Genomic DNA, 64,466 nt, shown 5'->3' with positions numbered 1-64,466 from the left:
GATTCCATCTGTACTTCAATTCTATTCGATATCTCTTCTGCATTTGACACCATCTCTCATAGCACTCTCATTTCTCGACTCTTCTGGTGCTGCTCTATCCTGGTTTATTTCTTACTTGTCTGAGCGTCAACATTACATCTCTATCCGTCGGTCCGCCACTGCTCTCAGAACTCTCCTGCCAGGGTCCTCACAAATTCAGAGAAATCCTCCCATATCACTCCTGTTCTATGCAAACTACACTGTAAAAAATAAAAAACACAATTTGTTACCCTGCTGCCTTAAAACTTTAAGTTCAGTCAACTCAAATATCTAAGTTGTCACTTAGTATAATTTAACATTTCAAGTTGAATAAACTTTTTTTGAGTTGACTGAACTTAAAATTTTAAGGCAGCCAGGTTACAAATTATTTTAAGTTGACTAAACAAATTGTTTTTTACAGTATACATTGGCTACCTCTTCATTTTCCCATTAAATACAAAAAGTTACTCATCACATCCAAAGCACTCCATGATACTGCTTCCAAATATATTTCTGACCTCATACATACGTACGCCCCTGCCTGTTCACGTAGGTCTTCTGAATCTGGTCCTCTGGAATACCGTTCCCAAAACATTCACCACATCACTGCAAGATTTCAAAGTCCACCTGCGCCGTGTATCTAGGCCTGTGCTTATGCTTACTGTTATGTTTCGTTTGATTTACCATAGTAATCAGCCTTGATTTGTTTCATGTCTGGGTTTTGTATGTTATTTTATTCTACATAATGCTTATGTGTTTCTCTTCTGTACCCTTGTGCATATCCATGACATTTTCCTTTGTCTTCCTATTGTAAAGCAACCTTGAGTTTGTAGAAAGGTATAAAAGAAATATTATTATTACTTTGTTTTCCCATGCTGAAGTAAGTGTAGATGTTTTGTGCACAGTGTGAACATGATGATACTGTAGTTCTAGACTAAATGTCAACATGCATTTACACATCTCACTGCACAAAAACAGATTCCTCAAAAAAAACAAAAACAAAATGTGAACTGCAAACTCAGAATGATGCAAACCTGCAATAATTAAATGTGTTAAATAACACATATATCCTGTATTTAATCTCACGGCTCACCTTTGATGGTCCAATTCATCCATACGGATACACAAAAGCGACTTTAGTTAAACATCACATTTATGTTCATTTATTACTGAAATAAGAGTGTTTTTATTATTATTATTTTTGTTGTTGTTAGCAAGCCCAGCCCAGCTGAGAAAAAGTAACGCAAGAGTAACGTAACACAGTACTTTCCATAAAAAGTCATTAATGCAGCTAGTTACTTTTTAGAGAGTAATGCAGTATTGTAACACATTGCTTTTAGAAGTAACTTTTCCCAACACTGTTTGCATGCAATCAGGATACTTCAAGGAATACCAAAGAAAGTGCATGTGATCTGTATTATCATGGTCACGTGCAAATAAGTGTTTCTGTGTGTGTTTGCTCTATATTTCCAGTCTCTGCTGTTTGGATTCTCCACACTGACTGACATCAAGCCTGAGTGTCGTCAATTATGGATTAATAAGTGATTCCTCTTGCTCGTATCTTTACAGATAATCATGTTTTCCTCATCTTCCGAGGGCCTCGGGACGACATACATTCGTTTCCTTTCATCAGACAAATAAACAAAGAGATTTTCAAATGGATGCTGAAGATCTGCTGGGATTTCAGATTCCTGAAGGGCAGAAATACCCGATGAATCTCATGGCTGTTTCATTCCCTCATTTTGCATTAATTCAGTTTCTGCTGTATTTGAAGTGCAAATGTGAGTCTGAACGCAAGAGCCTCTTCAGGTCATATGGCTGAAAACAGACCGCAGATCTGCTTGATTACAGCCTTTGTAGGGACTAAAATGATTTCATTTATCTAATCAATTTCACAGCGCTAGACTTGCGTGTTTTCACGTGGTCAGGAATCGGCTTTGAGTTCAGCAGCTGAAATGAACTAGTGAAAGGGAACGCTGGAGCTCATTACCGGTTCCTCGTGAGTTCAGCTCTCGATTCTCGGCTCTCGTCGGCGTCCAGTCGTTTTGTTTCACGATAACTTCTGACGAACAGAGCTAGATGTGCGATTGCTGCAGTAAATCACAGTCGTGACATGGCCAACAATTCATAGCGTAGATGACTGAATAGATGGATGCCAGTAAGAAAGAACAGCCCGTTCATTTATTAGCGTGTCAGTGCGGAGACCCGGACAGACAGAGACTCATCCGTGTGTCCAAAAAAAGCCCTTCGCTCCTCAGACGGGCTCTCGCTGGAAGCTGCGGTCTGGGATTGACTGACTCTGTGCTTTCAGCAGCGTTTTAATGGTTCATAAAAAAAGGCAAAAACGCACCACACTGTAAGCAGTCATTGTGTCTTGTGTTCACATGGCTGAATCTCCTGTGAAGATGTTAACTACACAAAAGCGCTCCGATTCCTCGAGATCCTGAAGCCATCATCTGTGAGTTCGTCTGGAGACAGAGAGAATCTTGTAGAGAGAAAACTTTTCTCTGTGGCTCCATCTGTTAGACCTGGATCACATGAAAGGCCTGAGATCCGACTGTTAGAATCATTAATGAGTGAATGTGGCATTTCTTCTCTGCTTGGGTCCATTTTACTGTTTAGAGATGATCATTCACTAGGGCTGATGGGAAAACAGAACCAGTCCCACTTTTACAGAAATAATGGAAGTGAAAGATTTTCATGACATTCAGTTTTGTTATTAACAGTTCATCTGTGCATCGCTGTCAAATACAAGTTCAGCTCTAATCAGCATGAAGACGGTTAACATATATTGTAAACATGACGCATGATGATTTTGTGTAAAGCTGCTTTGAAACAACGTGCATTGAGAAAAGAGCTCCACAAATAAAACGGACTCGACTCCAGAGGCCGTGACTTAACCTGAAACAACAAAAGATGAAGTTATAATGAGACACCAAAGCAGAAATGTGAAGGTTTTTTTGTTTTTTTTAAATCAATGCACTTACGCTATTCTGTTAAAGTTATGAATTCAAAGTTGTTCTTGTCATGTGTTTTTGTCACAAAAATTGTGTATATTGTTTGTCTTGTGACTATATTATTGAAACATTCGCTGATCATGTTACTGTTGTCAGTTTGGCCCGTTCCTTTAAATGTATCTGCTGGTTTTCATAAACGGACTCACTGTTTGTTTTCTGATCAGGACGCAGCCGACTGACGATCGGTGAGACTTGCGTCCAGCTGGCAAACGGTCCTGCGGAGCGTCGACCCCGGAGCCCGTGGCTCACGTTTGGGGCCGCAGCGCGTCATAAATCAGGCCTGCGGCGCTGGAACCCTCTGCTGGATCAACGTAAATTGCTTATTGATCTAAAAATCACCAGATATTCCACTTTCTGCCTCCGGTCTGCATCTGTTCATGATCTTCGGTTTCCCAGCGGAGTTTGTATGAGTGTGTAGAATCTGAACTGCTTGAGACTTCCTACCAACAGAGCTGTGAGGATGATGTTTTTATTTTTGCAGTAGCTCGTGTTAAGCGCTGGCTGTTACGGTGAGGGCAGACGCAAAGCGTTAGGGTTGATATAAAGTCAGAGACGGCCGACAGACAGCTGAATGAAAACACGGCTGACCTTTAACTCCAGCAGCCTTGAACAGAAGCAGCTCAACATCCATTTCATGTGTCAGATTTTACTACGATGAACGGCACATGTAATCACATATATCAACAGTACGCGGCCATTTCTAACCCCTTTATCTCATGAAGCGGCCTGAAGAGCTTCGATTGTTACAACACTCGCTTTACTCGATTGTTCGTCATTCGTGAGTTATGGCTTGATGACGTTTGGTGTCTGTTTTTTTTTTTTTTTCTGTTCATCGGTAGGTTTGATCAAATGGTTCTGCGGACGTTCAAGACACTTCCACTAAAGTTTGGGGGTCCAGAGCTTCATTAGGGAGAATGACGGAGCGGCGCACGGGAGCTCCTCTGACTTGCCATGTTTTCAGTATCATTAGCAAACGCGTCTCGGTTCCTCGGGCCAATTAGACTCTTAAATCCGTGTGTGAGAGGAAGACGGGTACTGACATCTTCCTCAGAAATGCCAGCACGGTCATTATGAGAAGCACTTTATAATAAAAACATTTTCTGCTTTTCTCTTTAATTGAAAGATTTTAAAAACGAGATAATGGTGCTGTCGCATTGGGAATCATTTTATCTTTGAGAATGTCAGGAGCTGAAAACGGATTTCACGTGTGGAAAATACTTCATGTGCTTCATCAAATCTGTCTGATTGAGGAACTTTGATTATTTTGTGGTTTTCATGTTGATCAGTTTTAGCAGTGGATTAAAGTTTGGACCCGTTTGTGTTGCACTGACATTGAATAAACACTGATTTTCAGTGAGAAAGAGTTTAAAGAGGTCATCAGATGCCCATTTTCCACAAGTTGATATGATTCTTTAGGGTCTTAATGAAAAGTCTATAATATACTTTGGTTAAAAATTCTCAATGTTAGTGTAAAACAACACCCTTTTTATCTTGTCAAAATGATCACAAAGATTCATAAAAACCCCTTATACTCACTTCTGCTGTAAGTGAAGCTGGATCATGAATGATTTGTGTGAACATAGACGGATATATGTAGATCAGGAGGTTCATTCCCTTCACAAACAAACGTAATCCACTGCATCTTCAGCAGCTCAGATGTCGGGAGTAAATGACGACCACTATGTTCATTATTACATCCAGCAACACAACACCTCAATCGCTCAATCGGAGATATTCTTGTCCAACTTACATCCCTGCTCATCAAAACAAAGGAGGTCGGACTGTTACAGCTGATGTAGGGCGGGTCTGAGGTAAGACGCTCATGTCAATCAACTATGGTGGGATCGGCCTCTGTCGGCTCGATTTGAAAAGGGGAATATTATTTTTACAGATTAATTAAAAACCACTGCATGGATTTTTATCATTATAGGGTAGATTTATACATACACTGCCAACACACATTAATGTTCAAACAACATGAAAAAGTGAACTTTGCATCTGATGACCCCTTTAAGAGAAGCAGTGAAGACAGTGTACCATGTTCATTTGACGTTTAACACGCTTCGATGTAGATCTAAACTGACATCCATGAGCAATGTTCTGCTTTATTTTATGAGTTACAGCTGTGAAATAATCAAGGCTTGTTAAGTTTGGATGGATCACAAATATATTCAGACATTTGCACTAATGTCTTCCTGTCCAGCTGCTGTCTTCTTCCTGTCAGTGTGAATCAGACTGAAGTTTGTCACTGTGTGTGAATCACAAAAGGTGAAGTTTAGCAGTTTATTCATGCTGATTATTTCCAGACAGTGAAAGTGAACAGAGAACCAATGATCGCTAACGTCTCAAATGTGTGAATATCTGTGCGTGTGAGCCGCAGCTCCTCCTTTACTCTTCAGAATTTCCCATGTTGTGTTTTGGTGTAAATAAAAAATGAGGCACAGGGAGAGAAAATGACCCTTTGACTTCACTAGTTTCAGAATGTTTGATCTGATTGTTGTGTGTGTGTGTGTGATGTTCTAATAGTTTCTCACAGCAGGTGAGCGTCAGTTAATGATATTTCAGGCCTTTATCAGTTTATTTCATTGTAACTATAATTTATTCATATTTGATTTATTTATATTTCATACAACTGACAGCTCAGAATCTCCTTCCGTTACTGACACAACACATTAATACAATAGTGGCAAACCAATAAATTACACGAGCAAAATGCATAGATCTTACAAAAATACATGTTATGAGCAATCATGAAGACTTTTATCTGACAGACGGTCATGAAGATAATACAGAATGAATCCGGCAGACAGCATTACATAATATAAATAAGAAGTCGAACAAAAAACAAGACAAAAAACAAGTATTTACTTGCGTACGTGTGTTCCTGTGAGTCAGGAGTTCATAGTAATGATGATGATTATTAGTGCACGTGTCTCTAGTGCAAATATCACAGTGTTTAACTTATTGCACTTTAACTGAATTTATTGCACATTTTAAAAATATAATTAAAATCCCTATGTCTATGATGTTTGAGCACGCAAAAATACATTATATCCACTCTAATAAACACACTGTAGTATTTCTACACGCAGTATGTGCTTTCACACAGATATTCACATTCATATTTTTAAATAAAGTATTTTTTTTTGTTTTTTAAATACATCAATTCTTGTAGTATGTTAAGTATGTATGTGTTTTACATGTATGTGTTTGTGTATTACATATGTGTGTGTTTCACTAGTCATAGTGATATTAGCAATATTACTTGTCTTAAAGTCTGCTTTACAGACTAAAAACTATGCAAACTTATGCATACTTTAGTTTCTAACTATTCTAAAAGTATAGTTACGTAAATATGTTAACATGCTAATATTGTTATATATGTATTTATGTATATATGCCAGTGTATAGAATATATATGTAGTGGACATGCACACTTCTCTGAAGAGCGAACATATCTCTTTAGTCTCCGGTCAGAGAGGTTTCTAATCTAAAAGCAGCATTTACAGTACTGGTCATCTATGAAAATAGCGAAGCGTGCTGCTGTTATTTTGGCGTGCTCTTGTGATCTGTGTGTTTAGTGCAAAGGTTCCTCATGTCCTGCAGTCCCTCGTCTAGCGCTTTCACAAACAGCCCTGAACACATCTCCTTACTCTCTCTGAAACTGGACACGCAGAACAGCACGTGAGCGGGCCGTGGGTTGTAGCATGCGCCGTAACCGTCAGGAACCACCGGCCCGTAGCAGCAGAACATCTCCTCTGCGGTGGGGACCTGCAAGGAGAAACATCACACGTGATGTGCATCGTCTCACTATCAGGAAGGTACCGATTAAACCCTTACCCTAAAGATCCTGCTGCGACTAGTCAACTATAGTTACATTTGCAGCCGTGACTCACTTAATAATACTAAAATAATTGGGAATAAAACCATGGTGTGTGTGAAGAGGAAATGATCTGGGAGGCTCTGATTGGTCAGTGGCTGCATTCTCACATCATGCACTTGCTGTTCATATGGTGCAGTTAGAGGACAAAGACCATTACAACTACAGTTACTAAGAAAAAGCTGTACTGTGTTGCATGTATGCAGTATGCTGCTGTAACGAGGTCGGCTGGTAAGAACGGTGTGAGTAAACTTCACTCCACTGATCTCAAGAGGCGCCAAGTGACTGATGCTACAGGCTGCGGCCTTTAGCGTCCTTGTTAGCGTGCCCCCCTCCCATGCCGGAAACGCCGCTTCGAATCCCGCTCGGAGCGGATCAAGTAGAACCGGATGGGTTGCGCTGCTCTCACCTGACTGGTCGACAGGATGAAATGGATACTGATGCGGTACGTTTCATCAGAGAAAATGTCTGGCGCCTCCTTTTTTACCTCCTTGGCAATTTCACGTAGTCCTAGTAAGTGATTGTCCGTCCCCATCCCTGTGACGGCCTGCAGACGGTCAAACGGGTCGTCAGCACACGTACGAAAGCGCTAACAGGACTGACGTCAGATGTCTGTATTCTCTCACCAGAGCTGTGATTCTTGCCTGAGCATCTACAGCCGCTCGCAGTTTCTCCATCTTCTCTGCGTCCTGAAATGAAGAGTGTAACGCTGGATATTATGTATTTGGTCCGTTTATGGTAGAAAATAGAAAAATCGTGAAACCTGAGTGGACGTTCTGCCGTCTGTCATGGCCTTCACGAACGCCAGAGCCTCCGGAGTCGCCGAGCGGATGTTGTCCACGCGTCCCTGCCGGAACCGACGGAGAGAAGCGCTCTCGTAGGTGGAGACGAGTCTTCTGTGACATCTGAAAAACAGCAAGGTGACGTAGAGTCCGGCACTGAGAATGTAAAAATCGCTCCTCACCTGTAGAAGGCCAGCTGTAGAGCCAGCTGTATGTAGGCGTCTGGACTCATCTTCTGCTGCTTGATGAACTCCTTCCCGTAAGCCGCAAACGTGAAAACGTTCATATCGAGATTCCTCACGAGTCTAGAGGGAGAAGAGCGTTCAGTGTCAGTCAAACACGGCTGATGCCTGCAGGATGAAGCTTTCAAACAAAACGAGAAACTGAAAAGTGATTGTTGATAATTAACTGTCACTAGATCAGCACTGGAGCACTGGATTGACTGATAACAACTAGCTGCTTAATGGGATAACATCTGAAATTTTTATATTACAATATTTTGTACATTACATTTCATAGAGGCTGGTTGGTGAACACGATAAGGTGAATTATAAACACCACGTTCACTTTGACTGAGGCACAAAGACAAGCTGCTCGTGTCTGTGAGACAGTTTTCGTTCACCTGTGCAGGTGATCCGCAGCGGAGGCCAGCGCGCCTTGAATCCGAGGGGAACATTTCCACACTAATCTGCGTGGACGAGGAAGTTCAGACGGGCTTCGACCGGAGCTCTGCTTACAGGAGCGTCTACAGCGAAGAGACGATCATTCAGTTCCATCATTTCACAGACACTCAAATTGGTTCACAGCTTCAGAAAGTAACTTCAGCCATTAGTAAGCAGAAAGAGCTTCAGTTAGCTCGCTCGTGCGATTAGCTGGTTCGTCGGTGTGGATTACGCACATGTTTTTCAGCAGGTGTTCGGTGCACTGCACTAGAACGATGCCCTCAAACGGCGAGTGCTCACACACGACCCCGCAAACGCCGTCTGCACCGATCACGAACTGAAACGACACACAAACGTTTCCATGACGTCATCATTCACTCCTCAGTCAGACCGATTGGATGTTCACTCATGGTTGCGTCTGGCCAGAGGAGAACAATGGGCTTTTGGTTCTTTCGGCACACTATTTTCCTGTTTATTACAGTCAAGATGCTTTGACACAATCTCCATTGTAAAAAGCGCTATATAAATAACGGTGACTTGTCTCCTCTTTTGAACATGAACATTCCTGCACTAAACAGAATCACAAAAATTTCCCAAATACTCCTGCTGGATGTTCCACCAAACAAACTCGTGTCATCGAGTCACGGCGTTTCGCTCTCCAGTGACTCTTAACATTAAACTCATCTGAAACACACAGCAGCATTCGAATGTTTTCATTTACTGAGCGGCCGTATTTTACCTGCAGGGGTTTGTCGTACCAGCGGTTTGCCCCGTTTTTATCGTGTCCTCCTCCGTGCAGCATCAGTGCAGCTCTGTTCGCGTCGCTGGGTTCGAGTCCCGTGGGATCGTCCAGACAGACGACGCACATGCAGCGCTCCATCAGCTCCATGGACTCTCTGTTCACTGGATCTGCTCGACAGATTGTTCACAAGTTACAATGCATCTCCGTCTCACACAGGATCATGGGAAACGTGATTTCACTTCTGGATAACGGTGAAATTTGGCTCTGAGCAATGAAAGTAAGCTGTCTGATTAATCTGTCTTTCTAGCTATTCCCACTGTGTCCATGCAGTGTTGCTTTGGACCTTTCAGCAGCTCGTCTCTGGCTCGGGCCCAGTCTGTCCTGCCGTCGGCAGTCAGCAGTCCTACGGCCGGCTGGTTCTGCTCAGCATTCAGCGTCTGCTCGTGGATCCACTCCAGCTGAGCCTGAACATCCGCCTCGTTCAGTTTACAGGATCCTTCCAACAGATTCAGCGCAAAGAACTGAGAACGAGACGCGGGTCTTTAGCGAGCAGAAAGACCGAGACGTTCGCTAGTGTTTTTACTGAGCTTTTAGTGAGTTTCAGTGAAATTAGTGAAATCAACTCTTACATACACACTCCCCTACATGCTACATTTCACATTCATTCATTTGGCAGATGCTTTTATTCAAAGCAACTCTCAAATTAAGAATACAACATGGTAAGGACAAGTAAGGGCTAGGGATACTAGCTAGACTAGGGAAGGTTTAAGGAAGAGTAAATGCACAGAATACTTTTTTCAACAGGATGCAGAACATACTAATGAAAAAATGATGAGTGTGATTTTTGCCCAACGAGCAGCGTTTTATTGTTTGTTCAGTGGTTTTTGTGGCGCCGGATCTCAGTGGGACAAACACAAACAGCGGCGGTGTCAGCGGCTCCCCGCGGCTCCACATCTCTGATTGGGTTATCGAGTTATCAGACCGGACCTCATTAGAGACGCTTCCTGAGCCATTTCCAGGTAAACGACCCTCAAGACCGCAGCGCTCCGTTGGCTCAGCGTGACGTCTGCCGGCGAGACGCTGTGATGCAGGACCTACTGAAGAGCGTCTGTCGATGGACCTGCAGTTAATTTAAGAGCCTCTCGAGCCTCGATTCGACCGTGATTAGCCGGATCAGATTAAGGTGACCGCAGATATTCTTCAGCGCTCGTCCTCCGTTCAGCTGGACTGTAATGTGTGATTCTGTAGAATCAGGACTAAAAGTGGCCTTTTCTCGACTGTCATTTATCCATTATTAGGCTGATCATTTCAGCAAACAAACACAAGAGACAAATTCTTCAGCACTACTAAACCACATACCTGATTTTTGCAGGCCACGATGACGTGTCCCGTGTCAGACGTGCCGTCTGCCGTGATGAGCGTGTCCTGTTGGAGTCCGGCCCGTCTGTAAGAGCTGAACAGACGCTTGTACTGATCCATACAGAGCGGCGTGTCGGCCTTCTGACCGCGAGCGACGTCCACCAGCAGAGTCTTCCTACAACACTCACACACACACTCGTGTGTTACTGACGCAGACTAAACTCTAACCACCGAATTAGATAAAGGACGCTGATTTACCCGTCCACCGCCGACTTGTATTGAGAAACGCTCAGAATGAGACGAGCAGCAAACCTGGACAAACACAAGAGACAAACACCAATTTGATACCAAATTCAGCTTCATTTGACCAAGGAATCAGACAGAGATGGAGACATTTTACAGACGCCCTTCTCTCGTTAGAAAGCCTCATTCAAGACCACCAGAGACAGGGTGACTTAATGAAGTCGACATACAGAAAATAAGGCCCGTTTGGTGGTGGATGTTTCTTGAAGCAAACACAAACTTCCTTTCATGTCTGTCTCACCTTGAGCACTCGCATACTGAAGTGTGTAGAGAGCCACTTGTTAAACATTCTGTAGTTACCAGTTTGTTCACCAGTGACTGTCCACCGTCGAGACACAGAGATGGAGGAGATGCAGAAAATACAAACCAGTGCAGAGAAACCAGACGCTGCTGTGTGAATTTCATTGACAATATGTGCGTGTGAATTAATTAGTGCTCTTTATTTACTCACACCAGAGAGTCTTTCACGTCTCTGAACGGTTGTTTGGGGAAAACCAGCGCAGGACTGGAGTTCACGGGAAGTGCCATTCTGTTCCTCAGGTACATGTCTTCCAGCCAGAAGTCGTACACCTGAGACAAACACAGCAGAAGCCATCAGCTCATCATTTCCTGAGCTCTAATTAAACTCGTTTGAGGCGTGAAGCTACACTGTCTTTGAGGGACAAATAAGACACAATAAAATATTGTTTTAGTAAAGTGCTATTATTTATCAAGTGCAGCTGTCACATTAAAAGCTGTGATGTTTCCTTGCAGACGGATCAATAGCCACAGATCAGTTACTCATTATTTTTCTTCATCTATTTTAATGGGACTTTCATAATAAATCGGTGCGTCCGGTGCTGCCACTCTAGGTTCAGTATGTTAACAGATCGTGTTGTGTCACTCCTGCTCTCTGTGACCGAACGCCTGCCGTTCCTGTAATAGTTCAGACGTGTTTGTACCCAGTTCTCGGTCTTTTCTCTTTTCTCCAGCAGCAGTTTTTGCAGTCTTTCTCCAACACCTCCATGCTTGCCAAAAGTCTCCACTAGAGCTTTGGTTTTCCGGAACTGCGTTTCAGAAACGAGGTGTTTGACGGATCTTAGGTAGGCGTCCAGTGTGTGCTGCAGGTCCGGAACAGGGAGTTTGGGCAGCATCTGGACAAGAGAAGAAGAATGAGTCTTATTCAGAACAGTCCAATAGATTAATAGATGGATAGATAGATAGAGATTTATGCACTTAAAACTTTTTCTGATTTCTCAAACGAGTCTTTCAGACTGAGGCTCTTGGAAGGTGTTTTCGGCCCGCTGACAGTGGAACCGGCGGTTCTGCCCTCCGGTGGAGGAACATTAATGAGTCAGGAACTGTTGAGCGTCTCTCTGATGTTTTGTGTTATCAGCTCTTGCTTTAATAATTTATAGGAATAGCTTTGAGACAAACGGAGAGAAGATTTTAAAAGCCTTTCCTGCTGGTCAAAAATACTATTTTGATTAACAAAATGCAAATGGTGCACCAATATGGTTCAGAAACACAGTATCTCTCAAAAAATTGTTCAGTTCTATCAAAGAAAGCATGTGAGATTTTCTAGCTTTTGATTTTGCCTGTTTTAAAATACTACAAAATGCACATTGTGTTCTATTGTGTTCACATTGTGTTCATACATGCTGTAAATCACAAGTATGAAATCTGTTGTTTCGAATCGGAAGGAAAATCAGGGACAGTAAAATCAGATGACAGCTGATTCTTTCAGATCTTTGGACAGAACTAAGCTTTTCTCCTCTGAAGATGAGCCTCTTATATTTGCCCAGATGACAACAGGTCATGATGTTACATCAAGACTAGCTCAGCACATCTGTAGGGTAAGTAGACCTAATTTGTCTTTTTGGTAACAACAGCAACAATCACAGCAAACTGATAAATACATATTTATTTGCTTACATTGCAGTCGCTGTGGGCTTCGGCTGTTTCTCTCTTCAGGACGGGCATCATGAGCTCCTGAGTTTGATTCAACACGGCAAACTCTGTCCTGTGGAGACTGTCAAACATCCTTAACATTACCATCAGTCAGAAACATCCTTACATCTGAACCACATTAGGAATAAGCAGATGCAACATCCCCCACTTTATCTATCAGATAATATCTGGACTCAGTTCTCCTAGAGCAGCGATTGTTTTAGTGTGATGGATGGACCTGAACGCTTGTATAAAGTTCATCAGAAATGGGAGTAATTATAGAATTTTCCCTATTTTATTTTCAATCAGCCTACGTCTAACTGATTGGTAAGTAAAACAGACTAAACAACATGAAATTAGACGCTAAATGTTATGCTTTGAGCTACAGGTACAGTCTAGCAGATTTGATGCAAAACATCCGAAACATCACTTTCTTCGCTCTTATTTAAACAAATTAATTAAACAAACAAATAATCTGAGAATTAAAACAAAAAATGAGAAAATCATCAATGGCCGCTTGAATCGGCTGTACAGTGGAAAAACTGCAAAAGTGTTGTAAAAGTGTGCCACAAATATTAATCACTAGAGAATTTAATTCAAATAGAAATGGTTCCTTTATAAACTTTTGTAAGCTCATGTATAACAGAGAGCCGCTCACCTGTTTGACCGGTGTCTGTCCGTCACGCGTCTGTCTCTCCAGCGGCGCGTCAACTGTCTTTCAGTCGCGGTCAGTGTCCGCGTGTCCGTGACTCCGCCCATCCGCGCCCGTTACACGCACTGATGCTGCAGGTGTTTCCAGAGATGCTGCTGCTCTTCCACCAAGTTATGATTTAAGCCAGCATCTTTTATGCTCTTTACATCTTTTTCCAACCCCAAATTTGGTTTCACTAGTGTGAATGCTGATTAATAACCTGTTTATTTTCATCATATGATATAATGAACGGTGAATCGTTCAAGATGTTCAGTTGTGTGGTGAATAGCCTCTAACTGATATTTCAGTTGCAAAAAATATAGGAGGAAAGATGTCATTTTTTTTATTGCTACAATAAATGATCTTTTCAATATTCGTACATGTGCTCCCACCTTATACAGGTCCAGATTATATATTTCGTTTTCCATTCAAAGTAATGAAACGAATCAAGACGGACTCAAAATTCCTCGGGTGTCGTTTAAAGGTTCTTAGCACTTGTGAGAATTATTATTATCATTTTTTTTTTTTTTTTAATTTGCCACATTTATTAGCAGTGAATCAGTCAGTAAAAAGGCACACGTATGGAAATATGACCACTGGTTTTATTTGGGTTTTGTGCAGTTACATCACGCAGCTACGCACTTCATCTACTCACTTCATCTTCTACACACTACAGGACAGAATGTCGCTCGGAGACAAATGTTATAGTTTCTAAGTCATCGAATGCACACTTCTCTGAGCGGACACAGTCATGACGGAGGGAATAAATATTGCACATCAGATGCTGCATGTTTGCGATATAATCTCTGGCTCACTAAAATAAATGCGTCGTGTCAGATGCTTCTCTGTGGGCTCGGTATAGGGTTAAGTGAACTCGGGTCCCGACGATTCCTCCTCCGAGTAGGATTTGGAGCGCTCGAAGAATCCGTTCTCGTCCACGGGACACGCGTTAGTCGTCGTGGCGCACAAGCCCTTTCGCTTGAGTTTGCGCTCCTCCATTCGGATGGTGTCGTAGAGTCCCGTCGGCCCTTCCTCCAGCAGCACGTTTCTCTCCGAGTAGGACGGCTTCAGCTGGCACACGCACCGGAGCAGCAGCAAGGCCGGCGCGTAAAGCACGTTGACCAGGCCCATGCCAAGGTTCAGCTGAACGAAGCCCAGGTTGTGCACGATCTGACCCGCTACTACCGGTCCCATGGCGTAGGCGACCGAGTACGAGATGTCTGCGATGGCGTAGACGCTTCCGTAGACTGACACGTGGCGCACGTCCACCAGGAAGGCCAGCGTGGGCAGGAGCGCCGTGTCCACCAGAGCGATGCCGAAGCAGATGCCGCACAGGGGAAACATCAGCTGGCCGAAGGTCTTGCAAGCGGGCACGGTGCAGGAGCTGGCCCCTATGATGACCATGCCCAGGGCGCCGTAGAACCACTGCAGGTCCGGGTACTTGGCGGCTAACCGCACGGTGACATACACCCCCAAGACGTGCGGGAAGAAGGCGGGCAGCCAGATGAGACCCATCTCCCACTTGGTGGCGTTCATCGTGTTCTCCATCCAGTTGGCGATGGTGGGCTCGAGGAACGCCAGCGGGATGTTACAGACGGTCAGAGCGCCCGCCACCACGGCGATGTACGGGTCGATCATGAGCCGGTAAATGGGCGTCCCGACCGGCATGTTCTCGCGCGTCCTGTTAGAGAAAGGTTTGATCACAGTCAGGAGCAAAAAGCCGTCTGCCAAGCACACAGAGGCCAGAACTATGAAGGGGACCCGTTTACCTGCGAATTCATACAGGATGCCGCCGAACGGAGGCGCCACGAGGCTCCCGAACGAGATGAACGCGAGCGCGATGCCAAGCGCGCGGCTCCTCTCCGCTTCCTCCGTGTATTTATCGGCGATCATCGCGATCCCGGACGTGTCGGCAAACGCCGAGCCCAGACCCTGCAGGCTGCGCGCCGCGAACAGGGTCGCGTAGTTCTCGGCGAAAGCGAATATGCAGGTCGAAACAAACATGACCAGAAGTCCGATCAGCAGCGGGATGTCGTATCCAACGCGGTCAATGAAGGTTCCCGACAGGGGGTTGACCATGAGTTGCAGAATGGCCTTGGACGCGAATAACACCCCGATCTGTATGTCCAGGTCGTCCCTGTTCGCTCTGCCCAGCGACGAGTTGGCGTGGACACGCGCCGCCTGCTCGCTCTCCAAGTCTGCGAGATAATCGGGAATGATCGGAACGATCACCATGTAGAGCATGTTGTCGAGCAGAAGCGCGACGCACACGATCACGAGAATGAGCCTTCTCTGCCGGTCGGGGTCCTGCATCGCGCTGCCGAGCTGTTTAGTTCTTTCGCCCATTTCGGACAACTTTAGGGCGGCTGATTTCGCCAAGCCGGCAGAGCCGTCCGATTCCATGGCTGTCGAAATGCCCGTTTACTACTCAAGAGAGCTGCCCTTCACACTGTACTTTCATTCCTTTCCTGTCTGCCTTTTACGCACAAACTTTCCTGGTGTCCAGCGCGCGCGCACGGTTCGCGTTGCTCAGGCAGCGTCTGTTCTGCTCGCTGCTTTCACGCCTCTCATAGGTGACGTGCTAGTCTCTTCTCTTCGGCTGCTTTACTTTCTGCATTTCCACTTCTGCGGAGCTTTCCCCCCCATTCGCATTCGTCTTACGCGCGCCTGATTTTGCGCTTTCTCGTGCGCGCGCTTTGTCTGTCACCTGTGGTCACTCGCGTGAGTATTTTTTTTTTTCCATCAGAAGCAGCAGACTTGCTGTGGGCGCAAACGGAGAGGTGTGCCAATATCAGTTTCCTCCGATTTCTCTCCTTTGGTCTTTGGCGCGTCCCCTCTGGTCATCGGCCAGCTGCGTCCGTCTGCTCATTCTGAAAACGGACGTCCACTGACCAATCAGAGTCATGATCGCATGACAAAAAAAATACTAGTGGTCTGACGAACCGTAACTGACCCCAGACCAGCTGTACTCGCGCGCTTAGTCTGTTCACGGAACACTGAAATCAGAACTACACCGAACACTCGTGTCTAAATGACGTCTGCTAATAAACTCGAATCTGTTTGCTGGAAAAAATGGCAGATCTATACAATAATTCATAATCGCACATTTTATTAGAGCAGCGCCAGGATCTGCAGTAAGAGTAGCTGAAGTGTACTTGGTGTTCTTGTTGTGTTCGGATCAGGTATCAGTTGAAAGCAAACACGCACGATAAAGTACCGTGCAGTGTGAAGAGAATTGATAATGGCTACAACATAGTTTGCTGCTTTTATTTCTGGCATTTTTATACGAATGTATTTCTGTGAAGGTCAAATTATTCACAGTGCTGGCGGATTAAGCCAATACAATAACGTGATATCACCTTTTAAATCGCATTTGGGGAAACTATAAAACATGCCTGCAAATTCTTAAACAGATTAGTATAAAAGTATTAAACTCTAAATGTAAAACAATATATTTGTTCTTATTTATTTTCGTTACCTTCTCTTTCAATACAAACTAATGACGCGATCAATTAACTTCGAGCGTCACTGCAGCTCAAGCCAAGTTTCACGCGCGCGTCTCAAGGCGTTAAAGCGCTCATCAGCGGCGCGACACTGACCTCTGCTGGACGACTCATGTACAGACGGTCTGATCGTTGCTGCTGATGGTGACAGAAGAGTCCACCTGCACCTCTCAAACTACGAGAGTGATGCATCGCCGGAAAACTATAGGCCTTCTGTTTCCGAGAATAATAAAACTGACAATAATAAGATACTCTCGTTAAGTGGATTACATTGATAAGCATATCTAACTAATGGCAATCGAGAGTTCCTCATAACGGTGTCGAGGTGACATAGACACACATACCCATACCCACACATACACATACCTATTGATCTGTTAGTATATAAGGTTAAAACGTGATATCTGAGTGCTGAACTAGTCTGTAGCGTGACAGTCATATCACATGTTGCCTAATGGTGCTGTGAAGAAGCTGCTGCTGCAGTCCCCAAAACTCAACACTGCTCGAACTTTTTTTTTTTTTTATTACAGTGAGTAGTTCACAACAGCCTGTGCATTACCCAGTTTGGCCGCTAGAAGGCGCCTTCTGACACAAAATAAGCAGGTGAATGAAGTCTAATTCATAGATTTAAAAATGCCACAGGAGCGATGTACATATTTAAGCATGTTTTAGAGTTTAATGTACTAAAATGTACAAATAAATTAACATTCTACAAAACTTTAATTTGGAATGGAAGAATAATCACAGCCATACGTATGGCATGTATTGATGTATATCCACAATAGAATACACATGTTATGGGCCAGTGTAATGACTCAACACTCAGAAACACTCAGCAGCAGATAGTTGTTGTTTTGTATGAATGTCATTCGCTCACATTGTTTTTTCTCTCAGTCTGTTTTGTACAGCAGGGACCCACAGAAAGTTAATGATTCAACAGTCTGATCTTTGTCCTCAGATGCCATGAAACATTCTAATTATGCTAATTTTCTGTACATCTGTAAATAATCAAGACTGTGCAAAGATTCATTTTTTTTAATGTAGAAAAGTAGTGATTTTCTGACCTGTTGACCTATACAGTAAACTAGAAATGTGACCCTGGATATAAGTAGCATGAGTATATTTGTAAAAATAGCCAAAAAGACATTGTATTGGTCAAAATTATATATTTTTCTTTTATGCCAGAAATCATTAGGATATTAAAGATCATGTTCCATGAAGATATTTTGTAAACTTCCTACCGTAAATATATCAAAACCTAATTTCTGATTAGTAATGTGTATTGCTAAGAACTTCATTTGAACAACTTTTAAGGTGATTTTCTCAATAGTTTGATTTTTTTGCACCCTCAGATTCCAGATTTTCAAATAGCTGTATCTCGGCCAAATATTGTCCTATCGTAACAAACCATACATCAATGGAAACCTTATTTATTCAACGTTCAGATGATCTTTCCAAAAATTGACCCTTATGACTGGTTTTGTGGTCCAAGGTCACAAAAGTCTTTTTGTAATGTCAGGATTATTTAAACAAATGAAATCTCTCATTTAGGGTCAAACCAAAAATTTCATTCCCAGTAACTAAAAAGTGTTCTGTTAGCATGGTATTACGTAACATTCACCTAAATAAAACTAGATGTTGCTTATTTGTTTTAATAAATTGGATTCTTACATTATTCTTGCATCTTACGTAACTTCACAACAACCTTTTCGCTCCACTGATGGTTGATCTTATGAGAACATCGTTTAATCAGGAGAAATCGACCAGATCATTTTATGTGCAATATGGGAGAGAATCATACTGAGAAATCTAAAACGTAAATCTGCTTTGCAACAGGAAGTGTTTGGCAGGTTAGGGTTAGAGAAATTTCAGGGAAAATTTTCAGCATTGTGATCTGATCCAGAGCATTAAGAGCGTGTGAAAGTTTCTCTGGAGTGTTTATGTTCTTCATGTCTATTTAAAAGGCTGTTTCTGAGAAGAGTCAAGAAGTTAATCCTGCTTATGTGGTCAATGGCACCTTAAAGACCGTAGATAGAAACCTGCTGTAACTGCACTGACCTACTGCTGATGTAGAGCAGTGTGTGTGTGTGTGTAAGAGAGAGAAAGAGAGGGTGTGTGTGTGTCTTCTGCTTTTCTACAAGTAGTGCTCAGTGTTGTTTAATCTGTACACTTCTTGAAATGAATCAATGCTGACCAGTAACTGTTAAAATTACTAACCCTAACCCTCCTTTGAAACCCATTAAAAACTATCTTTCAAAGAGCTTCAAGAGCAAATATCTGGAAAAACAGATGAAGCACTGCCATGAATTTGTACTTTATCTCAAATTAGCTGCATCTGCTTCATCTGATTTTCTAAACAGAGTTAAAAATGAAGTTTTTTTGTCTTTTAGCTAGGGTTAGGGTTCTGGAATACAACTGATTACACCTGGACTGTGAACTGAAAGACAGCAATAAATATAATTCACTCTCGTTAAAAGAGGCAGTAGAACAATAAAGGGAATAAAGCTCAGAATAAATGAATGAACAGATTTTTCTCTTTAGCTCTGCTCTAGTGTGTTTTTCAAGAACAAAGTAGTTTCAGAGTCCGCTCCGTCACCCCGTGACCGGCTGCAGTAATGCTCTCCTGATCCTCTTTGGTCTTCGACACGCGTCAGAAACCCAAATCTACTGATATGAAAGCAGCTCTTTGTGCAGAAGAATTACTGAAGATTATAAAACCCTGGAGAATTTCTAATCCAACATGTGCATGTTGATTAGCCACCGGTTCAAGATCGGAGCTGGAGACTGAGAAGATCTGTGATCGTCAGTGAGCGCCTGAGCAACGCAGCGATCCCGTAATAAGTGAACATGGATTAGAATAGAAGTGTCTGCATTCATTAGCCATTTGGACTCCTAACTAACTAACTAACAAACAAACAAACTAACTAACTAAACAACTAACTAACTAACACACAAGAGGAATAAGGGCATTTATTGAGTCAGATGGCTGTTTGTGAAGGAGATGAACATCTGCGTTTCAATTCATGATGTCAACAGACTCTTCACAGATTCTAGTGAAGTTCACTCGTGACAAACTGTCTTGTGCCTCACGCTTTATTCTGTGGATTAACAGTGAAAGGCCCTTTTGTTATTAGCGGTTCATTCACTGGTTTCAAGTTTTGGTTAGAAAAATCCTCTTACTTCATAGATTTACACAAGAATACTGTATTCTGATGCATTGGTCAACAGCAACAATGAGGCAAAACCAGTGAAACTGCTGAATTATCGTGTCCTGAATGAACTGTGCGAGTCATCTCTCACACGCCAGGATACTGAAATAAGGCTTCATCTGTCGTTCTTCAGTAATCATTAAGTGAAACTCCAGACAAATATCTCCAAATGTGTTAGGCACTGATTTGACATATACACTGAATTACGGTCACATCATGGGTAAACTCTCACAGACTCATCTGAATACAACATCACATGGCTGAAGATCGCTCCTATTTCTTTTTGTCTGCAGATTTCTGCCCAGTGAGGAACTGCCAGATTCCTCCACGGTAGAACTCGTTACCGAACGCGTACAGGACGGCGTGGAAGATTGGAGACGTCTTAGCGAGCACCGGGAGGACCTAGAGGATTCACAATCAGACGATACTGAGATTTCTGAATGATAACACGAGAACACAATGATTTACCGAGCTAACGAAAGATTTTAGGATCACCGGTGTTTGATTCTGATCTTACCATTCTGAGCTTTGGTGAAACGAGGTTGACGTTCTCAAAGCAGGCGTACGTGCACATCAGTACGTACGGACCCCAGCAGAACAACAGCGCTTTCAGAGGTAAACCGGTGTTAAACTGCAGGACAGAAAGGAAGAACCGCTGACATACTCAAATCACGCTTTTATCTACACCATCACAAAAAATAAAGCAGATATCTGACGCTATGTTGCTTTTTAGTGCAAGAACGAGACCATAAAGCACACCGAACGCTGAGCATCCGTGACGTACAGAGTAACACAGTCTTCACAAGCATGAACTTCATTTGGTTTAGTTGAAACTGCCGCACAAAATGCGTCTTCGGTCACTGGTTATACCAGGGGTTCGCAACTCTGGCCCACGAGATCCATTTTCCTGCAGAGTGTGGCTTGCTCAAACTCACCTGTCTGTAATGTTCTAGTGATCCTAAAGACCTTGATTAACTTGTTCAGGCGTGTTTGATTAGGGTTGGAGCTGAACTACGCAGGAAAATGGAGTTCAGAACCCCTGGTATAATACTTTGGTCATAAAAAATGATAACTGAAAATGAAGTCATCACAGGGGACAGCGATTACTAAAAATGATACACTGTATCATAAATAAATACCAAAATGAATCTAAAATATGATTATTAAAAAAGTTTACTTTATGAAAAATGTAAAGTGAACTCATATTAGGCGACAACAAATTTCCTGCAAATGAAGATCTGTCGCGTATCTAACTGGAGCGTCAGGAGCGTGCGAGTACCTTAAAGTGGTGCGTCTTTTTGAAATATGCATAGATGGCATTGTAGGACGACTGCAAAATGATAACAGGAAATGCTAAATACAGTACAGTGATGGACAGCATGTAGCTGATGTAATTCCTGAAGAGAACAAAACAACATATTACTCTTGCATGCAAATTCACATCACAATATTCAAAATGATAAGTAATCATTTCATTTCCAGGCAGACAGTATTGTTTGTCAATGTTTTTCTTATCATGATTTCTGATGAGTAATGTGCTGTCGTTTTCAAATTAGCATTGTTGTGTTTCGATTTGAGTTGCGTGAGTTACGAAACAAAGAAACTAGAGCAGAGTCTGTCCGCGTGCTTGCGGTCTCATGTGTGCGATGGACGTACCGGTCTCCCAGCGTGTAGTCGAGCGTACAGCATGTTTTCATCGGCTCGAAGTCAAAGACGCCCCAGCCGATGGCCGGCAGCGGCAGAGCCGCCCAGAACACGGCCAGAATCCAGATGATGGAGCTCATGGTCACAGACGTGCTCCAAAACATCTTCTGCTCTGGAAACAAATGCAACGAACTCATCTCCCAATTTACAGCCGGTCAGCTAAGACAGTGCGGCAAAACCGTATTAAAATGATCATAAAAGCCACTAAACCCTGAAGAGCACTGCTGACGAACTGCATGCAAGCCTCACAGAAACTAGGGCACCATTAATATCTTGCGTGTCAACATGAAGGATCATAAAGAAACATTGTCATGGATGGCAGATGTTCTCGGTCTGTACTCACTGGTACAGTACTGATGATATCTGTCCCAAGCAATGGCAGCGAGAAAACTGATGGCGGCAAGAATCGACACCATTCCCTGAAAAGCGTGAATCTGACAGCCCTCCGACCCGAACGGCCAGTATCTTCCAGAGGTCGAAGAGTTTGAAGAAAAAAAAAAAAAAACACAAATACATACAGGTGCTTGAACATTTATACATTCATACATTCATACATTCGATATTTCTTGTTTTCACATTGAAACTACGTGTTTCTACTGGAAACATTTGTTTCAAGTCAAATTCCTTGTGTGTAATAACAACCCTGGTGAAAAAAACAGCATATGCTGGTAGCTATGTTTTGATGCTGGTTTAAGATGGTCCTTTGCTGGTCTATGCTGGTCCTTGACCAGCAACATGACCAGCATAAACCAGCTAAGGACCATCTTAAACCAGCAACAAAACATACCTAACCAGCATCCCAGCATCAAAACATAGCTACCAGCACATGCTAGTTTTTTTCACCAGGGAAAACTCATAACTATGTGAGAAATAGTCATCTAAAAGATAATTCATTTTTATTTACTTGTGCCACAGCTTTTCACACAATTTGTGATTTTCTAAATTTCAGTATCAAGTGTTCAATTGGATTCATTCTATAGTTCAGATGGTCATTCTCACCTCAGGTAACTAGCGTAAGCAGCCACTAAACCGTTAAGGTTGAGGCTCAGATCAGCCACAGCCAGGTTAAAGACGAAGAAGTTATTGGGCGTCTGCATCTCCCGGATTCTGAGGAACGCCACGACCGAGATGAAGTTAAGGAAGAAACCGAGAAGACCTAGAAGAGAATATTCAGATATTCAGACTGTACAGAATTCATAATACTTCATAACAAAACCATACATAACGCTGTTAGAAGAATTACCAAGTCCACCCTAACGAGAAGGTACCAATAAGCAGATGCTATCACTGTACCATCATTATACCACGGTACTGACTATGTTTTCCTTAGATTCAGAAACTAAGCTTGTTTATTTACGAAGCTTTTCTTTTAAAAAAAAGTTATCTTCGGATTTGTTTAAATCTATGCACAGGTTTTGTGAACTCTATAACACCAACAAAAAACTAGTGGAAGACTTAACGATAAATAAGAGCAGCCCTTATTAATCGATTGATCAGCCTTTACTAATCAATAAGACATTTTAATCAGTTGCAGACAGGCAATTATGCAGTCATGTTTGTAAATACATTCACTCATGGAGAACTATCCAGCAATGATGAATGGTCAGACTGACTGATTGATTGATTGGTTGATTGATCGATCAGCATCACTTACCGCCGACCAGCAGCGCGGAGCCGAAGGCGAACATGTCAAAATCACTGAATCCCTCCGGTAACGTGTATGAAGCCATTTTCCAAGATATTTGTCGCTGCTGACCGCTGCGTTACAATTGCGAGCCTTTATATGTCTGTTTATTTCCTGTGCGAGATTTAAAGCCTCTAAAATCCCCGCAAGAATGTTTTAATACCGCAAAAGTTTGTGAAATCAGATCTGCTGCGCTCATTCGCCTCAGTCGTGCGTCTGAACTGCGCATTAAGAGCCGGACACGATCACATTCCTCCTTTTACGACTCCATAGCTTTACTGTTGCTTAAAAACAAAACAAAAAAACCCTAACCCTAACCCTAACTTACACGCGTAAACAACCATGAAATATAATGCCTCACAAAATACCGTAGCTGCAAAATATTTGTACAAGTGATCAGTGCTTTTATATTATGAGCCTGTCTATCACTGAAGTGTCATTGTCATGAAGGAGTTTAATTGTAATTCCACAGCCAGCTCATCCAAAATTCCCAATACTTGTAAATGAAATGTTTGTGTCCATCATAAAAAACAGTAGGAAATAGATTATAATCTGCTGCCACGTTCTTCTTAAAACTCATACCCCCGACTTCACCCTAGTCCTACACTAAAATATAAGTCTGAGCTGTTTCATCTGGCTGATCTTAAAATATATCACTGCCTTTTTGTCTCAACATGCACACCATTAATGTTGTTTTTTTTTTTTTTTTTTTTTTTTTCTTCCTAAGGCACGTTTATAAAAATGACTTAAATGTCCTAATTGAACTATGACCTAATCCTGGCTTTTAGGCTAAACCCTATGAAACCAGACCATTAATTTTACTACATTTTTATTAATGTGTTGTTGTTACGATTATATGCTTGAGAAGCGATAAAAAACCCCCCACTGTATTCTAAAAGCTGAGGTGCAATGAAATTGTAGCAACTATAACAGAAGCAACAACAAAGTAACTCCAAGAAATGTCTGAGGTATAATGTGCTGGTCTCACCACAGTATGTTCGGGTGCAAAAGCTTGCAGTTGGGAAAGAAATTCTTTGTTCTCAGATTTCAGAGGTTAATGCCATTGGGAAATAATATACACTTCATGTGTTCACTGTAATCTCTCTAAACTCTCTAAAGAGCGCAGAGCAAAACATTTCAGAGCAGCGTTTGTTCTTTCTCCTCAGGATGATTCGATTGTTGTTGCTTCAGTTGCTTTGATAAAAATGTCTGTTAAACGAATAATTTAAAATATACAGCACTGAATGAGCCTGAGAACTCCGATATTAGCTCTCTATACTCTGATCTGTTTATATAAGTGAGTTTATTTTTAGATTGAACACGGTGATTGGTGTGGAGATCCATTATGAACTCTGGACCTCATTTCCTTTTTTTGACACAAAATGTAAACAAATATAATCAATATTTGTTATGCTATAGAAATATTTTTGTATGTACTAAGCAATATATATATACACATATATATATATTTTGAACAAACATACGCACAAATGTTGGTATTGTCCCAAATGAAGATTTTTGCTCAATACTGCCACCAGGTGTTCTAAATGCTTACATACGCTGCTTTTTTAATATGTTAAAGTATCGCCATGAGCATTTTTTATTTAGTCTTACACGCATTATAGACCAGACAGGCAATAAAGATTATAATATTAGGTAACCACTATAACTTGGACTGTGAATGAAGTTGATACAATAGAAAAGATATTATGTCTGAAAAAATATGAAATAGGCATCAATTTAATGCATCATAAACACTGAGCTTTATGCCAAACGTGAATATTCATGCTCATCCTTGAATCACTTGCAGTTTCGATGTATGGAGCCAAGGGTCAAACTAACAACATTGATGTTTTGCATGTATAGAATAACCTGATTTTTCATCTCTATGTCTATTATAAAACTGAAGTAACCTTTAAAAAGCACCATCACAAAAAAATAGGACATTTCCTCCCCACAGCATGATTTACTTTTGGTATGTCTGGTAAAAAATCAAGTAAAACAAAGCCATTCACCAATAAAATGCTGTGAATTCACAAACTGTTGTCCAATCCCAGGTCTAAAATTAACCTTCCAATCAAAAAAAGAAATGTCCGTTCTGTATATATACAAAAGACAACCGCACAGCCTATGGGCTTCCAGGAAGGAATAATCGTGTAAATGAAAATACCCCTAGTCCTTCCTCTAATCTGCTCTATCCTTTTTATCTGGGGATTCGGAGCAGAGCGAGCAGAAAGTGCTTGAGAGAGACACAGAGATGCTGCGTGATTAACAAAACATTCGGACAGTAGCTAGAAGCCAGAGCGTAGAAGATGTGTGTTTTGGGCTTTTGGGTTTTTGCGTCCGGCCGTGCGTTTTGGGCTTTTGCGCTGGTGCTGTGCTGCTTTCCGTTGCTTTGCAGCACCTGTCCTGCTCAATGCAGCTGCTTCTACCACAAACTGAGCGACGGCTCCAAGTCAAGGTAAGATTTCACATGGACTTTCATGTACTGGACTGGTACCATCCTGTAGAAAAGTCTCATGTGGACCGTTGTCTGCAGACTATTGACATGCCAGATTGTCTCTGCTCTTTATTTAGTCACTGGATTAACGTGTGTGTGCTTTTTAATCTTCTCTGCTTGTTAGTTGCAGGATGTTTCAGGCCTCTAGCGCGCACACACACACACAGAGTAATGATCATGATAAAAATACACAGTAAAAGTAAGATCAGAAATAAAAGGTAGTCAAAAGAAATATGTCTCAGCACTACATTATACAAATGTTGATTGTCATTTCAAAGTGCAAAACTGTTATTTGTGTTTGATTGTGATGACGTGACTGGCCTCATCAAATATGTCAACGAAAGGAGGTAGTACTTGACCCGTGTGATGTGTTTTTATAGGAGCGTCCTGTGTAACGACCCCGACCTCACTGTCATCCCAAACAACTTTCCGTCGGACACCTCCAAACTCCGCATCGAGAAAACCGCCATCAGCCGCGTCACCAGCGAAACCTTTCATTACCTCAGTAGCCTGGAGTACCTGTGGATATCCTTCAACTCGCTTTCCTCCCTCAGCGTGGACGGTTTCCGTGGACTTCATGCCTTGGACGAATTACGGATAGATGGGAACGTTCTCACTTCCTTCCCGTGGGAGTGTCTGAGGGACATGCCTAACCTTCGGCTTCTGGATTTGCACAACAATAAAATCAGCAGCATCCCAGCTGAGGCAACCATTTACATCAAAAACTTAACCTACCTGGATCTGTCCAGCAACAGTCTGGCCACCATTCCCGCGGAGGTTCTCACTTCATGGTTCTCTCCGAAACCTCCTCAGGATATGGAGAATTCCAAAATGATATTGGGTGAGTTTGTTTCTGCACTTTCAGTTCAGTTGTACGGTCTCAGTCATTGACAAATGAAGAAGCGTTGACGGAAGCGTCTGTTCTTTCGCAGGGCTCCATGACAATCCCTGGCAGTGTGACTGTCGCCTCTTTGATCTGGTGCAGTTCCAGAAATATCCTTCTTCCTCCGTGGCGTTCATCGATACGCGTCTGCGCTGTGCCGAACCGGAGAGTCTGTCTGGAGTGCTCTTCTCCGATACGGAACTCCGCAAGTGTCAGATTCCCCGCGTGCACACGGCCGTCGCGAGGGTCCGCAGCTCCATCGGCAACAACGTCCTGCTGCGCTGCGGGACCATCGGAGTGCCCGTCCCGGAGCTGTCCTGGTCGCGAGCCGACGGCAAGCCCATGAACGGCACCGGTGCGTTTGACATTTTCAATTTTCTTGGTTTATTGCTTCTGTTAAATTAACGCAGCGTGGCTGACACGTCTGCTAAATAAATGGAATCTGTTGCTTATGTATTAAGAGAGCGGCAAATATGTTGTGATTACTGTTATGTATAACTGTACTGCACAGGTAGATGCAAAACTTCAGAACTAACTAATATTAAAGTGAGTGTTTTTTGTTTGATCTTGTAGTTCAACAGGAAGTCTCAAAAGAGGGGATCATCTGGTCCATTCTCAGCGTCCCTGCTGTTTCGTACAGAGATTCGGGAAAATACGTTTGCAGAGCCACGAACTTTGTCGGGAGTGCCGACGCCGTTATCTCACTCGTCATTTCTGATACGTGGCAAATCGACGAAGCGGTCGCCAAGAGAAGTCACGGAAAGAAGAACGGCGGATTCGGCCGAGCGGCGTATCAAGAGAAACTCATCGCCAGATACGTGCCGCCTGCCACGTCAGTTGCCGTGCCCATTATCGAGCCTCTAAACGGACCCAAAGTCTCGTCGTCCATCCAGATCGAAAGCTACAGTGTTTCTGAAAACGTTTCAAAAGCGAAGTCCACAGCGCCACCCGCGGCCGCCACGGAAACAGACAGCGGCGTTGGGGAGCTTCAGAAAGACGTCTTGAGTAATCTCGAGGCTAATGCGTCTTCCCTTCAGCAGGGCCCAGAGCGCAGAGTGGTTCGGTCGGTCAAAGTGATCGGTGACACGGACCACACGGTATCGCTGAACTGGCGCGCGCCCACCGCCACCAACATCACGTCGTTCAGCGTTCTGTACGCCGTCTTCGGGGAGCGGGACATGCGTCGCATTAACGTCGGCCCGGGCCAGAACCGCGCCACAATCGAAGGCCTCGTGCCCAAAACCAAATACATAGCGTGCGTGTGTGTGAAAGGACTCATCCCCAAGAAAGAGCAGTGTGTGATTTTCTCCACGGACGAGGCGGCCAGCGCCAGTGGCACACAGAAGCTCATCAACGTGGTCGTGATCACGGTCGCCTGCGTCATTGCGGTTCCTCTGACCCTCATCGTCTGCTGCGGGGCGCTAAAGAGGAGGCTGCAGAAACTGATGGGCAGGAAGTCCAAAGACATTCAAGACTCGTACGTAACGTTTGAGACTCTGTCTCCGGGCACCAAAGCCAAAGGGCTGGAGGGGGAATATCTCACCAGACTGAACCCGGATGAGTCCAACCGCTTGCTGTCGGCCCGCTCTAGCGTGGACTCGGAGGCCACGGCCAGGAACGAATGCCAACCCAACGAGTACTTCTGCTGACAGACCAACGACTCGCCCTCTTTCACACAACTCTTTGTGCCTAGCGCACTCTTGGACACTTTTAATGCGTTTGAAAGCTTCAGTACATATCAGCTTTGTCCTTTCTCAGCCTGAAAAAGGCACAAACCACCTTAGAGAAAGGTCAGTGTTCAAAAAGGGAAAATTATCACACAAGAGTGAAATAATGTCTTTTTATTTTTGTCATGCACTTTTCCAGTGATATATTTATCATTGATTCATGTGTCATGTATATTCTGCAATGAAATTTCTGTGTTCAGCACAACATACCCATCTGTCTAAAGTTGAGAGTTTCTGTTTAGACCGACAGGACATTGCAAAAAGGGAGGTTAGTGATGTACACGCTTAATCATTTTTCCTTTTTACTTGTTTTTTCTTTATACAAAGTGCACTGGGGCAACTGTTTTCCACTTTAACCTTAAAACTGTGCTTATAATCTGTCATATCAGGAGTATGTTGATGTCTGTACTTACTAAACGTGTTTAAAAATATGATGAAATAAATCATTTTTATATGGTTCTTGTTTTCTGAATGTTTCCTCTTTGTCCATGTAGTGATGCATCTGAAAACACGACAGCTGTGCTATTCATAGTTTGTCTGAATGTTCGAAGTGATATTAACCCTAACTTCCGATGAAGTTTGAGCATTGAGGATAATAGGATTAACCCCACTGAGCCAGTGAACTGCCATCACTCATGCGGACCTGCCCGTGTCTCTGGTAAATGTGGCCTGCAGCAGCCGCACCGTGAAAATACGTGTTTGACGTTTTTTGTCTGACATCCTTGACATCCATGTAATTCTGTTCTGAAGTTATTTACATAACAGCAAGAATTCATATCTCTTCACACTTGTTTACCTTGTTTTTTAAACTGTTCAGTAATTCATTGCTGTACAAGAACTGAAGAAAACCAAATAAGCCATTTAATTTGATCATGCACATTGTTTACTGCTGAGCAGCATCTGTAAAAATAATAAAGCATGGTATCGAAGCATCATTTGCTCCCTGACCAGCTGCGTCATTGGTTTAGGCTGGTAGAATTACTATGAATAACTCAGTAACTCTGTCTCTAGATCAGTTCAGCTTTTAAAAAGTGTGTTGATGTTTTCCTGTGAACACAGACCAAGATGGTTCATTTTTCCTGCTAATGTACAGGTCTTTGTTATGTACGGAGCTTCCCTTAGGAAGGATCCCACAAAACATTCCTGAGAATTTCATAAAAATCCTAACTGAAATCCCACAAGCGGCATTCTCTACAGTCGGTGCCTTGGCGTTCCTGTGGCTAAATTTGAACAACAAAACACTCATGGATTTTAGAAGCCTGAAGGGACTGCACAACTTGACAGAATTCCGCATACAGGGCAACCAGTTATGTTCCATACCATGGACTGCTTTTCAGGACACACCGAACCTTGAAATTTTGGACCTGAAACACAACCGAATAAGCGTGTTTCCAGGCTTTGCTGAATACATCAACACGATCAGCCCACCGATAATCCTGATGAACTCGTATATGAGATGTTCAGCACCTGAATCCAGAGCAGGAAAGTTTTTTCATGAGGTGGAACTGAAGACATGCATGAATCCAGAAACATCCATTCCTCAAACTAACACTGCCTTCCCTGTAGGGTCAGACGTCACCCTGAGCTGCTCGGTGAAATCCAGACCTGAAGCATTTGTCCGCTGGAGCTACACTCTTGGACGCAAACAACTTTAACAGGTAACTTCATCTTCATAAGTATAGCCAAGCAGACCATCTATGGCATCACCGTCGAGTGGTTTGCACTGACAGAGAAACCTGCGGAAACGGTTTATTTCGGCCGTTATGATGCACCCATTTACATCAGTCCAGGAACCAGCTGCTTCTCTGTCAGTGACCTGCTCCCACTTACAAAATGTGAAGTACAGTGTGTTTATGACGGGCAGCGACGTGAACGGGCTGGATATCAGTACAATATCAGTTTACATTATTATTCAACAATGTAAATGTTTTTTCAGCAGGAAGCTCTGATTTTACTCTTAAACTTCAGTATTGCTGCACTGCAAATATTCTTGCTTTTCTGTTGTAAATCACTTGTTTTGCCTCATTTTTAAGTTGCCTTCAATAAAAAGTTTGGTAAATGAGTCCATGTAAAAGTAACAATGAAAACTGAATAGCAGGACAATGGCATAGGTTTAATTTTTTTTAGATAACACCTTAAAAATGTTTTATTTCTAAATTCATTTGTAGCACAGACGTGATATGATGATACATGATTAACACATTTGAATTTCGGATATGCCCTACAGCAAATAGCACATGCCTGTTCATTTGCTCTCTTTCTCAGAAAATGTACAGGAAAATAAAATAACTTTCAAAATATCAGTGAAAAACTGTCTTTACAAAACAATAATAACAATAATAATAAAAAAAGGATTTTTTACAGCGATAACTACAAATGAGAGTCTGATGTCCATACAGTCCGTAGACTTTTACAGAGATCCTCAAGGCAAAAGCTGTTCAAGCAAGAAATACAGTCAGACAATACGACATAAATAATCTACAGTACTAAAAACTGAAAGGTTTTTTTTTTTAAGTTCTTCTGAATTTTTACATGTAGTAATGATTCGATTGTTCAAACTAAATTGAATGAAACCTAAAGATGGCAGTACGGTGCTAATCATGAGATTACGGTGGAGTTTGCATCACTTTCGCAGATCTTGAACTCATGCGTAAACGGGTCTAAGAAGCACAGCAAGACTGAAGAGCTTGAGGGTGTACATTACTGACATAACCAGCATCTGATGAGCTGTTTTCTGTTTATAAACACATACAATATGTGCATAGACCAGTACTGGCAAGTTTCTTAGCATTTGTAAGGTATTTTCTTCTTGTAAGAATACAAGCCAGATCTTAAATGACTGTACGGCATGTTAAAAACAGAAACACTTCAGGTGAACCAGATGGCCACTTTAAAAACACTTTCACAAAAAAAAAGAAACATTCTTCTCAGCGAGCTGTTGGTAATAACATCAAATGTCCAACGGTCCATCAAAAACACACGTGTCGGATCACACAGGTCAGCGTGTCAGTAATAATAGCCTTGATTTGCCTCAATGATTTTCTGTTCTATTCTCATTTTAAGCTCAGACACCAGAGCGGAGCTGATGCCACTGCCATCTTTGTTTTGGCCAGATTTTTCGACGCCATCTGTGCTTTTGCTTGTCCTCCAGCTGGAGCTGCGACTGGCGTTTCTGGAGGCCAGGGCGCCGGACACCGTCGGCACGGACCGCGGCCGCTCGCTCGGCCTGGATTGTGCCGGAGGCGGAGGCGGTAGGACGGGAGCGCTGGGGGCAGGCGGCTTGGCTCTGGAGCTGTTGTTGTTTGCGTTGTGGTTGTCGCCGGTGTCGCTGTCAATGAAGAACTTTCCAAAGCTCTGGTCGCCGTGTCCAAACCGTGGCCTGAAGGTCCAGCGCCGGTGCTCTTTGGGCCTCCTGCGTATGATGCGACGTGCTGGCGTGATCCTGTTGGACTTTGTGTTGCGAAAGTACATGATGGTGGAGATCATAACCGTCACCAAAACCATTACTGTAATGACGCTAACGGCCAGGCCTAGAGCTTTCATTGGATTATCTCGGCTCTGCATTAGAAAGGAAGCCATGGGCCCTTTGAGCCGATTCTGAAAACACACACACAAAGTGTTGTTAATAATTAGCACAGAATGAACATTCATTTTCATTTACGTACACAACAGGGATATACTCTTAAATCATGACTACGTGGATGAAAAAGCACTGTGGATGTCCTGTGAAATACTACGTTAGTTTGATCTGTATAAGCTCCATATTCTTACATCAAGGAATTTTTTCACATCATAATCCAGAGCGCTTATGTTTTTTTGGTCATTTAGCATGGTAGTAACATGATATTCTCCACACACACAAAAATAACCATTAAAAGCTGCTTTAATCCCTCAGCGCACACAGCAACGTATAAAGCGAGCCTCGTCTCACCGCCTCCGTGATGTCGATTTTCACGACAGCCGTGGTGCTGAAGGATGGAGACCCTCGGTCACGAGCCTGAACCACCACAGACCACCTGCAGTCTTTCTGTTTGGTGATGTTCTGCACAATCTCCATAGACTTGATGTACGGTTTGAGCTTAATCTCTCCCGTGGAGGTGTTAATGTCAAAGATGTTGTTCGGATCGGCTCTCATGATGGAATATTCTATGAGGTTGTTGGGCTCCTCTGCATCCTCATCCACAGCCTGAAAACAAACCAGAATCGGGTTCAAATAATACCATCGTTTCATTTCATTCACAATCACCGTCGGTGAGAATATTGTTCAGTAAAATTGCTCGCAGATGCAGAAGTTTAAGCTGGTTGCGGGATCATGGGAGTTCTGGCCTTCGGGCTCATTGCGAGATTTGGCTTTTGATTATTGGTCTAATCTACTGGGACGTAAGACAGATGGCTATCCTCAAAATAAGAGTTTTGTTGGAGAACACAAACTACCAGCCCACAAACCTCTATTTTCACTGGCGCCCCAATGATCATGGTCTTTTCCAGGAAGTTGTGGTTGAACTCTGGTGGGTGGTCATTTTGATCAAGCACGGTGACAAAAACCTCTGCAAGGCTGTATTTGCCCTCAGTGTCTTCAGCTTTTACATAGAAATTATATTTGGACTTCACTTCAGCGTCTAAAGAGGCCCAGGGCTGCGTGTAAACGATGCCAGACGTGTGGTGAATGAGAAACCTGAAACAGACAAACGGTCACCAGATTTTATTCAGAACAATGACGCAGTGAACGTCACAGATGTTGTTTACCTAATGCTTCTTGTTTGAGAAGGGTCCAAAAATGAGACGAATAAAGCCTCCACTGGTTTCAGCATCTCAATGATGGATTACAGTTGCTCTGTTCATTGGTCGTTTTAGGATCTAAACAAACATGTGGGTGTGTGCCTGATATTAAAACCATCATAAGAGCTTGTCATCAAGTCTGGATTTTAATCGGCCGCTTTATTCTCGTCAGTGTGACTCTCTGCATGTGAAAATTAACAGTCAGCCAGAAAGCTGCGATTTTTCACACCATTATAATTTGCCTCCTGCATTGGGGAAGAATCAAGGCATAAATTTACAGGTTTTGCATTACCCGTATGTGTTCTACCTCCAGCTGTCAAATCGCTCGCTAATTGGGCCCTGACTCACTGGCGGGGTGTGGAGACGCTATTTTTACTTCCCCAATCCCATTACAAGATTAGCCGGCTCCCTCACTGGAGTCTGTCTGTAAGCTGTTTTGTGCGCGTCCTTTAGTCCTTTACCAGCCTTATAAAAACAAGCGAAACCTCCAGACACTTTTCCCGAAGTTGACCTCTAACCCTGGACTCCAGCATACGACTGACTTAACTAAAGCAACGTGTGAGAACGTCACACACCGTCCAATTAAAATCACAGACACTGAGTTTTGGTCCCCTTCTGTTTGAGCTGAATTACCCTTTAAGATGTCTTTTACTTCTAGAAATATCTGTTGATGTCTATTATTAAAGAAACACTCCACTTTTTTTGAAAATTGGCTCATTTTCCAACTCCCCTAGAGTTAAACAGTTGAGTTTTAGCGTTTTTGAATCCATTCAGCCGATCTCCAGGTCTGGCGGTAGCACTTTTATCATAGCTTAGCATAGATGATTGAATTTGATTAGACCGTTAGCATCTCGCTCAAAAATGCGTTTCGGAGATCGGCTGAATGAATTCGAAAACTGTTTAACTCTGTTTAACTGTTTAAAAAGTGGAGTGTTCCTTTAATTAAGACTTAATCCAAACAGATGACTGAACAAACTTTTATGTAAGGCAGAAAATCTCTGTTGTTGGAACTCTGAACATGGCGTTGCATAATGTACAGTACTGTTCAATACATTGAGTCTGTACTCACAGATCAGCACCAGAGCCGTAGATGGAATATTTGACTTCTCCCCAAAGCCCTGAATCGGGGTCTGTCGCCTGGAAAAACAGCAGATACGCATCAGCGCTACGAACACAGACGCAGAACGCATCCAAACACACCAAACCGTTCAACATTAGGCCCAGAGCTGCAAATATTCCTGTGCCTTGAGATTACTTGTTCGGGAAAGCTCATTCTGTAGTGTTAAACATCATTTCAAGCTGCTTACGGTCACTGAGACGACGTTGGAGCCTCCTGGGGAATTTTCAGGGATCCTGGCGATGTAAAACTCGGAGGAGAACTTTGGAATGTTGTCGTTCGTGTCCAAAAGATTGATCACGATGTCCGCGGTGGCACTGAAGCGCTCCGGAGTGTCGATCTCCACCGCTAACAGCTGCAAAACATCACGCACACTTCTCAGGATAAAACATTCAGCTAAAAGATGCTGTACTGTCAGTATGAACAAAATGAAAGATCTGAATCAGACCTTGAATGTTAAGAACTGGTTTTTTTTCGTAGTCGATGGCAGTCGAGTTTTCCACAATGATGGTGACTTGGGCTTCATTGAGAACCGTCTGAGGAACCACACGGAGAACTCGAGAGGGTCCCACCAACAGCAGCCTGAATTTAGCGTTTGCTCCCTGAATGAGAACAGGAGAGTTCATAGGATACGGAACGTTAATGAAGAAAAAACACATAAAGCGTTTGCAAAAAAAGAAGAAACTCTTTAAAAGTGTAATAAAGTACTATTTCTTATAAGTGTTTATTTATTGCATTAGTCTAGAAAACAGGCAATGTTACATCCCAGGACGTATGAATTTGTCTTTTATTATCATAAATATTATCATAATATTTATTTCTGTGCGCCTCCCTGTCCAAATCTAGGTGATTGGACCCACCAGCTGCTCCTCGTCAATGTCAAGAAGAACCAGTAGGAACCATTAAGAAGATCAAGAGAGTGAGCCAGTGAGAGGTTCCTTTTCCTTAGAGCATGAGTGTATTGAGGTGTTGTCAGTCCCAGTGTGTTGCTCTTGTTGGTGTGTTTTCAGTGTAATGTTGGTGTTATGGCTGTAGTGTGCCGTTTTAAGTGTTAAGCTTAAATTTAAAACCAAACTTTAATGTGATTCGGCTGCAGTGCACAGCTTTGAGTCGCTTGCCTTTTTTTCTTTTTTTTTTTTTTGAGTCTTGGAGCAGTAGGGAGTCGGGTGCCATTTTCTTTTGTCCTCATTTTCTCCTGTTTTTGCTAGTTAGGGAGTCAGGTATCATTCTGTTGTTTATTTGTATTTATTTTCTTTGGAGGTTAACTAGATTTCCTTCTGACAGGTATTAATGTTTTGTTTGTTATTTTAGTTTTACACGATCCTGAAGAAGCGCTTCTTTCTATGTTGATTTTTTTTTTTTTAGATTATTTTGCAGCATATATGTCATCATTTGTTTATTCTAAATAAATTTACTCGCATCTTAATTTGTGTACTGAGTGCTGGGACGGAGAACGTTTCAAACCTTTACTTTAAAACGTTACTTCCCTTTTGCCCCTCGGAATCTAACTGGGGACGTAACAGTAGAAGCAGTAAATCATTTGTGTGGCACGTCAACAACCTTAACCTCGCTGTGCCATAACGTGTGTGTGTGTGTGTGTGAATCTCGCCGTTTGCGCATCACCGACTTTGTGGTTCGTGTGTGAAATGTGAGGGACTGAAAGCGTCAGTCTGTGAGCTGTTAGACGCTCAATCACTTGTTACGACTGAACGAAACAGACTAAAACTGTGATTCGCACACGAAATACAGCACTGCTGCCTTGTTCTTCTGTTGACTTTAATTCTCACTCTTTTAGTATTTACAGCTCTCAATAACTTAATAACAAATTGTAGATGAATATCATTCATTTCATCTAAATGGAATACACCTCTCTCGTTATTGGCTCTGTTTGCTAACCCCGGGTGTACGCAGCCAAACAAGCAGAAGTTTCACGAGAGACTGTGTTCACCGCGCACCTGGTCAGAGTCGTTGACCGTTATCTTCAGGCCGCGGAGAATCTCTCCTTCCGGCGGATGCTCATACATGGTCAGCTCAAAGCGGCTCTGCTGACCGTTCTCGCCGTAGAATGTGGGTGGATGGTTGTTAAGGTCCACCACACGAATAGTGACCGTGGTCACGGTGTAGTCAGTAAGGCGCCTGTCGGGTCCAACCTCTGAAGCCTAGATTTAAAGCAAAAGAAGTCTTATGGTGTCATGCATGATGCTAACAAGAAAGACTTACTCAAGCTTTAGTGATATTCATATTATAAATAGAGACGACCTTGACTTTTAACTCGTATAACTCATTCCTCAGCTGTACAGGAAATGATGTCAAGCTGATACAGCCGCTCGTGCTGTTGATGCTGAAGAAGCCGTCGCTGCCTTTTGTGAACAGAAGAGGAGACAGGAGATATTACAGATGGAAGTATTTGTTAAACTATGATTGTTCAGCTCTGGAGTTGAAACGATAACGCGACTGACTGTTCAGAATGGAGTAATGGATGGCGCTGGGGTTGTTCTGGTCCCCGTCTTTGGCTGAAACAGTGAATATCTCTGAACCCTTCACACAAAACAGACAAGCATCATCATAAAAGCTCAGTTATTGGGCATCCTCGTTTAGTCACAGTCAAGTATACAGTCAAATACGTTTTTTTTTTTGGTATGTTGGAGTCTTACCGCATTTAGCATTCATTTATCACTAACCAGTTAGAATGAGTAGAACAGTTTTTTTTTTTAATGTGACAGCCCTAAATGAAAAATTCTGTTGATTTCTTGACAAAATAATTGAACACAAGCACAATGAAGGTGAGTTGGAATGTTTAGTTCTGTTTTTTTCAGAATTTTATATAGGACATAACATCATACTTACTGGTACAGAGACTTCATAGACAAATCCAAAATACGGAGTACCAATAAAAACTGGAGGAGAATCCTGGGTATCGAGGACATTGATGGTTATGATGGCCGTGGAGGTCATAACCTGGTATTTCCCATGATATTTACCACCTCCATCCTGAAACAGACATACAACACTGATGTTCTGGCACTTACTGATTAAACGGCCACATGAGAAAATTCTTCTCATCTTTGGAGTTCACGTACAATTCATTTTTACAACATAAATGCCTTTAGGAAAGATCAAAGCAAACAACCCCAGAGGGAATTTCACACGGCTGAGTCTGTCATTTACCTTTGCAACCACTGTGACAAAATGAGTCCTGGAGAGCTCGTAGTCCAGCGATTCGCCGGGTCTGACACGCAGAACCCCGCTGTGACCATCGATGGTGAACTTAGTGTTGGGCGTCGACTGCAAACGAAATGACAACTGATGAAGATAGGACAGATTGCCTGAAACATATAATGCATCTCTCAAACCCAGAATCAAACACAAAGCCAAAATGACAAAGATTTCATGAAGCAATCTGTTCCAAAAGATGGCATCTAATATAACTCTCAAATGGCAAATTTCACACAATGAATCGATCTGAAACGCTACGATCACCACTGCTTGTTGGATGAAGTATGCAGCATACATGGTTTCAATTTTGATGCACTTTCTGCACTGTTTAGATCGAATAATGATGATATTGTGATGATTATTTGCTGCTAGTGCTTGAACTCGTGTTGTAAAACTCATTTATGTGAAAACATGTGAATGAGATCGTGTGGGATGTAGGTGAGTAGTGTTGATACTTTTTTAAATATAACGATCGGGTACCGACTGACCGACGGCTGCTTTCAAACATTTCCCTGTTTTGTGTGAAGAGAACCAAAGTTTAATGTTTTAACTTATTTACTTACGAGAATTTATAACACTAATACAAACACTTTATTTTATCTTTAAAAAAATTAACATAAAGCAATTACAGTAGTTTTATGTATGCAACCAAAATTGCAAACGAGAACCATGGAATTTTACCACTATTGATACTGACTATTGAAATTTTGGTACCGTGACACTGTAGGTAATCTGAGCGGAAAACCCGAACACACCGGACTGGTGAACTAGATAATGGACTGCAGTCTCTCCACAGCTGCTTTAGTCAGACTTGCTGATCTGGAAACCACACCCATATTCAGTACCAATACACAGGTAGTGGACAAATACATGTTTCTTTAAGACATCAAGACTTTAAGATCAAATACATGTGGAAGTCCATTCTTAGATGGCATCACTGGTCACCATTTCTTTCACTAGTCCACTTTAAATGGTCCTGTGGTGGTAAATTTGATTTTTAGTACAAATTTTCCTTGCAGTTTCAATCAATGTGAGCTCTGAAAATGGCATGCATAGTAGTTGTATCAGAAATGATAAAAAAAAGTTGTTAAAACAAGTAGAAAGACAGACATTCACTTGTCATGTTTTCCCTCTGAGAAACACGCGCTCGAGGGCCGGACACTCCGCTCGCTTTGATGTGATGAAACTGACCTCGGATGCCTTGTGCGTCGAGCGTCTGCTGTCAGAGTGCTAACAAATGCGACATGTGGCCGGGCGCAGAGGTAAGCCAGGCTAAGCCCTCAACCTGCCTAAATGTAATTGAAATTTAATCCAGTAGCAGCACATTTTCTGATGGTACTTTGGTGTCACGATCTGTTCAGCGATACGAGCGCAGGACTGCAGCGTTCCTGAGGCCCGTGACTATCCGCTACAAACTGAGCATCAAGTAATAGTGTTTAGTTGAAAGGGTTAGTTCACTATTAGCCAATCAGTAACTACTATTTTTTTCATAGCTCTATAATTCATAGCTATGATTAATTCTGAAGTGAAGATCATTGTAACCCACTAGTAATGACTCAGGTAATACCATATACGTAATAAAGAATTACTAATTATTTGGATCCGTATTCTAAAGTGAAGATCATGGTGACCCACTAGTAACGACTCAAGTGTTACCAAAGCCATTGGAAGTGTGACTATCCAGAACCTCACAAAAACCTCAATAGTGTTTAATGACATTAGTCATTACTAAGGAGTTATCATGATCTTAGAATACGGATCCAAATAATTAGTAATTCCTTCCGAAGTATTTGGTAATACCCCAGTCATTACTAGTGGGTTACCATGATCTTCACTTTAGGGTTAATTATACATTTTGCATTATTTGCACTAATTATGAACATGTATATAGTAGTTCTTAGTAGTTCTCTGGGAGATATGAGAAAATAGTAGTTAATTACTGATTATCTAATAGTGAACTACCATGTTCAACTGAGTGCTATGACTTACTGATTCGTTAGTCAGAGTTTCTTGTTAGTTAATAGTAGTTACTAGAATGTTAATAGTGCATTAGTCATTTGTTCCTGTGTAGTTCATTCATTAAAGTGTTACCAACGCTGGCATTAGAGACTCAAATATCCTCAGCGATTATCATCTTCAACTCGTTCCCTTGAGAAAGAGACTACATTATTAAAAGTGTGACGCCACAGGAAGTTGTTTCGTCTCACCTGCAGGTAGTAGGTGACACTTCCTCCGGATCCGAGGTCTCTGTCGATGGCCTGAACTCTGTAGATGCTGCTGCCAGTAGCGGCGTCCTTCAACGCAGATCACAGACGGCATAACTACTTCAGCGCTTCAACAACAATACTGGCAGTTTACGATGACACTGTCTGTTCTTTTCCATTCTTACCTCGGGCACGTCCACTATGAACGGCAGATTCAAAAACTCTGGCTTTTCATCATTAGCATCTGTGATAAACACTCGAACATTTTCTACAACCTGGAGAAACGAGGGATAAAGTAAATCTGACCTGACAAACTGCACATAGACCATAAATAGGCATTAAAACACATTCTACACAATACGCATAATGAACAGAAGACTATGGTGTTAATAATAATTAAAGAACAGTTATAATTTAAGAAATCAGCTGTGTGTGATTTTGGCACGGGTAGGTAATAACCAAAATATAATAATCCTAATAAAATAACAACATATGCATTCCACAGTAACTATCCTAAACACAAAACATTATTTAAAAACCAGTGAAGTAGGGTTCTATATTTTTGTTAGTTTTATTTTAGTAAACATACTATAAGATTAAGATGAGATGATTTACTGTTATAAAATCTTGGATGTCTGAGCTAAACTGAGGGTGTTTGATGTCTGTGAGTCTGACGGATCGTGAAACAGCTGTTTCGCCATCAGAGAAACTGTGCTGACGGCGACGACTGCTCGAAAATCGTTCTCGCGGTATTTTAAAGATGTACGCCACCGAGACCTACAGTACGGGACAGAACTCATCTGTGCATGCAGTCGAACACAGCATTTCACTCGGCAGGACGTCAAACTACCAGTGACTGACTTACAGTACACAAACTAGCTGAACATACAAACAATGACACACTTCAGCTTTACGAAATAATCCTGTAAACATAATCATATTTTGTCACCTTATTTCTCCCATCTGTGATGGTCACAAATGCAACGATCTCATCTTGAACCTGAACAATGAAAACAAGTGAATTATTAATAGAGACATCTTTGACTTCTGCTGGTGTTTTCCTGAATTATGCCCTTATATTATGTCATTGTTAATACCATAAGCACTCACCTCTCTGTCCAGTGTTTCGATGAGAGTCACGTTCCCCGATTTGGGCTCGACACTGAAATACTCTTTGGAGCCCTTATCAAAGGTCACGCCGTAGGTCACCGGCTCCCCTTCGGGGTCAGAGCCGTTCAGCGTGTAAACGTGAGTCCCTGTGCAAGAACGACACCTGATCTCAGTCAAACTATGCGTATATACATTATCTTAAATGCATTATTCACTACCATAAAGTGTAATTATAATAAATAATAAATAATAAATATGATCATATTTGTTACTGTAGTACAAGCAGGGCCATAACCACCATAAACAGACACGCCCCAGCAGTTCATCTAGCATTAAATGTACTCGTCATTATCGAGAGAATCAAACCCTAAAGTCACAGCAAACAGTTCCCTGTCCCTCATACTGTACTACAGTTAGCTTAATATCTGAATTTTTGCACACAACAAATATGTAATCAGCATGAGCAGAGTGATTTGGCTCATTGGCTCATCTGTGTTCTGTGATCAGTTCAATATGACATAGTCAATCTGTGCTTATACACAGTAAGTACACACAGGTGTGTGATGTTCTTTTATCTGGTGTCGTATTATCCGTTATCCTTCCCTCTCTCACAGCATGTCATCATACAAGTGAATGCTAACCAATGGATGTGTCTTCAGCGATACTGAATAACGCCATGTTTCCGTTGCTGCTTCCAGCCCCGTTATCATAGAAATAAGGTGCAAAGTCAGATTTCCCTGAAAAAGACAAATACTTGAAACTCTACATCAAATGACATGGAAATACACATCAAACATTTTGAGTATTAAACATGATGATGTTCACACAAGTGTACCGCTGTGATGTCATTGTTGGTTTGACACACTCCGGACACACAAAGCACTGAGTGAAATCACTGACACAGAAATCATCTGGATCAATTCAGATGAAATTCAGTCTCAGTAATGAAACATTTTCACTGAATTTTAGGTAACTGCTCCAAAAATAAAACAATAGTTCTAATGCCAATTCTAATGATTCAAGTTAAAAGTGTCTTTTAAAGCACACAAGTAGCTCATTTCCAAAGCACAGCTTTGTCTTCTGCAAACACAGGTTCACTCCTTCCATTATACTTACAGGATTATTGAGACAATCACAGTCTGAAGCTGATTACACACAGACCACAGGCTCGTGTCTAACAGGTAAAACACCCAGTAACTCACCCATAGACATGCACAGTGAGATGAGAAGAATCAAAGTCTGTTTTTTCCTTATACTCTTCATCCTGCAGAAAAAGTGTAAAGAGACTGAAGGATCATACGGAGAGCGTTGCAGCTGCTGCTCGTCTGAAGACGTCTTTAAACACGTCTGAGCGCAGGAGAGAAGCAGCTTCAGTAATCCTGTGACTCAACCCACTGCAGCTCATGACTCAAACCCAGACCCAGAACAACACCGTTGACCCACAAACACACAGCCACAGACAGGAATCAGGTGGGAACTTGAACCAAGGCTATTTGAGAGAAAGTGTCAGGTTAATATGTTCATTTAGGAGTTTTGAACACAGTATCATGTTTTCACGTTCAGACTTAACGTGTAAGTTTATCATTCGAACAGCAGACTCCGTAACGCCTGCGTTTACCTGCACAAAGAATCAGGGTTTATGTAGATTCAGACTATTCAGATGAAATGGAATGACAGAACCTACAATACATCCATGGTTTTCCTGTAAAGTCTAAATTTGCATCAGCTCCTGATAAAGCACATCTGTCACTGACCTATTTTAAGGGGTGAATGTGACGTACATCAGGGTTTTTGCGTCACACATTTCACACATTATAGAGTGAACACACACCATAATTCATCAGTGCAGGAATGAATAAAGTTCAGTAGAATAGTCTGGATTTCTGCATAAATTACTTCTGTTTAAAACTTGATATGAACGACAGTGAGTCACTGAGGACAAGTGTTAGAAAGATGGAGCTTCTATTTGATGCCGTAAAATGTAGGCAATTTGAAAAATAGCAGGCTATGACAAAATAATCAGATCAGATTTACTCTTCTCAACCAAACAGCTCAAAGAAGCAGGGCAGGACAAATCAGACTGTAAGTAGTTCACTGAGGAACTGTTTTTTTTTTTTATCAGTTAATTTGCCATCACTGAAAACATGGCAAACTGATCTTCCATTCATTCCAGTGAGAGATGTGCCAGTCTTCGTTCCTACTTCTGCAGAATAAATAATGAACACAGATCACTTGAGACATGCATTACTGTGATTATATTGTCAGTCAAGGGTGCTGATAAGATTTGGAGTGAAATCGCTGAACTCATGATCTCAAGCAGATTATTGCTTTATTAAATGGTAAGAAACAGGAATTTAATAACAGACATCCTGCTCAATATAACATTAAGTATAACAATAATAATCATGTATTATAGTTTATCAGTTGTGGATGTTCACAGTTCTCAAGCAACATAAAAACTTTGTCCTATTAATATTTGTAATATGTGTCAGACTTCATATGATTTATCCAATCAGAATTTTGAGTTGCAGCAATCTGTAATAAAATGTAATGTTTTCACTTGCTTTTAGAGTGATCATAATTAGGGGTGGAAAACTTGGATATAGCAAATGAAGAACCTCTCAAATTGTAATTATGACTGGGTAAATTCAGGATCTGTAATCTTTTAATTTGGCAGTGAAGAGGGATGAAATGGTTTCAGTATTTAAGGCTTGCTCATAATATTTCAAAATATTATTTCAAAACATTACAGCTACTTTGCATCTTCCCTCAAGTGTTTATGTGTAACAATAGTTATGTAGTGTGCATTTTACTAGGGGAAAAAATCTATCCTATTGACTTTCAATGAGGAAAGTAGGATCTGCTGACAATCATGTGAAAGAGTGTGAGTGATGGTGTTTGATGCTCCCTCTGCTGGTACATGATCACAAATCCACACGGCGCTGACAGTCGTCTCATCTGTGGGTACTGTCAAACACTTCCTATTACTGCCGCAGTCAAGGAGCCCTGCAAACACTATAGAGTATTCCCTAACTTTTAAGCTTAGCTTCTAGCTTTTAAAGTAAGTCGCACCCGCAGCAGTGCTGATGTTCCCATCCGCTGCCAACGGCCTCCTTTCAGGATTAATCAGCATCAGAATACAGATGGCGACTGGAGGATTATTCGCTAATCTCACTGTCATCTGCCGCTGGTCAGAGCACAAATAAAACACTAATGTCTGTCGATGCCCAGATACTCTCAGAACAGCAGAACACAAACATCATGGACATGAATGGAACAAACTCCAATCATATTCCGAATTAAAGACTCTATAATCAATGTGTAAAATCATCAGACAACACTGAAGTCAACTGAACACTCAAAACAATTAAATGATGAGCTAACCAAGCATATGAGGAATTTTTGACAGCACATCTGAATTTAAGTCTGTCTCAAGGAGGATTCAACACGAGCTGCTCATTTAACACCGTTCTGCTGTGTGCAGTGTCTTTAGCTTTTGTGGTGCCAGATGAAAACATTCCTGAGTAATGTTGGTAAAATGTCAGAAAAATGGTGCTTAATGTCTGTTTAAAAGCAATAAACTGTACAAGTAAGATCTAGTATAATTTAGACACAGCTAAAGTTTATTGAACCATGAGCGCCAAACTGCAAGAACACAAGAATCACAGTAACACAAGCGTTTTCTGTGCAATAAGTCTGTTGTGATCTAAAATAAATATACAAAAATATTTGTAATTGTAATTACACCAGCTGTGAAACTGAATAAGACGATCTGCCCTTCACCCTCATGTAATAAGACACATTACCAGAGTGTTTGATATGTTTGAGATGCAGTTCAACTTAAAGCAATCCAAAGTTCCTTTTTCTGCTTTTAAACAAATAAATGCTAAATAAATGAGTCAAATTTTATTTAGCTAAATTTTCTTCTCCAGTCCAGTGTCACGTCTTCTTACGGCTACTTCCTCCGGTTTCCGCCGCCGTTGGCTAGAATCATCACCAGCCGCATGAAGATGTTGAGAGTGTCCATGTAAATGCCCATACATCTGGAAGAGCAGAGCCACAGTGAAAGAACAAGCAGTGATGTGAACATAAGCCAGCAGTCAGAGTGCGTGTCATTTACATGACAGAGAGACCGAACTAAATGAAACGCACATTACTCTTAGCTAAAATAAAGTCACATTCAAAAGCTACAATCCTCGTGCACACCAAAAACACTTACGCATTAATGGGGTCATATTTCTGAACGCCGTAAAGGGGGTGCGTCTCGGCACGCTTGATGACTTTCTGTGTGTCATACAGCAGAAACATGCTGAACAGGACCAGACCTCCATAAACCGCCACCGAGTACAGGCCGGCCCCGAATGCCGAGGTGGGGGGCAGAAACATGGAGCCTTTGGAGACGAGAGAACAGATGAAACTCCTGCAAAGTCACTGACTGAACAGCCACACAATCTGTAAGGTCGTCTCACCCAGAGAAGAGGCGAACACCACCCCGAAGCCCACGGCGAGCGGCCCGCCCATGCTGAGGAACTTCTCACTCGGCGCGCACATGGCCACCGTCGACAAACCGCCCACGACGCCCGCTGTGTACCAGGCCGCTCGAACCATCAGCGGGCCACCCAGCAGAGTTAACGGAGCAATAACGGCTCCCATTACACCTGTACACAGGGGACAGGAGTTTGTGAACACAAGAGCACTGCTTGTTTGCCCACACAGGAGTGATAACCTTCATGTGAGAGCATGTTCAGCAGCAGCGCTCAACTATAGGAAAACAAAACCATCAGAACCATGATCTGCAAACGCAGACTACAGTGCCCTCTAGAGCTCAGTTAAAGCTGCAGATCGTGTCGGTGAACCCATTTACCTGCGTGTAGAGCCCAGGCCAGGTGCTTCGGCATCGGACTGTGTTCGTACGAGATCGACCTCACCAGCATCCCTGCGCCGATCATAGCAGCGAACGTGGCGCCGATAGCCTGTGGACCGTTTGTCACAGCATTAAATATCAATGTGGTTATTAAACTATGAGCAGGATCATTACAATAATTACTGTCCTAGAGTATGCATTCATACAGTATAGAATTATTAGATGTTTTACAGTATGTTCTACCACTAAGATTTGTTGTTACGAAGAATGCATTTAAAGGGCGAAGAATAAAATGCACTTCAACATGCTGCCAATTTGATTTAATTTTAATGCCACATCAGCTTCACAGGCTACATGTTGTCAGTTCATATGATCTCTTGCGTACCAGCCAGGAGCCCCTCATCATGAGTCCCATGAGCGCCGGCGTCCTGCTGACGGCTACGGCCGAGAGCGCCGTCAGACCCACGCTGCCCGCGAAATACATGTACGTGGAGTGAATCCTGTCCTTCACGTACTGCGGCCAGATCCTGTAAACACACACAGTCTTCATCGAGCACAAAGTGTTCCTGAAACGACTTTAGATGAGGAGCTGTAACAGAAAATCTGCAATGTAAGCACGTATTTATTTTGACCGTCAGCCGCATTAAATCGCAGTTGAGCTGATCGTAACAGATCCTGTGAAAGACATTATAAAATCATCACGTTACAAAACTCGAACGTTATAGCGAGTAGTGAAACGTGTCGGCCTTCATCAACTGTAGTTCAACTCAACAGAAACTTCTGCTGAGATTGAAATGAACTGCTTTGTAGTCGATCAGACATGATCTTATTGAACCAGTCATCACTGACATTTTTGAAGACGAGTCGTACGCCGTCTGCAAATCGGACGAGAGCTGCCGATTCAATGACAAGTTCATTCTTAACGATCGGATCACAGGTGAATTTGTGCTGCTGGCATATTGAGCTCACTTCTAGCCTTTATTTCATTCGAAGTGTTTGAAAGTGAAGGTGATTCTTACACTGCTTTCTCGATGGCTCCCATCTCATTGGACATCCCTAAGCCATAATAACATAAAGCTCCCAATCCAACGGCGGCACCTCCGGCCAAGATGATTCGGCCCATGCTGTCAACTGTAACAAAGAGAACTGTGAGTGTTTTTCAAGAGGCACCAAAAATATATATATTTGAAGCATCACAGATTCAAGCATGCATTCGTTACATAACGTTCAGACCTCTCAGGTGATCCGATCACAAGCACCAGACACGGGTGTAAACAGAGTGTAAAACATTTTTGACTAGATTCGTTTTAGACTAACATTTTCCCTCCATACGGAACAGGCACGAGCGTTTGTCCGGTGATGGACTGGCCCTCCGTCCAGTGACTTTCCGGTACAAGGAATTTGGAAAATGGATTTTTGACAAGAACAAAGTGTCACGATTGTTCTAATCCAATGAGCACGAGCTGACAGTCAGTCATTTCCCAACATGATTTTGTTTTGCTGGTAAATGCTGTAGCCTGTTTTTTTGAGCTCAGCATTTGTAACCAGCATGCAGAACTCGCTCATCTCAAACGACTCTTGATTCCATACGGCGAACGGCAGCGCGTCACAGCGGTGTGATCGGATCACCGAGACCGATATGAACGAATTTTACAAAACTGATTAAACGAGGATGTGTTAACAGAATTCACTTCTAATTGCCGTGTCTGTAGCGGGTTGAAACGCCGCTTCCTGAAATTGCTCTTTTGAAGTCTTGCTCCGGCGGAATCCCAGTCTGGTCTTGGTGGAATAACCCTGATTGAAAATAGCATAAAACACAGCACAAAACATGAACAAAACACACAGCGCTGGCACACGACTGATAGTTCACATGCAAAGCGATCAAGCGGGTCCAGCGTGGCTCTTATCAAGTCTCCAGCAGCACAAGGCGAAAGGTTTGGTACCTGCTGTGGTCTGATCAGGGGTGGACTGGACTTCAGCAGGGCTGGACTCCGCAGGCCCCCGGGAGCCTGACTCAGGGCCGACCGGAGCCCCAGCACAGGGACGGTCCTCAGGCATGACAGACGTGAGACCAACATCACTGACCAATACTGTGTCCGGTCAGGAGGACATGTGAAAACACGCAGAAATTAGAGCTGATAATCATACCTCATAAACAGCAAAACAAAGACACTTTATCAAAATACGGCTGGTATTCTGCATGAACAAGACATTCAAACACGTGAAGAGGATGTTCAGGTGTTATTCAACTACAAACCCACGAACACGCAGAGGATGTTCAGGACTACGAGTGTTACATTTGCCTAAATGACTCGCATGTAGAGTAATGCTGTAGAGCGACACTGACACTGTAAAACATTATATTTTGAACTGAAACTCACCAGTTGGTTTGTTATGCAGTTTCACCTTTGAGATGCGTCTTCAGCAATGACGCAACATACAGTAAACAGTTTCCTGAACGTTCCTGGGTGTGACGTCACACGCCGGCGACAGACTCGCAATGCACCATGGGTCTTGAAGTTTGGGCAAGCGTTCCACATTTGTTAACTTTTTTAGTGTTAGCTTTTTTCTATTTTATGTTCCTTTTGTTTATTGTACTTTTAATTATTATTCACATACTTGAACAACAAGACTAAAGAAACAAATGAATACAGTAATGTTCTGATACCGTTAAGAATGAACAATATACATTTGAAACTATTTCTGAATACCCAATATCATAACAAACGTATTCGTTTTGATCGTTCATAATAAACAAAGCAAACAGCGATATCATTCCAACATGTTTTACAAAGTAATTTGTAAGAGGTATATGCCATCCAAATCTAAAGATCTTGTTTTTTTAATAGAGAGACAATTAGGCTAAATATAATTTAATTAAATAATCGAAAGTACTTAAACTTCATATATAACATAATCATGAAACCTTCCACACTGTAAGTGCTATTACATTATTCTAATATACATTCCATTATTCTATTATACCCTTAAACAATGAGTGAATTGGTCTGTTATTATTTCTACAATAAAATAGTTTACCCAACTATTATAGTTTTGTTAGGGTTAGACCTTTGCGCTCTTGCGGTTCTCCTGTAAGAAGCTAACAGAATAACAAGTGGCGTTTGTTAGAATGTGTTTTTTTAATCATTTATTTTGATTATTATGTTTGTTAGAATGTTGCGCTGGACGTCACGGCACACGTGACACTCCGGCGGTGTTTTGTGTTTCTCTGTAGCTGGAAGAGAGAGAGAGAGAGAGAGAGAGAGAGAGAGAGAGAGAGAGAGAGAGAGAGAGAGAGAGAGAGAGAGAGTCGGACCGTGTTGGATGTGAGGCGCATCACAGTCTCTCGACCCCGTGTCCTTTAAAAAGTAAATGTATTTCGGTCCACCCATATATTATATTTGAGAGTCTTATTTGCGTCCCCAATCAGTTTCAGATGGTCGTGTAGATCATTGCTTGATTTGATAGCGTTAAAGGTAATGAGTTACAGAGCCAGACGCGAATGATTATTAAATGATGGATTCGATTTTTTTTTTTTTATTCAATTTTGAATTTTACACACCGTGATCTGGATTTTACCGTTTGTTTTTCATCAATTGAACGAGGAAACGAATGAACGAGGACATATAATGGTACAGTATCATCGGCAATGCTTTTTTATTCCGTTTGACAGTGCTGTTTCAGAATAATCATGAATGACTTTATATGTGTTTATCGTTGGCTGATTTCGTTGCTGAACGACATCGTAAGCGAATCAATGTATCGCTCATCTGTGATTCCGACTGATGCTGTAGCACATCTGCAGATTTATGACTGCATCATCACTACATCAGTCCGCAATATTCATGTGATCGTATCGTTGTGTGTCAGTGATTAGACACTGATTTGGCCAAGGCTCCTTTACTGGAGATTTGGTGGAGTGATTCATGTTTTTCTCACAGGTCTTAGATGATTCTGATCAAATGAAGTGCTGCTGTTTACTGAGGGAGTGTTTGCTGTGTCAGTCTCTCTAGTGTGTGTGTGAGGAATGTGACACGGGTGTGAGATGATCGGATGAAGCACAAGCTTTCCGGTGTTTTACACGATGATCAGCAATGGTCATTTGACCAGCAATCTAAATTAAACCACGAATAACGAGAGGACCTCCTGTTTCATTAAGATTTTTATTTTGCTTACTCCAGGCATGGAGATGATTATCACCGATGAACAAGAATTAAAACGGAAATTGTGGAGCATTTTCGATTCTGTTTTATGGTGGAGCTTAGTTCAGTTAGTTCAGGCTTTGATTAGATGATTGGAGATGAAAAGAGGAACAGAGACAGCGTGGGAAAAAGAGCGTTCGCTCGGCTAAATACATAAAGTGATTTGATCAGAGTTAAGGTGGTGATGTAAAAGTTTCCTTAGTCTAATTTGTGGCTCACGTTAACAGTGCAAGACAGAACTTGTCTCCTAACCACCATCTGCTGGCCGGACAGCTTCTCTTCCAGCCTCCTACCTTACTGTGTAATTATCTCACACAAGCCAACTCTTACAGGGTCACAAATATCCCTGGTTTAGACTGGAGGACTGCTTGTCTAATGTTCCTGAAGGTGAGAGTCTGGAATATTTCAGTGGCTTTGAAAGTTTGCTCATCTATTACCCCGCATCATAAATCCCAATGACATACTAATTATACATAACTGAAATGCTGTTTTACTCGTACTGTTGACACATGCTACAGTACTGTGTGTTTGTGGTGCTGTATGGTTGCGTTTTGGTGCCAGTGTCAGGTATTTTTTCATTTCAGGATGCCTTTAAACTGCTTTTTCATGAGAGTGAAACTGAATGCACTTTCAGCTGGCTCTGATCACAGCTCAGAAATGTTGGTAAAGCCGACCAGTCATCATTAAAACTGGAATCTTACAGAATCACATTTATTTCTCCAGGTAACAGACTACAGAGGATTTACTCTGTCTGAACATAAGAGTGTTGAGTCAGTGTGTCTGGGATGATCGTGTGATCTCTGCTGCCAAACAAGTTTTTTCACCAGTGTAATTGCAAATGTGCTCCATCTCTGTGCAGACACATAAAATATAAAGACTTGTTAGACAATGTGGATAATTCCTATGTCAACACAATTACACGCATTGAAGAGTAAAGATCCGAATCACACTGCAGAGGTTTCTAGCTGTATTGTGGCTTTAAGGCAACATTTCCATCGCAGTTGCTGTTTAGTGTAATAATTGTTTATTTTTCGTGTCTGTTTGCAGCTTCAGCAAAAAGTTTTAGCAGTTTCTGTGAGAAATCCTCAGGTTTACACAGCGAATGTTGTAAATGTAAATGTATTTTTTATGCCACAATGTCAGTTTAATCACTGCACCCAGTGCTGGAAATGGTTAATTGTGCTAAAATAGCACAGATTACTCCAAGTCTTCCTTACCGAAGGCACAATACAGTGTCATCTGTTAACATTACTTAACATGAACTAACTGCGAGCAATATAACTTTTACAGCATTTATTAACCTTTGTTAATGGTTAATAAATGTTTGTTGTGTTTTAATACACACTGTTACTTTGCTGCTCATCTTTTGTGTGGTTTAATTAAAGTAAACGTTAATGGTTTGAATGAATTTCTTCTCTTTGTCATTGCTTGTGGACCAGATTGTGACCAGAGGTACTATTTATTATTAGTTCATGTTAACTATTAAGGCAGAGGTTGTTTGCATGTGAAATACATTGTCTTTATATTCTATTGGAGAATTAGGTTTTAATTGAAACCCTTCCCAGCATCCTCTGCTGTAGTGTCAGTATTAGATGTTTATTACTAGTGGTGTTTACTTAAACAAGAATAACATAGTATTACTACTGCTTTATCTTCTGCTTGCAGAGCAAACTTTAATAAGTGTTCTCGCAGCATGTGCTCTGAATATATCTCAAATGATGTACTGTAAATGACCGCCTAGAAGCAGCATAGAAATGAAGCTGAATTCATGAACCATCTTAGCAGCTCCATATGAACGGCCGATCGCTCACAGTATGACTGCACAGCCAAACTACAATCCACCTATTTGCGTTTGATTGTTCTCGTTCTGCCTCATCCAGAAAATGTTTCAGATAATTTTTGAAAAGACATTTAAAAGAATGTTACTAGCGATGCTCCTCTATGTCTTACAGTCACATGAGACCTAAAAATTATTATCTACAGTAACAGCACATGTGAGCAAAAACAACTGCAATGAGACGGGATCTGACTAGGTTAAATGAATGATTAGGCACATGCTATAAAATAGGAAATACATTAGATTCAGATTATGTATAATGAAGTGAAGAGTTTAAAGAGGAATAAATCATGATCAGCGTGGTATTACTGTGTTTGTCATGACTCACGTGTCACGTGTGTGTGTTTCGTTTCAGAGTTCAGTCCGAGGATGAAGGAATGATCTGAGAGCGAATCAGCCGCTGAACACAATCACACACAAGAATGCGTATTAAATATACCATTTCTGTCATCTTTATTGTGGCTCTGGTCATCATAGAAAAGGAAAACAACATTATTTCAAAGTAGGCATTTTCTCCTCTCCTGTTTATTTCTCTGCATGTGTGACTCATTTGTGTTCAGTTTGGTAATGAAGTGGAGTATTACAGTCAGAAAACATTCAAATCAGAACTCGTCTGGTGTGTTGGTGACTGTGTTATTCATTTAGCTGTATACGAATTTCTGTTCATGAAGAATTTGTTTCCTTGAGAAGAGATAAGACATTGAAAGCATAGTTGCATTACAAAAATTATCATTTTTTTTTGTTCTCATCAGATGGTTATGAACTAAACAAATTGACTTTATGGACAAAAAATCCCCCAAAATATCTTTTTGTGTGTATTTTGCAATAGCAAGAAAGCCATACACATTTGGAAGGACGTGAGGGGTAATAAACGATGACAGAATGATCATTTCTGGATGAAATAACTCCCCTTAGGCACTAATATCCACTCTGTTGTGTGGCTGTCGCACCGCTCACGCTGTCTTCTGTCTTTTGTCTTTTGTCTTTTTTAGGGTGTCTGATAAACTGAGCCCAAAGCTGACCCCGCTGACCCCGCTGCTGCTGCTCAGCACATCTCTCTTGTCTGCCGCGCAACACAATGTCTCGACTGACGTCTCGTCCCATCAACACGTGATTCATCCTCTGGAAAACTCGACTCGGCCCGTCCAGCAGAGCGCATCGCCGGCGTCTGCAGCCGGAGGACGGAAACACATCCTTCTGCTGGCCACGACTCGCACAGGCTCCTCGTTTGTGGGTGAATTTTTTAACCAGCAGGGCTCCAATATGTTTTATCTGTTCGAGCCGCTGTGGCACGTGGAGCGCATGTTGACCATCGAGACCGGCGGGACGAACGCCACGGTCGCCGGGCCTGCATATCGAGACGTTCTGCGCCAGCTGTTCCTGTGTGACTTTTCCCTGCTGGAGAGCTTCATCGAGCCACCGCCGGAGGATCACGTGACCGCCGCGCTCTTCCGCCGCGAGTCCAGCCTGTCGCTGTGCGAAGATCCCGTCTGCACGCCGTTCGTTAGGAAAGTATTCGAACGCTACCACTGCCGCGTGCGGCGCTGCGGGCCGCTCAACCTGACACTGGCCTCTCAGTCTTGCATGCAGAAGGAGCATCGCGCCATCAAGTCTGTCCGCGTGCGGCAGCTGGAGACGCTACGGCCGCTGGCCGAGGATCCCAGACTCGACATGAAGTTCATCCAGCTGGTCAGGGACCCTCGCGCCGTTCTCGCCTCGCGCATGGTCGCTTTCTCCAGCAAGTACGACGTCTGGAAGAGGTGGGCTGTGGACGGAGACCTTCCGGTGGACGAGGACGAAGTGAGAAAACTCAGAGGAAACTGCGACAACATCCGCATGTCCGCTGAGATCGGACTGAAGCAGCCGGCGTGGCTTCGCGGACGCTACATGCTAGTGCGCTACGAGGACATTGCGCGATTCCCCATGCGCAAAGCTGCAGAGATGTATGACTTTATAGGCATTCCCTTCACCGCAAAGGTGGAAGACTGGATCTTAAAAAATACGCAGGCATCTAAGGAGGTCAGTGGAGTTTATTCCACCCAAAAAAACTCCTCGGAGCAGGTGGAGAAATGGAGGTTCAGCATTCCCTTCAAACTGGTGCAGCTGGTGCAGAAAGTGTGTGGCCCCACCATGACTCTGTTTGGATACAAGTTTGCAGAGAACCAAGACATGCTGACTGACAAATCAGTAAGTCTAATTGAGGAGAGAACATTTTTATGATTCTACACACATCCTTCATGAAGAAGAATGTTGAAATTCATGAACTAGTATGTGACACGATCGAAACATGAACTACTTTGATAGCTTCTGAAGCGGTATTAAACAATGAAAAAGTATTTTATTTTTTGATAAATGGCCAGTAAGTTCATTTGACGAATAGAAAAGATAATCAAGTTTAAGTGAGGAATTGCATTGGGACCTGGCAGGTGTCTGAAGTCTCCTTGACTGTATATACTGTACTGTATGTGCGTTTGCTTGGGGAGAAACAAGCTGCTTCTGTGTGTTCAGATATTCTTACTGCAGCCGGATTGCAGAACTCTAGCAACGGAGGATTTAAACACACACATGAAAAAAACAAAACATTTTCATAGATTTAATATATTGCCTTATATTGTCTAAGGGCTCTTTGTTCAAAAAAAGTGAAAATTAATCATTTCATGATTATATTCATATTCCGTTTCTTACGAAGAACCCATAGTCTTTTGTAATACAGGCTTTAACATACAGGGATTAATAAACTTTTACTTAATTGGCTTAACTGATGTGTTTTCATGTGTTCTAAAGATTTTATCAATCAAATTATAAACAGGTTTTCTAGTTACTGTGCGACAGCTAAAGTATAAACGTAATAAATACATATAGGCAGAGGAACAGGTGACTGACGACCGTTCTGTAGGTGCAGATTTCACATGGGCTTGTGAAAAGTGTGTGAAATGGACAAAGGTCTCTTTCAGAGGTGTTGCTAAAAAATACATGAATCCAAATACGCAGGAAGGGTTTTCGGAGATTTTAAGTTGCATCTAAATCTGTGAGCACTAATTAGTGTCTACAGTCCAGGAATATACATAAACCTCAATGATGGCCCATAAAAACTTCTAGTAGTACAGCATCTCTCTAACCAAATGTTGTTTGTCATTTATTTGTGCTTTTGGTGTCCATTCTCTTGGGTCACGTCCACACCATGTGCTAGCACTTAGCATTGTCCTGCCTTCGAGGAGGAAGAACCTGCTTGCTGCAGCAGCTGCTAATCAGCTGTTGCGTTTATTACTGTGCCGTCTGCTATTTAGAGCGCCAGTGAAACTCCAACGTGCTCATTTACGCAGAACCCCTCCTGCATGTGGCACAGACCGATTTACTCGAACTGACCTCGCCCTCCCACCCACACGCAGTACGAGAGCATTTGGAGGCACTCGCTCACCTCACATCCCGCGTTTATGCTCCGTGCGTGCAGATACGCCAGCTTAGGTGCAACATACACAATCTCAAACGATTGCTTTTGGTATGATCTACAGCCTATGTGACAAAATATGCGAGCATCTTGCATCAAGGAATTTATAGCACAAGACGTTTAAAGCTTCATGAGGTCTAAAGGAACCGCGTGGTTTATGTGGGCTGTGTGACGAGGGTGGAGCATGTGTATATGGTCAAAGCAAATATAGAAGATCCCAACCGCTTTCCGCTTTTTTCCTTGCAAGTAAAATCAGGCCATTAAGCTCCACCCTGCATCCAGACCACCACATCAGATAATGAGAGAGCTGAAATACAAACCTCTCTGAGAAGAGTGCATCAGCCCACTATAAAATGGCAACATCTACATGGACTGCTTTTATTCAGGTCAAAAATACTATTTTACATCACTGAGTCAAATGACTTACAGTTGGTTGTACCAACAAAGCAGAGAGAGAAAATAGCCACATGTACCTGAGCTCAACTGTGACTATGTAAACAACACGACAGATTCACCTGGTTTTTACAGTTTTTGTCTGCAGGCTAAAACAACCAAGCAAGGATCAAAAGCAGCCAAAGGCAATGGTGTGGGCCAGACTGTATAAAAACCACAAAGGATTTGTTTATACTGTTTTTTTAACCATCAACATCATTTTGTTCTGTTTATAATTGCAGTTGTCTTTACCTCCTCTCAGACATCTCGAGGCTTTTTATGGCTGCCTCCTTTTCACTTAAAGTGGCTTTGCTGTTTTTTTCCCTCTGTCACAAATTCACAGACTCACTGTTTGTCTTTATGCTCAGAATAGATTTTGCTGCAAACAGTTCACATTCTTTGTGTTTGTGGCAAATGCCACTGCCGCTGGTTGGTGTTTTAGTGGCTCCTTTATGCCCACGGTTAGTGAACAGACATCAGATATTGTTTGACTAACACTGAGCTTAGTGAACATGGAAGCAAGGAATATTTTTAAAACACAGGAAAAACACAACCTCTCAAGCATTTCATCTGTAGTCTGTCTATTCTACAAGCGTCCTCTTCTTTCTCTGAGATCCTGTAGAGTCTTCAACTGGCTCTGGGCATATTCAGAAAAGAACTAAAGCCAAGTAGGGTCAGTATCATAACCTGAACTATTTTCTTGTCAAAGTTTCTAAATGAATCAGTGTTATGACCAATACATGTTTTTGAAGGTCTTTGGATTAAACCAACACTCGCAAACAGAGTCTGTGTAGAGAGACTACTCGCTCAGTGTTGATCTAAACTCCGCTTCTCTGTGCGTGCCTAAGAACAGATAATTGTCATGTGACGACCTGCATCACATGATCCTCATGAGGCTCTGAATGTGTCATTGTAAGCTGTGATTTGGTTGTCTTCAACACTGTGCCACATTTAAACTGAAGACCTTGCAAAGAAAGGAATGAACTTATTCAGCTAGGTATGTCTGAGTCTGAGTCACAACCTAAAGAATCCTATCATTAGTTCCATTCTCTCGTTATATCCTTCATCCAAATCATCATCCTGGTCAAGACTGACATTTTATGTTTAAAATATGTTTTGAAATTTTGATGAGAGCCGAGAGCACACATCAGTGAAGACCGTGACACTAAAAACAACTTTAGCCGTGTTTGACGTGAAGCGGCGCAGCATAGACACCAGATCGGTGTGTGACATCGAAGTATTGTGAGAACGATTCAAAAACATCAGGAGCCGTCGCTGATTTGTAGCTGATGACCACAAGATCATGAAAGCATGTTTCCATGTAGAAAGCCAGTGGCTGTTTTCTATTCAGTGGGGCATTTACCAGTTTACTAGTGATGGGCATTTTAAGGTGTTTTACCCGATTCGCTTAATTTGTTTAGGAGTTATGGATGTGTCTTCATGATCTTAGTCGGTCAAGTAAAGCAGTTGAAACACCGATCATTATTTGAAAACATGCTTTAGTTCTGCATTAGAGGGTGACACGGGAGTGGATTTTCAAATCTCTCCCGTCCCACTCCCACAAAAAAAAAATCCCATCCCATCCCAATCCCACGAAAAAACTGGGAAAAAATCCCGTCCCGTCCCAATCCCGGAAGAATGACTCCCATTCCCTCCCACTCCCGTATTATTATTATTATTATTATTATTTGGCTAGAATCTGCCAGTTACAGTAAAGAATACAGTACAGATCACAGTATGCCCGTAACTTTTTTTTTTTTTTTTTTACATTAGTTGAATAAAAATGCAAAATTTAGTTTATTATTATTATTATTATTATTATTATTGAACTGAAAGCCATCTTAAACAAATGCACAGTGTGCATTGCACACACATTAAATTTCACGTAAATCATTCATGCAGACACACGTTTCCTATTTGAATTGGTCCATTTGAAAGTAGACATTTCACTCTCTAGATATATTTTTCTTGTCTCTAAAGCAAGTATACGCGGAGTTTCGAAGTGACGCGCTCAAGTTCACAGAGACAGGCGGTAGAAAGCGCGTCCTTTTTGCTTTAATTAGTTTACAAAAGCGCAACGTTTCTTTGTTTTTCTGAGTGCACACAAATAAATGTTGAGTCTTTACAAATTCGAAAGATGCCTATCACTCTTATCTGTATGACCAAAAATGACGGTATTTTAAGAGCAAGTGACCGCACCGGCGCCTCTGTCATGCAGTACCGCGCTACTATTCGGCTTCCACACTCACACTGACACTTCAATAGCGCACATTTTTCTAGGTTAACATTAGATTGAGCGGCCATGTAAACTTGCTACTACATACATTTTCCAGATGAAAAGCCATATGGTCGATGAATGATAGGTGAGCATTTGGATGTCCTGCTGTATTACAAGTCGTTAACGATTTGTCCGTCATGAACTCACTTGCTTAACCAGCCACACCAAAGCATACAGAAGGAGAGAATAAAGAGACAGGTCAACTAGAATTAAGTTCAAAATTACAATATATCGTTTATAGTTTATTTATATAAAAGGTATATTTGTCTGTAAAGTTGGGTTTCATAGCGTTACGATTCCCGGTCCCGCCCACTCCCGCTGACATTTTTTCCTGTCCCGTCCCAATCCCGTGATTATTAGTGATTTTGTTTCCCATCCCGCGGGATTCCCGAAAAAATGTCAGCCTCTATTCTGCATGTGCACTTCTCATTAGTCTAATTGAAGGTGCACTAAGCGATTTTTACCAAACAATGCTGATATTTGAAAGCCAAAACAAACAGGCCCATACCCAACAGGACCTCGCCCCTGTTTTGATGTCTTCGCCCCACATGTACATGGTATGACGACGATCGCGGAAACAAGTTAAGATGACACAGCATATTCAATCAAGCCCTTTAGGTAAGGTTAATCATTCGCACCGGTATGATTAAGTGTTTTATAAATGCTATCCACATGTCCACTGTGCTGTTTGATATTTTTTGGGTCTATTTTGAACTTGTTTTTCTATAGTTCTGTAATCTGTGTTAGTCTTGAACAGTGTTGAAAAGAAGTTCTTTTAAATGCTGTATTTGTTTGTTATACCTGGAAGTCTCTGTAAGGATATGGACAAGGCATGTGTTTGTGTAGTTGCATGACCTCCAGTTCTAAATGTCGTACTAATGTGCATCTTAAGACTTAAGCTGACTTTTTCTGTAGATACAATTGGTGTCATGTTGGACTTGGCTTAACATAGATATCTTTGGTTGTGATTTAGAACAGGGAGTCAGTGATCTGCAGGTGCCGATCCACTGCGACTTGAGCTCAGATTAGATAGATGGGGTTCCCGAACTCAATACAGTCATTGGGTAGGGATGTCTGATCATGGGCACTTTGGATAAAACATTAAAAAACGGTTCGGATGTTTGATTCCAGTTTTAGTAATTTTCAAAGGCTCCCTTTTTTAAATGTCCCTTTTTATGAAAGTGTTGTTTGTACTTTTCATTTATTGTTTGCTTGTGCAGTTAATGCCTTATCCGTAATGCAGAAGCCTCAGCTCTTTTGTGGAAACCTGATAAGGCACTTTAAGTATTACTAACAGACGTACTGACGGATGTAGATGGAGAGATAGACACGCACCGCACACACACACACACACACACACACACACACACATCTCATACATCACCCGACGGGAGTGGGCGTGTGAGAGAGGAGGGGCGCCGAAACAGCCAGGTCTGGCGGTGTGTAATGAGGTGCACCTGACCTAAATGAAGCCTCATCACCGCCGCTGTTGAAATTCCGAGTGCGCCTCTCCTCGGGACACTGGTCTGTTCCCCGTGCATGCACGCTGGTGTCTTCGTGGGTCCAGGAAGGGAGCGTTAAGGGGACCGAGCGCCGTCAGAAGCAACGAGCTGCCGGACCTACGGTCCGGACGAGTAGCGCACCCGTTAGACAGCTGACGGGTGCGGATGCCAGGCCGTTGAATCCCCCTGAAATGCCGTGAGCCAAGGAGGACGTAGCCGCTGAAGGAAGCCGGCGCCCCTAGAGCCGCGGACCTGAGAGGGGAGCGCGTGCGGCCGCCGGACTCCGCCCATTACCTGTACCCTTCTCGACCACTGCCCCTATCCATGTATATGGATAGACAGATTTCCTTTTTGCTTTTATTCTCGTTTGCAAGTATGTACTTTATGGATTATTATAAGCTAAAGCTGCTCTGTGCTCATCTTCGGCAGATTCTACTAGAGGACATGGTGACTTCACTTTCTTCCAGATCACACACCAAGCAAGTATATTTGTTTTATCTAATATCTTTAAACGTAATCTTCAATTGAATTGTCTGCTTTAGAATTTCAGGCTTTGTGCAAACTTAATTAGTTGAAACACAACTTTAATTTCTTGTTTCCATTGTGCATGTTGGTCATTCGGTTGAACTGTGTTCCCTAAAAGTTGTATGATGGTGAATGCAGACTTCGAAAGCAGCCTTTGATTAGATGTAGTAATTAAGAAGTCATCTAAAGCCGGTTTAGTAGAGGTACTCTTGGTACTACTTGGTGACTAGAAGTAAGGAAGCAGAGATGCATTTAGCCATGTGCTTAAGAAAGCTTTAGGGTTGTTAAAACTGTTAAACAATGGATCTCCACTGTTTGCTTTTTTGTTTGTTTATTTATTTATTTATTTATTCTTTCATTCCTGTACTTGCTCCTGTCTGACATTTTGTGTCTGTCTTAAATTCTTAGTTTTTAGTTTCTTAGTAGTTAAATATGTTTCATATGTTTCCCTTTAAATACAAACCTTTATCTTTAAAAATACAAAGGTAGCATAGCTGTGCCTCCCCCCTTTTTTTTTTTTTTTTTTTTTTTTTTTTTTTTTTTTTAAACTAATTTATTTTGTATTATAAGGCTGTTTTAATGCTGCATTATTTTTCCCCAGGGTTAGGGTTGTATTTGCTTTGATGTATTTCAGCCGTTTATTTTGTGAAAAGGTACTTGGTTCACAAATCGTGTGTAATGTATTATGAATGTTCATTTGGAGGTTGTATTAGAGTATTATAAAACTGGGTAATAGTGACACCTACAGGTGAAATGTGCAACGATAGTTGAACTTGTCACATGATCTAGCTAGCCATGTTTGTATCAGATCCACCAGATCCACAAAGAAATGCGCGCACACACACTGAGATCTGTCCAATTGTAAGACCATTTGTTAGAAGGAATGTCTCCTAATGTCTCCTGTATTTCTGATTAGAAAGTGCGCACGATATGTTGTTCTTTAGATTTCATCTGTTAATTTGCAATAGTCTGCTGGGTGTATGGATATTGCTTCAGTAAGAAACAAACTTGGTTAAACTGTGGTAAAAACAGGAAACCACTCACACATTATGTATCTAAATGTTATTTTATTTGTTTGAGTTTTTCACGGTGTCATGACGTAAAGATGTCAAGATGTGAATGACATCCAAAGGGTGTCACGATGTTGAAGTGGTGTCGAAACGTGATCAAGATGGTGATGATATTAAATGTTAAGACATCAGTTGAAGCGTGATTCTTTTAATCAGAAGAAAACCTTCAGGAGCTGTTACAACTACTCGGATAACTCCCAGATACTGTAAGAACCAGTGTTTACATGTGGAAGTGAATTTCTTTCTAGTACCTGTTTGTAAGAAAAAACAATCTCTACATTTATAATTTATTGTGGTAATACTGGAATGCTGTGGATAATTTTATTCAACAATAAGTGTTAATTTGTGCTTGTAGACCATTAACACTAATGCCAAAAGTTTAGCCTGTTGTCAAGAGACCATTAGCCCAAGTTCACTGCACTCGGCTTCAGATAAGGTACTTAATATTACATTGTTTCTTATTCAATGTTCTTTTAGCACATTGCTGTCTGTCACATGCATTAATCTTTCTGAACATGCAGGAAATTATGCAGTCCTACTTCTCATTCTGCACCTGAATGACGTTTATATTTTTCCCACTGTTATATCAGTCCCACTTCTAATGTTATTCCAGATGTATGTACACTCCTTATCTTGGGTTTGACCGAGACCAGGATTCAATCAGAAGTTCTTGTTAGGGTTGCTTGGGCTATCTGAAACTGGAAGGGGAAATGAACTGGCTTTTCTTGTCTTACAAAGCTAGAAGTATGCCTTTTATGCATCTACTTTGAAGTGTGTGTAATTAACATTTAACGCTAACGTTGCTTTGTCTTCCAGGTGAGCTGGGCAGTGTCTTAGATGAGTTGTATGTGTTCGTGTCCTGTTCCTTGAATGCAGCTTACATGTTTTCATTGAGACTTTTCTAGGTGAGTATCGAATTTTTGTCTTTTTCTAGAACTTCACTGTTGTAGTCTTGTTTGTTCTTTGAACTCGAAAAAATGCGGAAAGCTTTATTAGTAAACGGTCAGCTGAAACAACTAAATCTTGGTCTCCATTTGTGCACATTCTCTTTACTGGGTTGAGCCATATTCTTCAAAGCCTTTGGGGATCTTGACCATCCTTCAATGCATCCTGATCAACAAATGTTACCCCTGAAGTGCCCCCCCCGTCTTATCTTTTGAACCGTAAGTGCTAGAGGTCCCAAATTTGGTGTGTATACTAATTGGGGGGCGGGCTTTCGATCGCACTAGGTGCCGTCTCTCTAGGGTTCGAGTTTCCAGGTGCTAGGGCTAGGGCTCGAGTTTCCAGGTGCTAGGGCTAGGGCTAGGGCTCGAGTTTCCAGGTGCTAGGGCTAGGGTTCAACTTCTCTATACAGCTGATTAGGGTTCGAGTTTCCAGGTGCTAGGGCTAGGGTTCAACTTCTCTATGCAGCTGATTAGGGCTCGAGTTTCTCAGGTTCTCTAGGGTTTCAGGTTCTAGGGTTCACAGCTGATTAGGGTTCGAGTTTCCAGGTGCTAGGGCTAGGGTTGGACTTCTCTATACAGCTGTTTTTTTTTCTTTTTTCCCCCCCTAAGTGTCTTATAGGGGGAGGGGGAGGCGGAGGGGGGAGGGGGAGGGGGGGGGGGGGGAGGGGGGGGGGGGGGGGGGGGGGGGGGACTTAGTTCTATTTGGGTTGGACTTAGTGTTTTGGGTTGGGTTGGGTTTTGTTGGGTGGGGTGTGGTGGGGTTCCAGTGTTCAAAAACTGGGTCAACATCTCTTTTGGATGGAGAACATATGTTTCATATCTTAGTGGGACTTAGTCATATTTGGGTTGGACTTGGTGTTTGGTTTGGATGGGACTTATTTTTGGGTTGGACTTGGGTTTTGGGTTGGTTGGGGGTTGGTTGGGTTTTTTGGGTTGGACTTAGTGGACTTGGTTCTGTTTGGTTGGACTTGGTTCTATTTGGGTTTGGACTTTGTGGTTGGGTTTGACTTGGTTCTTTTGGTTGGACTTAGTGTTTGGGTGTGGGTTTAGTGTTGGTTGGGTTTGGGTTTAGTTCTTTTGGTTTTTGGGTTTTGGTTTTGGTTTGGGTTGGGTTGGGTTGGGTTATATTTGATTAAATAGAAAAAACGAAGATTGATCCCCCCCCAGTGATGGGTTAGGGGTTATATCTTGTGATGGGTAGGTCCTAGAGAGCTGAAATTGGGTCCATCTACTAATTGGAGGACGCTGAGTCGAGTTTGGTTTCTCTAGTGCCACCAGGAGCCGAGATATGGGGTGGGAGAGGTGTTTTAGGTATGGGGTGGGGTGAGGTGTTTGGGTTAGGTGTGTGGGGGGTGGGGTGGGGTTAGGTGTGTGGGTGGGTGGGTGGGTGTTATGTGGGTGGGTGGGTGGGTGGTGTTAGGTGGGTGGGTGGGTTAGGTGTTAGATGTGTGGGTGGTGGTGTGGTGTGTGGGTGGGTGGGTGTGGTGTAGGTGGGTGGGGTGGGTTAGGTGTTATGTGGGTGGGGTGGGTGTGGGTATGTGGTTGGGTGGGGGTGGGTGGGGTGGGTGCCTGGGTGGGGCTAGGTGGGGTGGGGCTAGGTTGGTGGGTAGGGTTAGGCGGGTTAGGGGTAGGGTTTTCTGTTAGGCTTAGTACAAAGTACAATAGCTAAACTGTTGGAAGAGTTAGGAAGAGTTAGGGCTATATAGGGCTATATAGGTTATAGGGATAAATGCGAAGAGTGCTACCCCCTGAAGTGCTACCCCCCCCTTTTTTTTGGAACCGTAAGTGCTAGAGCTCCCAAATTTGGTGTGTATACTAATTGGGGGACGGGCTTTCGATTGCACTAGGTCCCGTCTCTCTAGCGCAAGCAGGCGCCGAGATATGGTATTGCCTCCCTAGTATATGTTATAGGGATAAATGCGAAGAGTGCCCCCTATAGTATAGAGTGCCCGTCTTATCTTTTGAACCGTAAGTGCTAGAGGTCCCCCCCCGTGTATACTAATTGGGGGCCCTGGGGGTTTCGGTCCCAAATTTGGTAGGGTCTCTTTGGTAGGTTCTAGGGGCTTCTCAGGTGCTCTAGGCTAGCTAGGGCTCGAGGCTTCCAGGTGCTAGGGCTAGGGCTCAGGGGGGCTCGAGCTTCCAGGTTCTAGGTGCTAGGGCTAGGGTTCTCTATACAGCTGGGCTAGGGCTCGAGTTTCCAGGTGCTAGGGCTAGGGTTCAACTTCTCTATACAGCTGATTAGGGTTCGAGTTTCCAGGTGCTAGGGCTAGGGTTCAACTTCTCTATACAGCTGATTAGGGCTCGAGTTTCCAGGTGCTAGGGTTCAACTTCTCTATACAGCTGAT

At 42.3% G+C, this 64,466-nt stretch overlaps 7 protein-coding genes across 9 annotated transcripts; 2 read left to right on the top strand and 5 right to left on the bottom strand.

The window, feature by feature from the left end:
- Positions 1-5,632: 5,632 nt before the first annotated feature.
- On the bottom strand, positions 5,633-13,857 carry LOC127173758 (choline O-acetyltransferase). Its single transcript, XM_051123705.1, has 15 exons — positions 13,351-13,857; positions 12,678-12,774; positions 11,705-11,896; positions 11,215-11,333; positions 10,719-10,772; positions 10,461-10,635; positions 9,445-9,622; positions 9,099-9,268; positions 8,596-8,696; positions 8,320-8,442; positions 7,880-8,002; positions 7,679-7,820; positions 7,542-7,604; positions 7,325-7,462; positions 5,633-6,806 (listed from the first exon to the last, which is right to left on the bottom strand). The coding sequence occupies exons 1-15, from the start codon at positions 13,449-13,451 to the stop codon at positions 6,582-6,584; spliced, it is 2,001 nt and encodes a 666-aa protein (XP_050979662.1). The 5' UTR covers positions 13,452-13,857; the 3' UTR covers positions 5,633-6,581.
- Positions 13,858-13,961: 104 nt separating this feature from the next.
- Positions 13,962-16,202, bottom strand: slc18a3b (solute carrier family 18 member 3b). Its single transcript, XM_051124621.1, has one exon. It carries the CDS (start codon positions 15,784-15,786, stop codon positions 14,248-14,250), a length of 1,539 nt encoding a protein of 512 aa, XP_050980578.1. The 5' UTR covers positions 15,787-16,202; the 3' UTR covers positions 13,962-14,247.
- Positions 16,203-19,963: 3,761 nt separating this feature from the next.
- On the bottom strand, positions 19,964-26,920 carry rgrb (retinal G protein coupled receptor b). 2 transcript variants are annotated; one of them, XM_051124760.1, is made up of 8 exons: positions 26,719-26,920; positions 23,454-26,646; positions 22,799-22,955; positions 22,143-22,264; positions 21,752-21,911; positions 21,375-21,492; positions 20,613-20,726; positions 19,964-20,497 (listed from the first exon to the last, which is right to left on the bottom strand). In XM_051124760.1, the coding sequence occupies exons 2-8, from the start codon at positions 23,527-23,529 to the stop codon at positions 20,369-20,371; spliced, it is 876 nt and encodes a 291-aa protein (XP_050980717.1). In that variant the 5' UTR covers positions 23,530-26,646; positions 26,719-26,920; the 3' UTR covers positions 19,964-20,368. The 2 variants fall into 2 exon arrangements, with proteins under 2 accessions (XP_050980717.1, XP_050980718.1); XM_051124761.1 differs by lacking the exons at positions 23,454-26,646; positions 26,719-26,920 and adding an exon at positions 23,043-23,442.
- On the top strand, positions 25,796-29,077 carry lrit1b (leucine-rich repeat, immunoglobulin-like and transmembrane domains 1b). The gene is made up of 4 exons (XM_051124221.1): positions 25,796-25,944; positions 26,364-26,824; positions 26,916-27,221; positions 27,440-29,077. The coding sequence occupies exons 1-4, from the start codon at positions 25,796-25,798 to the stop codon at positions 28,513-28,515; spliced, it is 1,992 nt and encodes a 663-aa protein (XP_050980178.1). The 3' UTR covers positions 28,516-29,077.
- A 1,603-nt stretch (positions 29,078-30,680) lies between these two features.
- LOC127173695 (cadherin-related family member 1) lies at positions 30,681-42,402 on the bottom strand. The gene is given in 18 exon segments (XM_051123614.1): positions 30,681-32,190; positions 32,525-32,779; positions 33,040-33,268; positions 34,442-34,509; positions 34,680-34,844; positions 34,938-34,949; positions 34,951-35,091; positions 36,445-36,648; positions 36,749-36,849; positions 36,949-37,027; positions 37,337-37,480; positions 37,658-37,774; positions 39,913-39,999; positions 40,095-40,184; positions 40,859-40,909; positions 41,020-41,165; positions 41,661-41,756; positions 42,222-42,402. Coding segments are annotated over 18 exon segments (2,637 nt in total). The 5' UTR covers positions 42,283-42,402; the 3' UTR covers positions 30,681-31,599.
- A 2,212-nt stretch (positions 42,403-44,614) lies between these two features.
- Positions 44,615-48,405, bottom strand: ghitm (growth hormone inducible transmembrane protein). Its single transcript, XM_051125088.1, has 9 exons — positions 48,265-48,405; positions 47,827-47,973; positions 47,575-47,677; positions 46,903-47,014; positions 46,269-46,410; positions 45,884-45,992; positions 45,489-45,677; positions 45,239-45,410; positions 44,615-45,062 (listed from the first exon to the last, which is right to left on the bottom strand). Exons 2-9 carry the CDS (start codon positions 47,959-47,961, stop codon positions 44,975-44,977), a joined length of 1,050 nt encoding a protein of 349 aa, XP_050981045.1. The 5' UTR covers positions 47,962-47,973; positions 48,265-48,405; the 3' UTR covers positions 44,615-44,974.
- A 793-nt stretch (positions 48,406-49,198) lies between these two features.
- On the top strand, positions 49,199-54,645 carry chst3b (carbohydrate (chondroitin 6) sulfotransferase 3b). Of its 2 annotated transcripts, none has more exons than XM_051124669.1 (3): positions 49,199-49,251; positions 52,278-52,424; positions 52,915-54,645. In XM_051124669.1, exons 2-3 carry the CDS (start codon positions 52,345-52,347, stop codon positions 54,140-54,142), a joined length of 1,308 nt encoding a protein of 435 aa, XP_050980626.1. In that variant the 5' UTR covers positions 49,199-49,251; positions 52,278-52,344; the 3' UTR covers positions 54,143-54,645. The 2 variants fall into 2 exon arrangements, with proteins under 2 accessions (XP_050980626.1, XP_050980625.1); XM_051124668.1 differs by having other exon boundaries at positions 49,209-49,515.
- The last annotated feature ends 9,821 nt before the right edge of the window (positions 54,646-64,466 follow it).

Source organism: Labeo rohita, chromosome 12, assembly GCF_022985175.1.
Source record: "Labeo rohita strain BAU-BD-2019 chromosome 12, IGBB_LRoh.1.0, whole genome shotgun sequence".
In the NCBI taxonomy this organism is placed as follows: Eukaryota; Metazoa; Chordata; class Actinopteri; order Cypriniformes; family Cyprinidae; genus Labeo; species Labeo rohita.
This window is presented reverse-complemented; position numbering and strand designations above follow the sequence as displayed.

Bases quoted from the DNA above. Each gene is read 5' to 3' on its own strand.
- ghitm (XM_051125088.1), bottom strand. From the start codon at position 47,961: ATGTTGGTCTCACGTCTGTCATGCCTGAGGACCGTCCCTGTGCTGGGG. The intron at 46,411-46,902 runs GTAAGAATCACC...GTGTGTTTACAG, and splicing joins GGAGCCATCGAGAAAGCAGT to GATCTGGCCGCAGTACGTGA. The intron at 45,411-45,488 runs GTGAGACGACCT...TCGTCTCCAAAG, and splicing joins GGTGTTCGCCTCTTCTCTGG to GCTCCATGTTTCTGCCCCCC.
- rgrb (XM_051124760.1), bottom strand. From the start codon at position 23,529: ATGGCTTCATACACGTTACCGGAGGGATTCAGTGATTTTGACATGTTC. The intron at 21,912-22,142 runs GTGAGTACAGAC...ATTTGTTTCCAG, and splicing joins ATATCATCAGTACTGTACCA to AGCAGAAGATGTTTTGGAGC. The intron at 20,498-20,612 runs GTAAGATCAGAA...TGAATCCTCTAG, and splicing joins TTTCACCAAAGCTCAGAATG to GTCCTCCCGGTGCTCGCTAA.
- LOC127173758 (XM_051123705.1), bottom strand. From the start codon at position 13,451: ATGGGCGGAGTCACGGACACGCGGACACTGACCGCGACTGAAAGACAG. The intron at 9,269-9,444 runs GTCCAAAGCAAC...TCTGTCGAGCAG, and splicing joins CAGAGACGAGCTGCTGAAAG to ATCCAGTGAACAGAGAGTCC. The intron at 8,697-9,098 runs GTAAAATACGGC...GTGTCGTTTCAG, and splicing joins GGTACGACAAACCCCTGCAG to TTCGTGATCGGTGCAGACGG.
- slc18a3b (XM_051124621.1), bottom strand. From the start codon at position 15,786: ATGGAATCGGACGGCTCTGCCGGCTTGGCGAAATCAGCCGCCCTAAAG.
- lrit1b (XM_051124221.1), top strand. From the start codon at position 25,796: ATGTGTGTTTTGGGCTTTTGGGTTTTTGCGTCCGGCCGTGCGTTTTGG. The intron at 26,825-26,915 runs GTGAGTTTGTTT...GTTCTTTCGCAG, and splicing joins GAATTCCAAAATGATATTGG to GGCTCCATGACAATCCCTGG. The intron at 27,222-27,439 runs GTGCGTTTGACA...TTGATCTTGTAG, and splicing joins CAAGCCCATGAACGGCACCG to TTCAACAGGAAGTCTCAAAA.
- chst3b (XM_051124669.1), top strand. From the start codon at position 52,345: ATGCGTATTAAATATACCATTTCTGTCATCTTTATTGTGGCTCTGGTC. The intron at 52,425-52,914 runs GTAGGCATTTTC...TGTCTTTTTTAG, and splicing joins GAAAACAACATTATTTCAAA to GGTGTCTGATAAACTGAGCC.